The sequence below is a fragment of the Erigeron canadensis genome, chromosome 1 (assembly GCF_010389155.1).
Source record: "Erigeron canadensis isolate Cc75 chromosome 1, C_canadensis_v1, whole genome shotgun sequence".
NCBI lineage: Eukaryota > Viridiplantae > Streptophyta > Magnoliopsida > Asterales > Asteraceae > Erigeron > Erigeron canadensis.
In genome coordinates, this window is record NC_057761.1 from 15,626,071 (window position 1) to 15,698,159 (window position 72,089).

The window sequence follows — 72,089 nt, forward strand, 5'->3', positions numbered from 1 at the left end:
GCTAGTCTAGTTTCCTAGAATATTAGGGGGTTGAACCGCCCGCTAAAACAAAAGGAGGTTCGCCAGGTGGTTTCTCAGAACCATCTTCATATCTGTGCAATTATTGAATCTCATGTAGATGTGTCTAATTTGTTTGACATTTGTAAGAAGATCTATAGGACTTGGGATTAAACCTCTAATGGTAACTTATGCTCAAAAGGTATCCGTATTATTATTGGATGGAATACCCAGGTTGTTGATTTAATGGTTCTTTCATAATAAGATCAGGTGATTCATATTCAAAATATGAATAAAGAGGATAATAAATCTTTATTTTGTTCTTTTGTTTATGCTAACTATTACAAAAATAGGAGAAAATTGTGGAACAACTTTTGTATGCATAGAGCTTTCGTCCATGATAAGCCATGGGTTATACTCGGTGATTTAAATTCAGCGCTTAATTTAGAACACAGAATGCAAGGACCCTCAAATGTTAATATTAGCATGAGAGAGTTTAAAGAATGTATAGATCAGATTGAAGTCTTTGATATCAATAGCTTGGGTTTACACTTAATGTGGAATCAAAAGCCAAAGAAGGGAGGTGGTATCTTTAAAAAGATTGATCTGGATATGGGTAAAATATGATTTACAGATACATTCTGATACAGAAATTACCAGGTTCACTGAACTGGAGAAATCGAGTGAACTGGAGGATCCAACTGAACTGAAGAAGTTAAGTGAAATGGAGAAAACTGGCCAGATAATGCCACCAGAACAAGCAATGTTAATTCTGCCAGTTGTCGCTCATTTTAAACAATTATTTACTGAACTAGCCCAGTTACCAGTTATAACATTACTCCAGTGGAAAGGGTCTCCAGATGTTACCAGTAGTGATCCACCAGTAATGTTCTCCACTGAAGCTTTCCAGTGACCACTCTCCAGTCAAGTCTACTGATGAATGCTCCAGATTTAAGTCTCCAGTGGAAGTCCAGATGTCACTCTCTAGTTGCTTCAATAAAGTTTGTTTCTGAATAATAAAGATTGTCACGTGTCTAGTGGACCCAATAAGAGAAGGTGGATGACAGTTGTGATAAAGACAAAAGAGGGGCGTGTGACAACGTTATTCCTAACGGTTTGTGGGCCCGGCTGCAAAAGGAATAATTCTAGAAGCTTTATGCGTGCTCTTTCTATTGGTCCATTTTTATTATAATTTTGATGATTCCTAGGCAGGTAGTTATCTATAAATAGGGGCTCATTTCTCATTGTATGGGGGATAATGTTGAGTTGAATGAAATTAATAAAGCAGCCTCTATTTCTTAAAAATCTTCATTTACCTTTATAGATCTTTGATCTTGGTGGTTTGGAGTGATCCCTTTATCTATAATTGTGGTGGTTCGTCCTTCATCAATTATAGTGGTGAGATCCAAAATCTTCGATTCCTTTATCTGTGTTTGTGGTGGCTAGACCTTTATCAAGCATAGTGGTGGGTTGGAGTGTTTCATTTATCCTTGATTCCGGTAGCTTAGCCTTTACGAGTCTTGGTGGTGGATTATTTATCTATCATTTTATTTATCGTCTTGTTTTGTTGTTTATTTCATAAAATCCAGAAAATACCAAAAAGAGTCGTTTTAATTTCCGTTGTGCTGAGTTATTGCGTGATTTACGCATCACATTCCCAGCAGCTTGTGCTTTATTTACACCATATAGAATCTCTGACCATTCTCCGTGTATCTTGAAACTGCCCTCGGTTGCAAGAAGTCGCCCTAAACCTTTTAAATTTGTTAACTTTCTGGATCATAAGCAAGAGTTTATTTATGGAAGCAGTCATCAATGCTTGTAAGACTGATGAAAAGGGGCACCATATGTTCAAGTTTGTTAAAAAATTAAAAGCTACCAAGACCCCTATGCGACGATTATTGCAACAGCAAGGTAATCTCCATGGTAAAGTAGCTAACTTGAGAAGCCTTCTAGATAATCTACAATTTCAAATTGACAAGCAACCAACTAATGCAGAATTACTTGAAAATGAGGCTTCGGTTTTAAAAGAATACTAATGCACACAACTGGATGCGGAACGATTTCTTAAACAAAAATCCAAGGTGGAATGGTTTGGGGTGGGAGATTCCAACTCAACATTTCTCCATAACTCAGTTAAAAGCAAGAATCATCAAAGTCGTATTGAAGTGATTAGGGATGTTCAAGGGACCCTCTATGAGGGTGGTGAAGCTCCTAAGGCGTTTTTGCATCATTATCAACAATTTCTTGGGACCAAGGGACAAACTAGTCGCACACCAACACATGAACTTTTATGAAAAAGCTTTCTACCTCACAATCGGATGCTATGGTTCGTGCTGTTACATGCGATGAGATAAGGGAGGCGATGTTTTCTATAGGGGAAAACAAAACACCAGGACCAGATGGGTTTACTTCTACATTCTTTAAAGCTTCGTGGGATGTGGTGGGGAAAGATGTGTGCCTCACCATTCAAGAATTCTTTCGAAATAGGAAGCTGCTTCAGGAAGTAAATCATACCCTATTTGCTCTTATTCCAAAGGTCCAAACACTCTCTTGTGTCACTGAATATAGACGTATATCATGTTGCAATACCATCTACAAATGCATTAGCAAGATTATTACGAATAGGATGAAGTCAGGGTTAATAGACATTGTTAACATTAATCAATCAGCATTTGTCCCTGGTCGTAGGATATCGGATAATATACTTCTAACTCAGGATATTATGCATAATTACCATCGTAATGTGGGGCCACTAAGATGTGCTTTCAAGATTGATATACATGAGGCATATGATACAGTTGATTGGGACTTCTTGGAAGCGGTGTTACACGGGTTTGGTTTTCATAGGAAAATGATTAAGTGGATTTTGGTTTGTGGAAGATCTTCATCCTTCTCAATTGTAATAAATGGTAATGTCCATGGGTATTTCCAAGGAGATAGGGGATTGAGACAGGGAGATCCTATGTCCGGATGTCCCCATACTTGTTTACACTTATAATGGAAGTATTAACACTAATTCTTCATTACTCCATTTTAAATACTTCCAATTTCAGGTTTCACAACAAATGTGAAAAGGAGCGCATCATAAACTTGTGTTTTGCTGATGACTTGTTTCTGTTTGCAAGAGGTGATGTTAACTCATCAAATACAATTATGAATGCATTAAACGATTCCAAAGATATGTCTAGTATGCCTAAAAGCACAACCTTCTTTTGCAATGTTGCTGATCATGTTAAATATTGTGGTTATGCCTTTTGAGGAAGGAAAATTGCTTGTCTGATATCTTGGAGTCCCATTAAGTTCGAGCAGACTTCTTTACAAGGATTGTAGAATTTTGGTGGAGAAAATGGAGAGTCGAATCGCGAATTGGAAGAATAAAACACTATCATTTGCTAGTCGGCTACAACTTATAAGATCAGTTCTCTCATCTTTTCATATTTATTGGGCTTCAGTGTTTGTCCTGCCAAGCCAAATTATTAAGGACCTTGAGAAGAAAATGAGGGCATTCTTGTGGTGTCAAGGACCGATGGAAAGAGGGAAGGCAAAAGTGTCGTGGAACTCGGTTTGCTTACAAAAATCTGAAGGTGGGTTAGGGATTATACAGATTATGATGTGAATAAATCTTTGATGGTGTATCACGTTTGGAGTATCCTAACATAGAGAGTCGTTATGGGTGAAATGGGTGCATTCCTACTGGCTAAAAGGTCGTAGTTTTTGGGACATACCTCATCCTCATAATTGTAGCTAAAGTTGGAGAAAAATCCTACAACTACGTGACTTAATTAGACCTTTCATTTGGTCTAAAGTTGGTGATGGGCAGCATACATCTTTATGGTTTGACAAATGGTCAGATGAATGCCCTCTAAGTCAAATAGTTTCCCCTAGACAAATAAGACAAGCTGGTTTCAATCTAAACTCTAAGGTAGCCGAGGCAATCTTTGAAGATAAATAGAATTGGCCAACTGCATGGCTAGACCTGTATCCAATATTAATTAATCTACCAAGACTTGTGTTAAACCAGAATCAAAGAGATGTTTTAGTTTGGAAGGATCAGGATGGGAAAGAAAGTACATATGCTTCTAGTGTCGTTTGGGATTCTATTCGTACTAAGCAGAATGAAGTGCCATGGTACAGTGCTGTTTGGTTCTCCATTGCATACCAAGGCATGCTTTCTTAGTATGGCTGATTATGCGACAGAAGTTGAAAAATGAAGACAAAATGATGCAATGGAACTTGACTCGCAATCTACATTAAACCTTCTTTGTTGTTCTTTATGCAAAAGGGGGTCAGACTCACATGCTCATTTATTTTTAGAATGTAGTTTCTTTTTGCAGGTCTGGAAGAAAATAAAAGACTTAGCTTGCGTACCTACAATGACTGCCTCATGGATGACATTACTCAATGGCTAACTATGAAGGCAAAGTCCAGGTTAGCAAAGAATGTGATCGGAAGACTCCTTGTGGTTGCCACTGGTTACTACGTTTGGAAAGAAAGAAATAATCGGTTGTTCTCCAACCATGCGCGACCCCATGATCAGATTGTAGAACTCATTACTTCTACGATTAGATTGAAGTTGGTAACGTTGAGATTCAACGTTATGCATTAGTCATGTAATTTCTAGTGTATAGGCTGTTTCACATTGTTTGCTAGATGATAGCTTGTTAACATTGCATGCCATGTCATACATATGAACTAGTATGGCACTCTAGCCTTACTACTTGTTTTGTAATCTTTTGGTTATGATATAAAATTCACCGGGATATCCCATTAACAGATTTTCTTTGAATTGTTTCCCACGAGTTTTCAACGGATTAGTTTCCCACAGATTTTCCACGGGTTGTTGAATGAACCCCAGATAGAGAAAGCGGACCAAGGGGAGATTCCCCTTTCAATTGGAGTTCTACGGCGGGAAAGAAAGTAAGGAGTTAGAGCTCAGAAGTGAGAACTTTCCCACGGGATATAATTTCATTTTTCCTACGGATTTCAAGCAACCGTCATTTTTTAATGAATAATAGAATTATATATTTTTATTCCTTTTTCCACCATGTAATTATATATATATATGGAAAAAGAGAATTTAAGGCTGTCCGACACCTAAGCTTAGGTGTGGAACCCCTCACATAATAATATTTTATTATTTCTTGTTTAGTGAATAAATGCATGGACCCCCATGATTTTTATGGATTAAAAAAACATTATGTGAGTGTTCCACACCTAAGCTTAGATACCCGACAGCCTTATATTCTCATCCCCCTATATATATATATAATATATATATATGTATATAGGGTAAAGTTATTTTGATTACCCTTTTTTTTGCGAGAACCTTTGAAACTTTTCAAATCAAGCCCAACCGATGATTGTTCTTTACATGAAAATTATTTTTTGATTGTTTTTGAATAACTTATGTGTAATTTTAAAGTTTATAATTGAGTGGAACATGGATTATCATCCGTAATACAATTATGTGGAGATTTAGATTCTTGATCACATGTGCACGAGTATATATATACATATATATATATATAATAAACCAACTAATCAATCAATATCCAAACTATGAAAATGCATATAATCCATGACCTAAGAATAAAACTATATCCGTCAACAAAACATTCATTCACATCGATAAAATTTTAAAAATAATTCAAACTAATAAGATTTTAATAATTCCTTAGATGTTTTAATAATTCCTTAGATTTAGGTTGATGGCTTCATATTGGGTAAGAAGTTCTTCATGGCAGCGATGGTCGCTTTTATTTCTTTGTTCTGGCTTCCCATTTTGCTTTCAAAACCTTCTACTTTCTTTTTTTTCTTTTCTTTACGCTTTTTCATCTCGACAATCTCCCTTGTGTTGTGTCTCATGTCTTTCCCGCATCTCTTCCATAGTTTGGGTCAAAATTTGTACCTGCAAACACTTATATATTAACATAGATATTGATATATAAATTATATAAATAGTGTGACAACCGTCACCTGAGCATTCGTCTTACTATACTTTTCCGTTTGTAGAAGGTCATTAACTATCAATTTAAGTCTTTAGACGTTTGACTATATGGATTAGAGTATGAATAAGACAAGACATATTTATTGATTACTAGTGCCTTTAACTTTTTAAGACTTGGAGCAAATGATTGAGGAAGACTAGTTGCCTCATAGAAATGCCAAATAAAGTTAAAATGAACTTTCAAAACATTAAGCGAATCAACGGATATCATTTACCTTTGCCGTATATGGCGTCGTTTTAATTAATTAAACGAGTCGACAACAGAAAAACGTATTGATTTTGTTTTGGTCATAACTTTCAGACCGTAACTCCGTTTTTGACCATTAAAGCGGCCACGTTCTCGTAAAAGAGTCTATTTTCCAGATTTTGGTCGAGTTTGACCTGGTTGAGATCGACTTGGTCGAGGTCGACCTGGTTGAGTTCCACCATGGTTGAATTCAACCACATACATGCCTATATAAACTTGATCTTTCGTTCCATCAAAAGGGTTTACACACATAAGATTTCTCTCTAAGGTTTTCTTTGAAAAACACCCTTTCTTCACAAAAAAATTCAGATTTCATAGACAAGAAGAGAAAAGAGTTTGTCTTTCAAATCTTCTCTCAAATCATTCTCTCGATTTCGGCTCTAAACGCTTGCAAATCAATGAAGGCTTCAATCTTCGATCAAGAAACTAGTGTTTGTTCTCATTTTCTTCATCAAAAACATAAAAAGGTACTGATTTTCATGTTTTTAATTCGGCCCTTAACATATTTATGTAACTACTTTTCGGTTCTTATCAAAAGCTAAGCAAATCATGTCTTTGATTGTTGATTGTGCAATTTCGGTTACAATTGTGTGTAAGAAACGAATTGAACCTTGATTAAGGCTTTGATTTGATACATTATGCACGCATGTAATTTGGATTTTGTGCAACTACAAAAATTAAAGATATCCTTTACTTGGCTAAAAGACTCTAAAACTAGTCGATTTCGTATCAAAGATTAAGGTATGAAATCGGTCGAACTTCACCCTTTTTGTACTGATTTGTGACACTTTTGTGCAATCAAGACTCATGGGTATTAATTGGCTAGCCTTAGATCTCGTTATTTTAACAAAATCGTGTCAAAATCGTTCGTTTTTGCTCAAATCGCGTATGAATCCGACCCCGGCTAGGTTTAGCTCGACCTAGGCAGGTCTAGCTCGACCTCTGGTGGTCTAGGTTGACCCTCTGTTGACTTTTGTCGCTTAAACGGCTCGTAAGGTTCCTAGTTTGACCCGAAATGACTTATTTTAACTCTCGGACCTTTAAGACTTAGAAAAGAATCATTTAGACATCTGTCCAGGTCAAACTACACCTGTCATGGTCGATTCCAACCACTTCCCTACTCATATAATCGATTTCTTTGGCCTTTCGTGTCCATACGCGCTTATTCGGTTCTTAAACTTGACTAGTTTTCTCAAAAGGTGTAGTTTTGGTCCAATTGGCTAACATATGAATAAAAGATTTTAAAATAACATATTTGGGCTTTAGTTGGTCGAGTTCAACCATTAGGTTGAGCTCAACCTCTACTCGTTTCAGTTTCGTAAGCTTTTCGATTAAAATATCCGGTTTCGTCTAGTTTTGATTAAAATTCGAGTAAAACTTATTTTGGGCTACAAAATGATTTCAAATCAGGTTTTATTGATAAAATAATTTATTTTGAACTTATGAAAGGACATTGGTGTCAAATCTAGACTCTTGTTCGGTTTATTCGAATTTTGTCAAATGTCGTTTTAGAAGTTAAATAAAGACATGTGCACTTAAAGACATTTCTAATAGGCTAAGACTTAAGACCAAAGACTTTCATTGTGACTTGTCATGTATTATTGGTAGGTATTGATTGTCGTGGACTTTGATTGTGCTTGTCGTGCTCGTCCGTTATACTTTCAAAACACTTTTCAGGTGAGTTTCGTAGCCCCTCTTTTTACAAGTTTTGGGGTGGAAAGTATACTTATTTTTCAAACAGTTTTTTCGATTCCTGTTTATGTTCAATATGGAGCCTGTGCGTATAGAGTTATTTGTGCCATTTGACGTGCTTGATTTTGTTTATATGTGTGTGATTTATGTGTTTATTATTGTGATTTATGGTTTGGACGTGCTTATTGTATGAGTTTGAGACTTGGACATGAGACTTGAGACTTGGACTAAGGCAGGTACCGTAAGGCCGGACTTTGAGACATTGAGACTTTGAGACATTGAGTCTTCGAGACATTGAGTCTTTGAAACATCGAGACTTTGAGACATGAGACATGAGGCATGAGACTTGAGACTGTGGACATATTATGGCGTAACTCTGCTCATTATGTATTGAACTAATACTTGTATGGACTTTAAAGAATCGACAAAAGACTTATTTCTTTGACTAGACTTTTTGACTAAAATCTACGAACTCACCAACCTTTGTGTTGACAAGTTTTAGTATACTTTTCAGGTACTCGGGCTATTCAAGGATAAGGACTTTCATGCTAGGACTGGACTTCGGAGATTAGTGCTCCTTTATTTATTTTTAGACTTTAAGGCTACATGCCTTGGATTATTTCTTTATGGACTTGGTTGTAATAAGCTATTTTAGCACTGTTATGACTTTGAACTCATGTATTTGGGAATATATTTATTATATTCTATTTCATTTAGCAGTATCTATGTAATTCCATGTCGTGCTGCGCTTTTCATGACACCTCATGTTTCCGCCAATGGTGGGGTATTACAGAATGGTATTAGAGCCAGGTTGTAGAGAATTAGGTAGAAAAGCCTAGACTATAACCTAGGAACCCCGTATAGCATTTACGATAGGAATCATAGATGCATTATAGACGTACTAACGTTGCTTATATTTTGAGTTCATGTTCTATTGAGACTTATTATCCCTTTGTTGACTGTGATTGTCATTTAGTGACTATGTACTTTTGGTGCTGTTGGGATTATTTATGTGTATTAGAGCGAAATGAAGTGATGACGCTAACTAGTACGGAATTGCGATATCATAGAAAAGCGTGATCAACTTTTCTATGATTACCGCCATGCTTTGCGACAGTTATTGACATCACGGATTGCACTTGTAGTGAGAGTGTGGTAGCAACCCTGGTCTTCTTAATGGGTGTTGGTTAGGTGGAGGGTTAGTAGCTGGTACACCTTGTATACATACCGAGCCAATAACTAGAGAGCATACCAGTACCGCGATCCGACCTTGCATTAGATGTACTAGGGGTGTTGAGGGTTAGCCGCTGGTACACCCTGTATACATACACCACTAGTGCAACGGATGTACGTGTTAGATTTGGACCACATTTTAACTGCGATATAGGATTATATATTAGTAGTGTATATAGATGTATATATGTATTGCATTGACATGGACTGCATGAGTAGTTTAAGTTTTAGATAGCATCCCTTAGACCATAAGAAGAGAGAGCTTGCTGAGTGTAACATGTGACATAGGCATTGACATTTTCGAGTGTTTCTTCGCGAATAACGTTCCAAAGATATACTAACATGTGCGGAATAACTATGAGATGAAAGCTACTGCAAACGGAGAAGATTGCCGCAATTACTCAAGTCATCAATGTTGTCTTGACACGAAATGCGACGAATGAAGGGACAACTTATAATGAAGCTGAGGATGCACAGTATGAGGAAGCAGTGAATGAAGAGACTAGTGAATACTATGAAGATGTTGATGAGAGAATTCGTATAGGAAATGTACTAAGAGAGACTAGAAGTGGTGTCAGATGTTTTACTTACAAAATCGTCAAGGAATTTGGCATGCAAGATTATGTGGCAGAGGTGGAGTAGGCATATTTATTCAATGATTAGATAGACGGAAGCTGTGATTGACATTAGTGAGTGTACACCTGGTCAAAGGTTCAGTTATAGGGCAATTTCTTTACCTTGGATGCGTTGTCTTGGTGGAATGGTCAATGTTGAGCCAGAAGCAGAGTAGTGGCCAAAGCGATGTCATGTTAAAATTTTAAGGAGTTGTTGGCGAGAAAGTTCTACAAGGCAACTGAACTGAAAAGATTATATCGAGAACTTTTGGAGTATAAGAGGATTGGTGCTGATCATGTTCGTTACGCTACATGTTTGAGTGAGTTGTCAAGGATGGTTTCACTATCGTGAGCTGAATATATGAACAGTCAAGAATCGTTATCCCCTTCCTAGGATTGATGATCTATTTGACCAGCTCCAAAGTGCAAAGTGTTTCTCAAAGATTGACTTACGTTCAGGGTATCACCATTTACGTATACATGAGGACGACATACCAAAAAACCGCTTTTAGGACAAGATACGGACAATTCGAAATTATAGTGATGCCCTTTGCATTAACTATCGCTTCGGCAGTGTGCATAGACTTGAAGAATAAAGTGTGCTGACTATATTTGGACAAGTTCGTTATCGTGTTTATTGACGACATTTTGAACTACTCAAAGACAAAAGAGGAACATACTGAACACTTGAGAAATGTACTGGAATTGTTGAGGAAAAAGAAAAACTGTATGGAAAGTTCTCTAAATGTGAATTCTGGCTGAATGAGGTACGCTTTTGAGACATATTGTGAGCAAGGAGGGAATACATATAGATCCTAGCAAGGTTCATTCAGTTAAGAATTGGAGAACGCCTGAGACGCCGACTGAGGTTTGACAGTTCCTTGTTCTAGCGGGCTATTATAGAAGTTCATTGGAAAATTTTCTAAGATTACGCTACCGCTAACGCCATTGATACAGAAAGACAGACCGTATGTTTGGGGGGAGAAACAAGAAAACGCGTTCAGATTTTGAAAGATAGATTGTGTAATGCACAGATTTTGAGTCTGCCGGAAATATCAGATGATTTTGTAGCGTACTGCGATGCATCGTGTGAAGGATTAGGTTGTGTACTCATGCAAAGAGGCAAGGTGATTGTATACGTCTCATGACAACTAAAGATCCATGAGAAAAACTACACAACTCCTGATTTAGAGTTAGGAGCAGTGGTTGTTGCATTAAAGTGCTAGAGACTTTATTTGTATGGAACCAAGTGTGTAATTTATAATGAACACAAAAGTCTACAACATAGCTTCACACAACAAGATTTGAATATGAGACAACGAAGATGGCTTGAGTTACTCAGTGATTACGATTGTAACATTCGTTACCATCTGGGGAAAGCTAATGTTGTGGCCGACGCTCTAAGACGTAAGGAAAGAGTTAAGGCTAGACGAGTACGTGTTACAAGTATGCAGAGGAGTGCTAGAGATCAGATCATAGAAGCACAGTCAGTGTTTGTTAATGATGAAGAACTTCTTAAGAAGGAATTACGAGGTATGGGTTGGAAAAAAGAGACGATGGCGGCTTGTGTTTTGTGCACAAACTATGGGTTCCTTTCACTGGCGAAATGCAGTCATTAATGAAGCATATAATTCAATGTATTCGGTATATTCGGATACTTACAAGATGTACCGTGACATACGTGAGTTGTATTGTTGGAGTGGCATGAGAAAGGATGTTGCTGTGTTTGTAAGGCAATGCTTGACGTATTTACGAGTGAAAGCGGAACACCGGAAGCCTGTTGGGTTACTTGGACAACCAGAGATTCCTGAATGGAAGTGGAAGTGTGTGACTATGAATTTTATTACCAAATTTCCCAGGACGAAGGAAGGTCAGGATATGATTTGGGTGATTATCGATAGGCTGACAAAGTCTGCTCATTTCTTGGTCATTCATGAAAAAGTCTCCACAGAGGAATTGGTGAAGAAGTATGTAAAGGAAATCATGTCGAAGCATGTATACCAGTTCCGATCATTTCAAACATGATACTCGTTTCAATTCTCATTTTAGGCGAAGATTTCAGAGGTCTTTCGGAATTAGGATAGACATGAGTACGGCGTACCATCCTCAGACCGATGGTCAAAGCGAGTGTACGATTAAAACTTTAGAAGACATGTCGAGAGCGTGTGTCTTATGCTTTGGTGGTAACTGGGATGATCATCTACATTTGATAGAACTCTCTTACAACAATAGTTATCACACAAGTATTAAGGTAGCTCCTTTCGAGGCATTGTATGGATGGAAGTGTAGACCACTTGTCGCGTGGTCTGACTTTGGCGATAGCCAGTTGGTTGGGCCTGAGCTTATTGAAGATACTGCCGAGAAAATAATTCAGATTAAAGAGCGACTCAGAGTAGCACGAGAACGACAAAAGAAGTATGCTGATGTCAGGCGTAGACCTTTAGAATTCAGTGACGGAGACCGTGTACTTCTTAAGGTTTCCCCCTAGATTTGTTGTGCGCGGAAAGCTCGGATCAAGGTATACTGGACCATTTGAGGTACTGAAAAGAGTTAGTAAGGTGGCTTATCGATTGAGATATTTGGGAGAGCTTGAGGGAGTCACTATGTATTTCAAGTGTCGCATCTTCGAAAATGTCTAGCCGAAGAGGAACGTCAAGTGCCTATGGACGAAATCCAAATTGACGATAAGTTGAATTTCGTTGAAGAGCCTTTGGAGATTGCAGATCATAAGGTACGGGAATTTAAGAAAACCAAGTATACCCTTGTTAAGGTTCGTTGGAATTTAAAGCGTGGGACTGAATATACATGGAAACGATAAGACTATTTTAAGATCATTTCATGGCAAAATACCCCCAGTTGTTTAATGGGATGGGTGCGAGTTGAATTTCAGGACGAAATTCTTTTAACGGGGTAATGCTGTGACAACCGTCACCTGAGCGTTCGTCTGACTATACTTTTCCGTTTGTAGAAGGTCATTAACTATCAATTTAAGTCTTTAGACGTGTGGCTATATGGATTAGAGTATGAATAAGACAAGACATGTTTATTGAGTACTAGTGCCTTTAACTTTTTAAGACTTGGAGCAAATGATTGAGGAAGACTAGTTGCCTCATAAAAATGTCAAATAAAGTTAAAATGAACTTTCAAAACATTAAGCGAATCAACGAATATCATTTACCTTTGCCGTATATAGCGTCGTTTTAATTAATTAAACGAGTCGACAACAGAAAAACGTATTGATTTTGTTTTGGTCATAACTTTCAAACCGTAACTCCGTTTTTGACAATTCAAGCGGCCACGTTTTCGTAAAAGGGTATATTTTCCAGATTTTGGTCGAGTTTGACCTGGTTGAGGTCGACTTGGTCGAGGTCGACCTGGTTGAGTTCGACCATGGTTGAATTCAACCATATACATGCCTATATAAACTTCATCTATCATTCCATCAAAAGGGTTTACACACATAAGATTTATCTCTAAGGTTTTCTTTGAAAAACACCCTTTCTTCACAAAAAAATTTAGATTTCATAGACAAGAAGAGAAAAGAGTTTGTCTTTCAAATCTTCTCTTAAATCATTCTCTCGATTTTGGCACTAAACTGTAACACCCCGACTACGGCGGAAACACGAGATGCCACAGAACGACATGGTACAAAAGATTAAATGAAAAACATCATAATTAAAGTTTTAAGATCGTCCCAAAATAAACGATTACATAGTTCAAATTCAATTGTTTAAGACCATTACATAAATCTAAATCCGAATTAAAAAGATACTTGTTTGCATTACAAGCCTTCAAACATCAAACAGTTACAACATCCAGAGGCGGTCCATTAGCAAACCTACTGCTCTAAACCTGAAAAGCATGAAGAAAAAGTGTCAACTACGAGAGTTGAGTGAGTTCATAGGTTTTTAACTAGCAACATATACATATTAATATACCAATTATGATCCAAAATAAAGGACCACCAATAAGGACCTTTGTAACACCCCACCGTTGGCGGAAACATGAGGTGTCATGAAAAGTACAGTACAACATGGAATTACATAGATACTGCTAAATGAAATAGAATATGATAAATATATTCTCAAATACATGAGTTCAAAGTCATAACATTGCTAAAATAGCTTATTACAACCAAGTCCATAAAGAAATATTCCAAGGCATGTAGCCTTAAAGTCTGAAAATAAATAGAGGAGCACTAATCTCCGAAGTCCAAGCCTAGCATAGCAGTCTTTATCCTTGATTAACCTGAGCACCTGAAAAGTATACTAAAACGCGTCAACACAGAGGTTGGTGAGTTCGTAGGTTTTAATCAAAAGTCTAGTCAAAGAGATATGTCTTTTGTCGATTATTTTAAGTCTAAACCAGTAATAGTTCAATATATAACGAGCAGAGTTACGCCATAATAAGTCCAAAAGTCTCAATGTCTCAAAGTCTGGTCTTACGGTACCTGCCTTAGTCCAAAGTCTCAAGTCTCAACACACACAATAAGTACGTCCAAAGCACAACAAACAAACACATAATCACACACATACACAAGATCAAGCACGTCAAATGGCACAAGTAACTCTATACGCACAGGCTCAATATTGAACATAAAACAGAAATCGACAAAACTGTTTGAAAATAAGTATACTTTCCACCCCAAAACTTATAAAAAGAGGGGCTACGAAACTCACCTGAAAGCAGCACAAGCACAAATACCCTAGATGAACGAACAAGAACACGAACAGTCAAATACACTTGAAATGAGCTCACTATCTGTCCAAAAGTCCTACATTGTCCACAAGTCATCCAGTAAGTACTTACTAAATTGTATAAGTCCATGTCCTATACTAGTGTCTTAGGAAATGCCATTATATCTCATCAAATGTCATACTATTATTAATAGTGTTTTTGTCCTTATAAGTTGTCCAAGGAAATAGTTCATTTAATAATGTCCCGTTTTATTGTTTATATCCGTTAAGTCTTCGTGTCAACGTCATTATAAAATATATTAAGACCGGAAAGTCATATAGTTGGTACATCGTCTTTACAAAGTCTTTTTTTTTTTATTCTTTGTCTATATATATAGTCGTTATAAAGTCTAAGAAGTCCGATAAGTCATTACTGTCGTTCAACGAATGTATAATTTATAAATGGTCCTTTCAACGTCTTTTTAATATATATGTATATGCTTAAATTGGTCTTTTAATATATTTATGTATATATATATTCAAATTAGTCTTTAATGTATCTATATATATATATACATATATATAATATATATATATATATATATTAATTTCATTATTATAAAAATTTGGGATTAAATTTTAAATATAGATCAATTAATTTAAATACCATTTAACTTTGTTTAAATACTTTAATTTTTGACTAAATGACCAAATAATACCCAAAACCCTAATCCTTATCAATAAGCCGTCGTTGACCAAGTTTGACCGAACCAAAAATTTGTCCTAACACCAAAATACAAATCAAATCCAATTTTTGAACCAACACTCTTTTCTGGCCGGTTTGACCAAGTTTGACCGGCGGTTTGACTAATGTTGACCGAACGAAAATCAAGTTTCCGGTGAATCTATGAACCATAACCGATTTCCAATACCAAAAACTAAACCAAAGTCACATATAATTCGGATTTCGGATATATATATGCAACTCAAAACTTATTTATGTTAACAACGATTTCGGATCCAACGATATACACACATACAAACCGATTTTCATATAAAAAAAAGAAATTGTAAAGTTTCCGGATTTGGAGGGATTTCGGTATAAGATTTCGGATCAGCAAGATTTCGGATCCAAGCTTTTCGAATTCAAAGGTTTTCGGATTTGATGCTTTTTCGGATAAACCTTTTCGGATCTACCAAGATTTCGATCCATATATATACGTTTACATATACTTACAATAGCCGAAATATATATATATTCTGATGAAGAAATTGGATCTAAAAATATATAGCCGAATATATATATATATATATCAAGAACTCGGATATATAATCGAATATACATATATATACCCAAGATGAAATTTTCGGATCTATTCATACAAATATATAAGAAAAGAAAACGGACCTATATACCTATATGATATATAGTCACGATTTGTATGTATATATATAAAGAAAATCTGAGAATTTGAAGGAGAAAACCATTTAGATCCAAAGATTTAATCATCACTTACCAAGATATACAAAAATATTGAAGAAGAAGATGGTGGTTAATGGTGGATGGTGGTGGCCGATCGGTGGTATAGAGAGAGAGGGAGGAGGCGGCTGTGGAGAGAAGAGAGGGAGGAGAGGGAGTGAAGTGAGAAGGGGAGGGGGAAGAAATGAGAGAAATGGAGTTAGGGTTAGGGTTTTGTTAGTTCCCACCCATGACCCTTGACCGAGTTGACCATCTTTGACCTTCACAAAACTCGTTTGACTCGACCATTTTACAAGACTCATGACCCGTAAATTTATTTTGTTGTCATATTTAAACGTAACTTTTTAATAGCTTTCTAACGGATATAAACATGTCTATTTTTACTTATTAAATCTTTACTTGATTTAATTTTAAGTATTTTACTAAGTTTGGCATTTCCACAAGACAACTAGCATTCCTCCTGTTCTCGAGTCCACATACAATTTTTCTAACGTCTAAACGCTCAATAAGCCCAAATCTAATAGAAATTCATTTATTCCGTGATAAAGTCTTATTAGACCAATTACGTACATAAACAATACGAACTAAAAATGACCGGAAAGTGCTTTCGGAAAATACGGTTAAATGACGGTTGTCACAACCTTCAAATATCTTTACAAATTTTCTTTTCCAAAAACGTATGTTCAAATCTTAATACTCAAATCTTAATATCCAATTATTTCAACTTCAATTTCTTTTAACCACGAGGGCAAAACTTAAATAGCTTTTTGGTGAATAAACACTTGAGCCACTACTACTACCATTTTCAAGTCCAAGCTCTATAATACTTGTCATCTTTGCACAAGCTGTCAATCAAGTGCCTTACTTATACTTGGGGTCGTGTCATGAGGACGGCCGATTAAACTTACGTAGCTAGAACACCCTAATGGTCGGACTGGAAGTGATGGTCGTCACGAAGGCAACCAACCTTCCACCGTTACACTCTGGATGGGTGGACGACTCCTAGTTGCGCAACTATCTAACTACAGGCCTCCCTTAGGAGTAAATAGTAGTGTACCGAAAAGAAAACGGGTTGACAGAACTCAAGTTCATCATATAACAATTATCACTTGGAACATACGATATAACTTCATATCATAATCATACTTATCAAGAGTCATTTCATATATCAAACTTTCTTTCAAGAAACGCTTCATACATATGTATAAAATAACTTTACTTATCATGCTTTTCACCCCGGAAGTTAAACTCATAAAATAGTTTGAAAGGGGCTATGACTCACTTGATTGAAGGGTGTTAGGGGCTGATCAAGTACGTGGAATGCGCCTAGTGGTGTCGTTCCTCAAGCAAGCCTAAACCATGGTATTCAAATATACACAACGTAAGTGTGTGTTACATGAACTAGTAAACTAGATCATGAGATGTATGCTAGTAGGCTTGCCTATCTTTAGTTGTTACTTAATTACGGAATCAAGTGTATTATGATGTTCAAAATATTTGGTTAAATTAGAATTGGTGATAAGAGTAGTTTTCATGTTATACGTTTTTGCGCGTTTATTGGAATTTCGGTAGTTTAGCTTTGAAACGCATGATTTCTTTTGTATGCTTAGCCTTGTAAATTTTTATTTGATATTGGTACTGTAAAATTATGAATCTTAAAATATATTTTCCGATTTATATTAATTTCCTTGATTTATTATTATTTAATTAATTATTTATTCCATTTATTCATTAATTAATTAAATAATTCTTTATAATTATTTTTAGGTTCTTAAATTACCTTTAAAATTCATAGATAAATATATTGTATTTATCTACTGATTATTATGCTTTTAAACTTGTAATGTTATATTTTATATATTTATTCAAGCTTTATTATTATTTATTTAATAATAGTGATTAATTAGTGATTTTAACTTAGTTATTTATTCTTAAATCATATGAAACTTGGTTCTTTTCTTGTAATTATTTTTCTACAGTAGGTTTGAGTTATTTTATTATTGGTTATGTGAATTTGTCCAAGTTCATGATTTATATGATTTATTATTGATTTAATTATCCTTTAAATCCCTTTTAAATTCATTAATTCATAAAAACACTTAGAAATCACCACAAGGGTTTTTGTCCAAAAATTCCAGGCCTTTCTAGGCACCTTTTATCAATAAAAATTTATAACTATTTAACCTCTCTTGTGTCCTTATAATTTGAGGACTTTTAAATATGAAAATCGTTTACCGAAATAGTGATTTTTGACTCATTTCTCAACCAAATTAAGTGCTTCAAAGGGGATTTTTGTTCTTATTTCATTTTTTCCAGAATATCCATCATATTTTGATGTTCTAAGTCGTGATTGTGGTGGTGGTGTGCTATGTGCAATTTTGTGCTTTCGGGTGTGATTATTTGACCTGAAAAAGTGATTTTTAAGCTTGTTATTGTCTTGAACCAACCAAGTTGAGTTTTGTAATATTAATATCACTATTTCACAGTAACTTTGTGATATTTTCTTGATTATTTGATTTTGGTGCAAGTGGGTGCTAAAAGTGCATTTTTACAAGCTTTCGGTTTTCGATTTCAAGCCTATTTTGCCTTGTTTGGTTCCATAATCATATTTTTGTCATTACCATAATTTTTCCAGAATATTAACCTTAATATTAACACATTTTTCACTTATGACAAGCCTAGCTTCATCTCACAATCCAAACAACAATCCAACTTTCTTAAATCTAGCATGCATGTAATCATCTCATCATTTTTAACAACAATCTTTATCTAACAAAAATCCATCAACATAAAAATGTATTTTTATGAAATTTTTCAGAAATATATACATAAATATTATACAAAATATGTTCATCTTTTTATATAAAAACATATCCACCTTTTTTATGCTAACTTTCATAGATCCAACACTTTATCAATAAAATCTATATTTTTATAAATATTTCCAGAAATATTACCTTCATAATATGTATGAATATAACCATCTTTCGAAGGAAAAACCATATCAAAGCCTATTAAACACATAACCACACTTTTGGGTCTTAAACTAGTCGAATCATTGGACTTTTCTTCATAGATTCAACATGCATGAGCATGAGAAGAAAAACCATATCAACTTGAAGATTCATAAAGAAAACATAAAGAAAATAGAATCTTTTGATGAAACCTTTTTAATATGAACATAAACAAGATTAAGCAAGTAAAGAGATGAAGATCATACCCTTGAAGAACACTTTTTGGAGATGGAAAAAGGGCAGGTTTTCGTGGCCTTTAAGCTCCAAGAATACCCTTGTTTTAACCTCAAAATGCCCCTTAATCTATAGCCTAATCCAACCCTTGCTTAGCCTAACTTAAACCTTATTATTAGCTAGTGTTTAGATGAGTTTTGTGGGTGTTCTTACCCACTTTGTGGCTGCCGAAAATGAAGAGAAAAAGGAGGGAGAAAGAAAGGTTTTTGAGAGAGAATAACCTTGTGTGTGAAAAGAGTGAAAGGTGTGTCAAATGTGTGAGTTCCAAGAGTGAGAAATGAGTGTTATGTGAATTCAAAATGAGAGTGTGAGAGGGGTAAGGGGGGGCCGGCCTCAAAGGGGGGAAATGAAGGGGTTTTTGGATTTTATTTTTTTATAAAAATTGTTGTATAAGTATAAGTGTAAGTGTATGTAAATTTTGTATTTGTTTTGTAAGTGTTTAGTTAGTTAAATGTAAGTATTTGGTTGTTTTAGTTAGGAATATGTATCTATGTGTATAAGTCATGTATATTTATGTGTATGGATATATTTTTGTATTTTTAGTTGGTTACATAGGTCATTGGTTGTAAATTTGTATTAATTTTTAAGCTTATATGCTTACTTATTAAGTTTTCGACGCTTTTACGTACATAATACTTCCAATTATATTTTTAGTTGAAAATTTTATTTATCATGATCATATCTTCTTGATTTGGTTTTATTTTTGATTTGTTGGGCATTCCATAGGAATCTTGATTGGTATCTCAATTTGTGAGACTTAAGTTATTATTATCGTATCGATTAATTACCTCTAAAAATTTTTGTTCCGAGGTATTTTCATTATGTAAATCTTATAACATATCATTGGCTTTAGATTACTAATTTGGGGCATTACCTACTAGCTTCAAGTATAACTATGGCTTGCGGGAACGTAGACAACCTAACTAGCACATATATAATATTAAAAGTACGGTTGTTACATAAACGCTTGCAAATCAATCAAGGCTTCAATCTTCGATCAAGAAACTAGTGTTTGTTATCATTTTCTTCATCAAAAACATAAAAAGGTACTGATTTTCATGTTTTTAATTCTGCCCTTAACATATTTATGTAACTACTTTTCGGTTCTTATCAAAAGCCAAGCAAATCATGTATTTGATTGTTGATTGTGTAATTTCGGTTACAATTGTGTGTAAGAAACGAATTGAACCTTGATTTAAGGCTTTGATTTGATACATTATGCACTCATGTAATTTGGATTTTGTGCAACTAAAAAAATTAAAGATATCCTTTACTTGATTAAAAGACTCTAAAACTAGTTGATTTCGTATCCAAGATTAAGGTTTGTGCAATTGTCAATCACATGATGTATGAAATCGGTCGAACTTCACCCTTTTTGTACTGATTTGTGACACTTTTGTGCAATCAAGACTCATGGGTATGAATTGGCTAGCCTTAGATCTCGTTATTTTAACAAAATCGCGTCAAAATCGTTCGTTTTTGCTCAAATCGCGTATGAATCCGACCCCGGCCAGGCCTAGCTCAAGCTAGGCAGGTCTAGCTCGACCTCTACCTAGTCTAGCTCAACCTCTAGTGGTCTAGGTTGACCCTCTGTTGACTTTTTTCGCTTAAACGGCTCGTAAGGTTCCTAGTTTGACCCGAAATGAATTGTTTTAACTCTCGGACCTTTAAGACTTAGAAAAGAATCATTTTGACATATGTCCAGGTCAAACTACACCTGTCATGGTCGATTCCAACCACTTCCCTACTCATATAATAGATTTCTTTGGCCTTTCGTGTCCATACGCGCTTGTTCGGTTCTTAAACTTGACTAGTTTTCTCAAAAGGTGTAGTTTTGGTCCAATTGGCTAACATATGAATAAAAGATTCTAAAATAACATATTTGGGCTTTAGTTGGTCGAGTTCGACCATTAGGTTGAGCTCAACCTCTACTCGTTTCAGTTTCGTAAGCTTTTCGGTTAAAATCTCCGGTTTCGTCTAGTTTTGATTAAAATTCGAGTAAAACTTATTTTGGGCTACAAAATGATTTCACATCAGGTTTTATTGATAAAATAATTTATTTTGAACTTATGAAAGGACATTGGTGTCAAATCTAGACTCTTGTTCGGTTTATTCAAATTTTGTCAAACGTCGTTTTAGAAGTTAAATAAAGACATGTGCACTTAAAGGCATTTCTAATAGGCTAAGACTTAAGACCAAAGACTTTCATTGTGACTTGTCATGTATTATTGGTAGGTGTTGATTGTCGTGGACTTTGATTGTGCTTGTCGTGCTCGTCCGTTATACTTTCAGAACACTTTTCAGGTGAGTTTCGTAGCCCCTCTTTTTACAAGTTTTGGGGTGGAAAGTATACTTATTTTTCAAACAGTTTTTTCGATTCCTGTTTATGTTCAATATGGAGCCTGTGCGTATAGAGTTATTTGTGCCATTTGACGTGCTTGATTTTGTTTATATGTGTGTGATTTATGTGTTTATTGTTGTGATTTATGGTTTGGACGTGCTTATTGTATGAGTTTGAGACTTGGACATGAGACTTGAGAATTGGACTAAGGCAGGTACCGTAAGGCCGGACTTTGAGACATTGAGACTTTGAGACATTGAGTCTTCGAGACATTGAGTCTTCGAGACATCGAGACTTTGAGACATGAGACATGGGGAATGAGACTTGAGACTGTGGACATATTATGGCGTAACTCTGCTCATTATGTATTGAACTAATACTTGTATGGACTTTAAAGAATCGACAAAAGACTTATTTCTTTGACTAGACTTTATGACTAAAACCTACGAACTCACCAACCTTTGTGTTGACAAGTTTTAGTATACTTTTTAGGTACTCGGGCTATTCAAGGATAAGGACTTTCATGCTAGGACTGGACTTCGGAGATTAGTGTTCCTTTATTTATTTTCAGAATTTAAGGCTACATGTCTTGGATTATTTCTTGATGGACTTGGTTGTAATAAGCTATTTTAGCACTGTTATGACTTTGAACTCATGTACTTGGAAATATATTTATTATATTCTATTTCATTTAGCAGTATTTATGTAATTCCATGTCGTGTTGTACTTTTAATGACACCTCATGTTTCCGCCAAGGGTGGGGTGTTACAAGTAGATAATATAACAAATTCACCAATAAAAAAAAAACCATGAGCACTTGAACATAGTAACCTACTGTAAGCCCGAACTAAGTATGTTATATACAAACATCACTATGTATTTACTCGTAAATCCCGAGTAACCCGTAAAAATCAGACTCACACATTTGATATTATGTAGTGTCAAATGTATATAATAGAAATACTCTTAACAGTTAACTTTTTCATGAGAAGCTAAAACCCTATATGGCGATCATGAAACCTGTTTTTTTTCCTCTTTTCTCTACTCTAATTTCGTGTCCTTCTAACTGATTATGGTAATCGTTTGTGATCATTGTATCTCTTTTGGTGATCTGATCATTTTCGATTTACTATTTTTAGGTTAGGGTTCACGTAGTTTAGGGTTTTTCCTCTTTCATTTTTGTTTAAGCCCTAGTTTGTTATTTCTTTTTCCTGATTTCTTACCTAGTCTGTAATCGCGGCTACCTTGTGTAGTTTAGCTAGATTAGTCCAGACTTGTTAAGGGATTACGGTGATTGATTTAAAATTTAGGGTTTTCTAGGGTTAGGGTTTTGTTGCTGGTTTGTTTAGATTGGTGGTTTTCTTGGTCATTGGTTGATTTGTTTTCCTTGTTCTTGTCTATTGTATGAAGAGAGATAGTATTTACAACATTGATGCAGCTGAAGAACGTTTTAACAGGATAAAAGAAAGAACACTTAACATGGGTTCGAATAAAAAGAAAAAGAATTCGAGTCCAAAGAAATCCCAGAGCACAGGTGGTGGTAATTCCACTAATCGTGTTCCTTGTGATGGGCAATTAAAGGAGGGTCAGCAGATTGAGAATGAGGAGACAGTCCAAAATCCTAATGAAGGAATGAATGATACTCCCCATGCAACTGTAAAGGAGGTACAGTCCGTTGGACTTGATGAGTATGGTTACCCGCTGAACGATACGGAAGCTCCACGAGTCTTGAAAAAGGCAGATTCTAGTTCGTATTCAGGTGATGGATTGGCAAATTTAAAACCTAAATCTGAATTTAATGATGAGCAAAATACGAACCTTGGGGATTTTATTATTCCGCTCAATTTTGGAGATGATGAGGGAAAGGATTATCTAATGCATGGTTATCCCCCCCTTAACGCCTTTAGCTAATAAGAATGAGACGTCAATTTTGACACAGAAAGATGCTAAAAAGGATGGTTTGGAAGAGGATAAATCTGATAAAGGTAAAAAACACGTGGAATTTGTTGTGAGCGTGGAAGATAAAAGTAAGAATGCTGATGTAAGTAAATTGCCTGATGGGGCTGATCGGGAGAAGCCTTTCTCGTATTCTAAGGCTGTGCAATCTGAGCCTATCACGAAAAAGAAGGTTAATTTCCGCTCTTTAAGGGTAGACTCGAATATTGAGGGTATTGATTTGCTTATTCCAAAAGAGACTATTATTTCAGCTAATAGCAAATATGCTAATACCTTGGTTGGGTTTTTTCATGGGAAACGACTTGTTTATCCCGTTGTTGAAAACTATGTAAAGAATGCTTGGGCTAAATATGGGTTTCAGCGTGTTATGATTAATTCATCAGGTTTCTTTTACTTTAAATTTGAGGAGAAATCGGGGATGGATAAAGTGTTGGAATTAGGACCTTGGTTAATCCGTTCAGTGCCACTTTTCCTAAAAGAATGGACGACTAAATTTAGTATGTCAGATGTTAAAAAAGTGCCTGTATGGGTCAAATTACATAATGTACCACTTGTAATCTTTAATGAAGATGGACTTAGCATGTTGGTGACCAAGATTGGAAGACCAGTGGCTTTGGATGCTTATACAAGCTCGATGTGTACTGAATTATGGGGACGTAGTAGTTATGTAATGGCACTTATCGAGTTGAATGCTGAAAATGATATTAAATCGGAAATGATTGTGGAATCCTTAATTTGGTTGGAGATGGTTTTTTGAAACAAGTTATTCAAATTGAGTATCATTGGAAACCGCCTCGTTGCGCTACATGCAAGGTGTTTAATCATGAAAGTGATCAATGCCCTAAACTACCTAGCAAGACTATTCAAGTCTAGAAGTCTAGTAATACTAATCAAGTCGAGAAGTCTATAGATGAGGAGGGATTCATTCAGGTTTCAAGGAGAAGGCAAAAAGGAAAGGTTGTTCAACAGGAGAGACGAATTGAGGGTGTTAAACTAAATAATGCTAAACCAAAAATTACTTATCGGGATATACAACCTGTTGGTAGTCCTAAATTGCCGGTGATTAATTCAGAGACTAGTAGTAGTTCACATAAGAAGGCAAGTAACCCTCTTGTCAACACTAGCAACCCATTTTCTGTTTTAGGTGATGATTTGGGCGGGGAAGATGGTGGGCTTTCTTCTTCGGCCCCAGGTCGAGACTTAGATGGATTGGATCCCATCCAGAAATTTAATAAGGCTTTTGATGTGTCTAATTCAGATGATGAGGTGGAAAACCTATATGATGAACATGTTTCAGATAAGGTAACGGGTGGTGATACAGCAAGCACTTCTGCTGATTCGGTTCCCAATGTTTAATATTGCAGCATGGAATATTAGGGGTTTGAACCAAGTCCCTAAACAAAAAGAGGTTCAGCAGGTTATTTCAGATAATCAATTGTGTATGTGTGCGACTTTGGAATCACATGTGACTTCTGACAAGCTCCATGATATATGTGCTAAAGTCTTTTGGAAGTGACATTGGATTTCAAATAGTAGTTACGGTGATAAAGGTGCTAGAATTATATTGGGTTGGAATCATGATGATGTTAATGTCATGGTTTTGACTCAATCTAATCAGGTCATTCATACTTGGGTCATTTTTAAAGCTACTAAAAGGGTGGTTTTGTGTTCTTTTGTCTATGCTCATAATTCTTACATTCTTAGACGTTCTCTTTGGGCTGATTTATTGAAACACAAGTCCTTTGTTCGTAGCTGTCCGTGGGTATTACTTGGTATATTAATGTTGCTTTGAATTTAATAAATAAGGCTTCAGGTGCTTCTTCACTTGACATAGCCATGCGTGATTTTATGGAGTGTGTAGTTGATCTTGGTATTACTGATGTTAAAAATGCTCGGTTTGCAATACACTTGGATTCAAAAGCCTAGGGGTGGTGTTGGTCAATTCAAGAAGATTGATAGAATTATGTCGAATTTGGAATTTTGTGACACTTTTGTAGGATCGACTGCTATTTTTCAGCCCTACCGAATTTTAGATCATACACCAGCAGTGCTTCGTATTGCTGATATTGTCAAGTTTAAACCTAAACCTTTTAAGTTTTCTAATCTTCTGGTTTATAATACAAAGTTTAAAGATGTTGTTGCTAAAGCATAGAAATTGGAAGTGTCGGGGCATGCTATGTACTGCTTGGTTCGAAAACTTAAGGCTATTAAGAAACCACTTCATAAGCTGCTATGTGACTACAGTAATGTACATGACAAGGTTGTTGTTTTGCGTTAGCAGCTTGATAAGGTGCAATTAGCTTTAGCTAAGGAACCTCACAATGCTCTTTTAAAAGAGGAACATGCGGTTCATTTAAGTGCCTTTACTGAGGCTTTGCTCGATGAAGAAAGGTTTCTCAAACAAAAGGCAAAGGTTGATTGGCTCAATGTGGGGGATTCAAATTCTGCTTATTTTCACAAGGTAGTTAAGTCTCGGGCTGTAACGAAAAGAATTGATATGATACTTGACTCGCAGGGTAATCAACTTGATGGAGATGATGCGGCTAATGCTTTTGAGGCTCATTATGTTGGGTTTTCTTGGCCAACTAGGTTCGGTTTCTGTTCTTAATTCTGGGGATCTTTTTATTAATGGACTTGATGAGGAAAAGGCTTTAGCAATGGTGGGTGATGTTTCTGATTTGGAAATAAAGGAAGCCATTTTTTCTATGGGGGATGATAAGTCTCCAGGTCCGAATGATTTTTCGGCAACTTTCTTTAAAGGGGCTTGGGATATTGTGGGATCGGATGTCATTAAGTGTGTTCGAGATTTCTTTGTTAGTGGTCGACTTCTCAAGGAACTAAATCATACGGTTATTTCTCTTATTACGAAAGTTGATTCACCTTCTCGCATTAACAATTACCGGCCCATCTCTTTGTGTAATATTATCCTGAAATGTATTACCAAGATCTTGGCGAACAGGTTAAAGGGATGTCTTGATGATTTAATTAGTATTAATCAATCAGCTTTTGTTCCTGGTAGAAGGATTTCGGATAATATCCTTCTGACTCAGGAATTCATGCATAATTACCATTTGGATAGAGGACCTCCATGAGCTGCTTTTAAAGTTTACATTCAAAAAGCTTACAATACGGTTGATTGGGGTTTTCTTTATGACATTTTGGTCGGCTTTGGATTTCATCACCAATGATTCATTGGATAATGGAATGTGTGTCTACCACTTCCTACTCTCTTAGTATCAATGGTAATTTGCATGGGTTCTTTTATGGTCTAAGGGGTTTAAGACAAGGGGATCCTCTATCTCCTTACCTTTTTACCCTTGTCATGGAGATTCTTACTCTGATTATTCATCGAAATGTTAGAAATTCGGACTCTTTTCATTTTCATCCTCATTGTGAAGAAATTAACATTGTTTAATTTATGTTTTGCTAATGATCTTTTTATCTTTATAATGGGGGATGTGGTATCAGCAAAGGTTGTTATGGATTCCCTTGATGAATTTAAGATGGTTTCAGGCTTAACACCGAGTATCCCTAAAAGTACAACTTTCTTTTGTAATGTACTTAATCATGTAAAGTTAGCTATACTTGATGTGCTACCAATAGAGGAAGGGCTCTTACCGGTTAAATATTTGGGGGTTCCATTGGTCTCCTCTAGATTGATGTTGCAGGATTGTAGGATACTTGTTGAAAAGGTACGTAATCGAGTGGATGATTGGAAGAATAAATTCTTATCTTTAGCTGGTCGTGTGCAACTTATCAATTCGGTTTCGTCTTCTATGCACGTGTATTGGTCCTTAGTGTTTATATTGCCTTCTGGGGTTATTCTTGATATTGAGCAGATTATGAGAGGGTTTTTATGGAGTCAGGGCACGTTGAAGAAAGGTAAAGCTAAAGTGGCATGGGATATTGTTTGTATTCCAAAGGAAGAGGGGGGCCTTGGTGTTCGGAAATTAGAACATTTAATGTTGCTTTGATTGCAGCTCATATTTGGCGGCTCCTTACTTCGAAGCAATCTTTATGGGTTCAATGGATTCATATTTATAAGCTTCGTGGAAAGAATTTTTGGGAGGTGAAGGCTATGGGTAATATGTCATGGAGTTGGAGGAAAATACTTCAAGTACGTCATGTTGTGCAGAAGCATTTTTGGCATCAAATTGGGAATGGTCTTTCAACTTCTGCTTGGTTTGATATGTGGTGTAATGATAGTCCTCTAATTGACAAGGTATCTCCTAGATTAATTGCTAATGCCGGTTTTCAATTAAATGCACGAGTGTCAGATGTGGTGGTTAATAATTCTTGGACCTGGCCGATCTCTTGGGCTGATCGTTTTGATCCTGGTGCTCCTCTAATGCTTTATCCAGAAAGGCAAGATGTTGTTAAATGGAAAGATCGTGAGGGTAAGGTGTTGGATTTCTCATTTTAAATGCTTGGGAGGATTTGCAGAATAGATCAGTAAAGGTCTCTTGGTTCCCTATGGTTTGGTTTAAGCAATGTATACCGAAGAATTCTTTTATTTTGTGGTTGGCGGTGCTTCGGAAGCTAAAGACTCAAGATGTTTTAAGGTCGTGGGATGTTCGGGGCTGCACTAATCAGGACGTGTTATTGTACCCTTTATGTACATCAACTCCTAATTCTATTAACCATCTTTTCTTTAAATGTGTTTTTTCTGAACAGGTTTGGCATCGAGTTCGTATTAAAGCAAACTTTGGGGTGAGCTCAGTTGTTTGGGATGATATTGTCTCGGAGATAGTGCCTTTTGCTCATAAGAACTTGATCAAGAGTGTTGTCACAAAGCTTCTCTTACAGCAGCCGTTTATTATATTTGGCGTGAACATAGTTCAAGGTTATTTGCTCGAAAGAAGAGGGGAGTTGTTTGGGATGATATTGTCTCGGAGATAGTGCCTTTTGCTCATAAGAACTTGATCAAGAGTGTTGTCACAAAGCTTCTCTTACGGCAGCCGTTTATTATATTTGGCGTGAACAAAGTTCAAGGTTATTTGCTCAAAAGAAGAGGGGACCTGATCAACTTGCTGATGCTATTATTCATACTGTATGCTTGAAGCTTTTTACTTTTCGTTTCAAGAAATCAAGACGACTAGAAGAGCTTCGGATAGCTTGGGATTTGCCTCACTCTATTAATCATGTTCGATAATTTTGTAATTCTTTCTTGTATTTGTTATCTGTAGTGGTATAGGTGCCTTGCAAATATGTCCCTCTCACTGGTGAACATGGACAAGTTGATGTGCATGTTTGAGGTAACTCCGGTTTCCTTGTAAATGTGTCACTCTCATTTGTTTTTGTAGTAGCTGATGTATGTTTGAGGTGCCTGTTTCACTCTAATAGCTTAGATGATGCATATGGCTAGGATAGCTAGATTGGGGTTTACCCTTGTTTATTTTGGATACTACACCTCTTCTGGGTGATTTGTAAAAGTCGACTTGGTATTCTACCAGGTCGTCTGTTCTTCATTGTTTTTAATATATTACTAGGAGTGACGGCCTTTTACCGGAAAAAAAATGTATATAATAGAAGTCTTGAGAATATTACATATTACATCAAGAATATATGTTAGAAAAAATCCTTTTTTTTTTGGTGTTAGTAGTTTCAAATCCCTATTCACATGCACACATCAGTATATTTGTTCCATTGATACAAATTTGGGTATCTCATGGCTACAATTTCCAAATAAATAACTCGACTAATATTTTCTATTGACTTGATACAGGAGCAAAGTAGTGAGCAAGTAGCGCATAACTAGCAATAAAATTCCTATTTTCTCATGGAGAATTTGCTATGAAGTTTGTTACTAGTAGGTAGTGCATAACTAGTATGTAATATGTTACATTATGTTTTATCGCAGTTTCATTTGTCAATGATATTTGCAGTTATATTTTTGCTGCAAAATTGCTGTTTTTTTTTTCCTGAAACAGTGCCTAATTGATGCTGTTTTGATAGATACTTGTTGCTGTATTCAGGGTATTTGCTGCAGAATTATAGGTATTTTTATGCTACCTTTGGTGCAGATTTATGGCTGTTATAGGGGTTGTTTTAAGGTTGTTTTTTTATAACTTTTAGTGGTGCAAAATGGTTATGTTTTCAGGCAATTTCAAATTTGCTAGTGGTGATGAATGATGAATCATGCTTTTTTCAGGCTGTTTTAGGTGTTGTTTCCAGGCTAGGTCTTGGCCCTGTTTCAATGATCGGCTAAGGTACTTCCTATGATGTTTTCCTTAATACTTTAAGCTAAATTTTTGTGCCCGCTACCTCACAAATTCCTAGATCCACAATTGGCAATAACCAAATTAAAACTTGCAAACTAGCTAATTCCATCAGTATAAACGCTTACTAATGGCGAGCAAAACAACAAACAAAGTAACTACAAAGCCTGTAAAGGGTATACTGAGCAATCCTAAGCATCCAGCAAGCATCAACCGAGTAGTTATAATCATTCAATCTTTTCTATTTGCAACAATCAAATTCAGCAACAAGTGTGAGTTAATAAACAAACCTATGATTGTAGTTGTGTAATATTTGATTCGGCATATCATCCCACCTTCTCTTGTTAACTTATTTTCAACAGTCACCTCGTTCAAGTATGCAAAGTCTAAAAGTTGTGCAGCTTTTCTAACGTAAAGCATACAAAGAAATCCGAGACTATCTTGCCTCTTATACATCCATCCTCGATCACTACTTGCCGTCATACTCACTCAAACGTCAACATCAACCCTCTACAAGTTAAAATCAGCCCTTTACATGTCAAAACTTGCCACTTATGAGTCAAATTTAGGCAACTTAAACTCAAATTCAACTAAATTTAAAAGTCAACTACTTACAACTCAAGCTCATACAAGTAAACAGTGAATTGTACACAATTAAACCAAGGTTTAGAAAACCCTCAAACTTACTTTAGAATTGTACACTCAACTAATATACAATGCTGAAATTCATGAATAAATCACATTCTTTAAAATTATCACTTATTAAACATTAATATTAATTTATTTTCAGTCTTACAAACCTACCATAAAAATTTATAAAAATATGAAGCAATACATATAAGGAAATCTAGAAATTATTTACTAATTAATATAATATATATCTATGCTTACTATATACAAATTATAACCCCATGTTGAATTGTTGAAAGTTTACAAAAATGAGACACACGAATTGACCAAAATACCCTTAATAAATTAAATCACCATCAACTCTTAATATTAAATTACACCATTAGTCCATTATTTTATAAAATATCTCTACTAACCTCTTTAAATTAAATACATTTACTTACACCAATAGATCTCGCCACCACCATCATCGCCAGCTCGCCGCTGCATTGCGCGGGTACCTATATTTACTACTCCTTTATAATGATCATTCATCCCCTATTTTAAGAAAGAGTTAGAAAATAGTTAGATGAAAAATTATTAGATTGCCCTTACTAAACAACCCTTAAGGAAAGGGTTATTAAATATTACCAAAATTACCCTTAATGAATTAATTTACACTTTAAACTCATATCTTCTAAAATATAAGTATCACCATTATATCAACTTACACGGTTAAACCACTCGACACCAATTGTCGATGTCATCGATCACCACCCGTCACCAACACCACTAAACCACCGTTGTCGTCACCGTCGCCGCATTGCTGGGGTACAATGCTAGTATATATATATATATACATACAAGAAAAGAGAAAAACGGGGTGGCCAACAACGGTAGTGGGATTTTTCCAATGAGTGGGATTTTCCGGTGACGCAGGCTTCTTCCGGCGAGATCGAAATAATAAAAGCGGCGCAGTTGTGACTTAGAATGTGTGGAACTATTTATCGGCTGCTGGGTGGTGGTTTGCAGTGGCGGACCAGATTGAGGTATAGAAGAAGATGGAAGAGAGGGTGGAATTTTTCTAGGATTTTTCTCGACGGTATATTGGATTCTTTCACGGCAAGGAGTGAACAGATATGGGGCGGTGGGTTTTGTTGGGATGAGAGTTTGTGTCTGTGTACAAATAAGAGTTTTTCAATTTTGGGTGAGCAAAGGGTTTGAATTTTTGGAGAGTGATTTCAATTTTTTTGGAGTGTCGCCAATGACTTCGAAAGTTTTTTTGAAAAAAAGTGGTGGTGTTGTACTAGAAGGTGTTTGGTACAATGAAATAGAAAAGATGGAAAGAGAATGAGAAAGACTTCTCATGTTTTGTTGCAATGGAGAATGAGAAAGAGAATCGAGAAGTGGGAATCGATTCTATTCTCTCAATTCTCTATAAAATGTAGAGAATTGATGGGAATGGAATTTTTTTTTTTTTTTTTTTTTTTTTTGGTTTAGTGATTTTATATATATTAAATTTAATTATTCTTCAAAATTTTGTATTTTTTGTATATTCATTCTCTGTTTGTACCAAACGACGGAATCCATTCTCTTTTCAAACACTCATTCTCTTTTGCACTATATTTATTCTCTATTACATTTTCATTCTCTTTGATTCACTCTTACCAAACGCCCCTCTAGATCCTTATCATCAATCTATATTAATTGTATAATAATACTAAATTAATAATAATCTTTATTATATCCGTTTCATTAATAATTAAATAATTTTTATCCTAAATTTAGTTGATGGTTGGTAATCTTTATTAACCAGTTAATATTATTTATAATTAGACGTATACACGCATTATGCAGCGATATTGATGTTAGCTACAACGGGCGGTGGTGGTGGCGACAAATGATAGCAAAGTCAATGACGGCGGGGTGACGACTGTGGTGGGGTGATTATAGATATAAAAATTTATTAATTTAAAAGGATAAATGCTTTATCAATGAGTTAAAATATTGATCATATATTTATTTATAATCTTTATCATATTTGTTATTTTGTTAACATTCTTATTTATTATGTTAATATTATATTTAGTCTCGGGTCAGTAAGTAAATAACATCAAATATCGTCTTCCAAATGTTTTTGGTCTTAGTATCCACGCTAGGATGGGATATAGACAGTCTTATCTATACTTAAGGTAGAAATGTTTCTATTAACCATAAGTAACCAAGAAACCTTAAAATCTCAAATGTAATAACAAATGAAAAAACAAAATGATAATTCAAATACACCTTCTTTTGTAATACTTCTTTATACGAAAGTTGTTGTAATACTAATTTAAAATATTATTTTTTGACCATTTATAGATTTGTGCGTGTTAATTTTCTTCATATCATACCAATTTTATCAGAGGTCCCGAAGAGACATTAATATAATATATTATATTATACTTATTAATCATTCTTTTAGGTCTAGGGGACACGTATATATAGTACTCTTGTATTTGGGTCTACTAGGCCAAATATTAATGTGCATATATTTGTATGTATGTATAACATATATACGAATGACATATATGTAGTGGCATTAACGACAGTAGTGCCAGCGGTGGTAGTGGCCCGGGTGATGTGTAGTAGCGTTGGTGGTCGTGTGGTAGAGTTGGTGATTTATGTTGTAAATTATTTCATTAAGTGTATTAGATGGTTATACTTAGTGAATTAAGTGAAGGGTAAATTGGGTAGATGTCCTTATATTATTTCATTAAGGAGTATCTACCAATAATTATAAAAGAGCCTTTTAAATTCTAACATGAAAAAGTAATAGCCCTTTATAAGTCCCAACTATTACTAGATGGGTGCTGAAGACACCTCTATGTCGATGGTGAGTGAACTTTGCAACACAATCAATTAATCTGGATATGACCAGTTTAGATTGATCGTGTACCAGGTTAACTGGAGTAAATGTATTTAGGTGACAGAATACGTAAATTAATACAATGCAATAATATAAATGACAAGTATATAAACTGGTGAGACAATATGTAAATTTCAAGTGTATTTTATTTATTTGATTGTTTAAATAAAATACAAGGTTGTTGCGGAACCAAGATAATACATGAATGTAAATATCCTAACAACCCATGAATTACAATTGATCTAAACTTGGAAATTCTCCTAAACAATCCAAACACTTAGAGTTATGAAATGTTCCTTTTTGCGATTGAGAGAATATTGCACAAGTTCACCAATATTGCAGAATATATGTATTTGCAAAGTTGTTAAAAAAATGTTTGTGCAAGGACCTCTATTTATAGTCGAAGATTGAGCATGGGGATCTCAACTTCGACGTACAAATATGGTTGACAGCACACAAAAGTATTGTTTAAATAATCCTTTGTGTGTGCTAAATAAAGTAAGACAAAGGTTTACTTTATTCAACCACTCTACATCTTTGCACTTTTATCCAGAGACAATATCATTGTCCGGTTAAAAGGATGTAGAGTAAAAAGGTCCTCCTCGTAATCAGTGTAAAGTTTTGTAAGAGCATTTACACTGGAGGATTCTCCAGTTGATTGATCTGGTAGATTGGCAATGGCAGCGAAGCCCAGTTGACAATCTCTGTCTTCCATTTGTTGTCTTTGACTTAAACTGGAAGGTCTTCAGATTCTAGTCTTCTGATCTCAACTGGAGGAAGTCATCAGTTGCTAAACCTGTACAATGCAACTGGACTTCTAATATTTCGGACAATTCCGCATGCTCTCCAGATGTCGCTGGAGAGCTCCAGTTTGGCTTAAACTGGACCTAACAAATTCCCCCTAATTGTCCAGAAATATTGTCAAGTATTTTCAAACTTGTTTCTATACAAGTTTAAGTTTGAAATACTTGAGTTTGATAAAACCTATTAAGTTTCCAAGACATTTTTATAGATCATCAAATGTCTTGGATTTGTTTTAATTGTTTGTAGATCTTATCAGATATCTTACTTGTGAGTTACAATCTGGCAACTTGTATATACACAACATTTACAAAGAAGTTACAAGAAAGTAAACAAAATTACAAGCAGATAGTTAGAAGGAAAACTTAAACAGATGGCCCTTTGCCAGTTTTCCTTCTTTTTGTAACTGATGAAATTGGCTGTGTGTCCTCAAGATCAAGGCCTAATCTTTCTTCAATGTTTTCCTTGAACTTGATAAGATTTTGCAATACGTATTCCCAGCCCTTTTCAACCTTGTTCTTCCTCTGCCTCCCTTCCAGTAACCTCAACATCTCTACATGCTCAGAATGACCATACTGATGGACATTCGGGTTCTCAGTTGTTCTCTTAGGTCCACCAAAGTATTGTACCTCAACAACAAAATGCTTAGCACCAGGCTTGATCGAAACTTTAACATCAGTAATCTTGCCTCTATTGTGCCTTCGACGCTGTACATCAGACAAATATGTGCGAGCTTCAGATTCATTTGTCAGTTTAATTTTGCTTGTGCTCAGCTTTTGTGTAGCATCTCGAATATCATCAGTTGTGGGTTCAGATGGTTCTACCCAAGTCCTTAGATTTGCATCCCTTGGTAAAGCCTTTTGTTTTCTTCCTTTGGACTTGGGTGGATTCAACACTTTGGTGACCGGCTTCTTTACCTGCTCAGTTCTCTTGAGAATCCCTTCAGATCTAATCTCTCTGGCCTTCTCCACCGACACATTCAAACACTTGGCATCCAGTTCAGCCTCATCATCCTGATAGTGTTTGTCCAGTTCAACTTCAAGCATTTCCTTCAGTGCATTGACTATCCTTGGATCTTCTTTGATTTTCTTGTATTCAACAAGTGTCAAGCCAAGGAGTTGAGCATCAGTGATGTCAACAAGAGGGGTTGCAAGATTTCTTCTTGATTCGAATTGGTTTACCTTCATCTGTTTCTTCCTTTCCTTGACCAATTATCCCACTCTTGCTAACTTCTGACTCTCGCTTTCAGTAACTGGAGGCAACAAATCAACATTGCCAGTTTCCAACATTGGTGCATCGGTGGCCGGTTCCATAGATTCATCAGCAATGGCCTTTCCCTTATCAATACTCCCCTTCACCACATCATCAAACACCTCAAACTCCTGCTCACCAGCCTTAGTGCTGGTAGCTACCACTAACTCCTTCCCTTTACCTGAAGTCTCCACAAGAGTGCGGGGGGCATGAACAGATCTTTCCCCCTTGGCAGCATCTAGTCCTTGCCTGATAGCTTCAAAATCTGCATGACTGGAGGGCAAGCGATCTAGAGGCTGCCATGATTGCATTGTCTTGCACTCTTTGAAGACTCCACAAATCATGCGAACTGTCCTCCACAGATGATTGATCTCCTGAGACTGAGTCAAAACATTGCCACTTGTCAGCTCTTGACTCTTTAAGATTTGTTTGAGTACGGAGAGATCATCTGGAGAAAGCCCAGTTGCAGGGACTTCCTTAACTCCTTCAGGAACATCCTCCCTTCCTTTGCCAACTTCAGTGGTTAGATCAGATATAGTGGTTGAGTGTTCAGACACTTTGCTGGCCAGTGTATCCAGACTGCACCTCAACCGATCAATCTCAGATGTAATTGGAGTGAGATCGACCTGGGGCACTGCAATCTTGGTGATCTCAGACATCACCTTTTCAATCAAATTGTTCTCATTGGCAGCCAAAGTTTCTTCGATCTTTAGACCCACTGAAGAGGCCAACTGACTACCAAGTTCTGTTACATCTAGGCCAGGTTTGTTACATAGATCTTGCACCTGCCTTTCCAGATTCTTAATATCAACCTCTGATGATCTGACAGTACTGTTCAGCAGGTTGGATTTTGAAGATGTGACTCCAGATTGAGTCAGTGCGAATGCCTCCCTTAAAGATGTTGCCAGTTGGTTGGAGGATTCCACTAACTCGTTCAGCTTGCCAAACACCAAGTCCTCATTGGCAGAGAACTTGTTGATCCCCAGGTCAACCACTTTAACATTTTGCAAATGATCCTTTTGGTACCTGGAGAGGGACTTGGTGTTTTTATCAAGTGTCTTTTGAATCTCTTCTACCCTCGTGAGAAGGTTCGAGAGATCGGCTTGGAAAGACACAAATTGGCTTTCCAGTGACGGAGGAGAAGGAGTCACTGGACCAGCCCTGAAAGCTACTGGTGCAACTGGACGAGGTATGACAATATCTGGTTCTCCAGTTGCAGTAGTGTCAGTTGATAGAAGAGGAGGGTTTGTAGAAATGAAGGGAAGAGATTCAAATTGTCGTTCATGCTAAGAATGCTCAGGTGTAAACGACGACGACGGTGGTGTTAGGATGTGTCTATTTCTAGGCACACCCATAGAAGAAAGTAATTGGCGAGAGGCGAATATAGGAGGTATATCTAAGCTTTGTACATTTCTTGGGGAAACTGAAACATGTGGTTCTTGGGGTTGACCAAGGAGAGAAGGGAGCTGATCAAGTACAGTTGCATCAGCCATCTCCTGGTCAGATTCAGTCTCAGATGAGTCCGAAGACTCAAGCTGAAACTCACCCTCATTTATGCCAAGATCCATAAATGTTGGGGGTGGCTGAACAAGTTGTTCAGACTCCTGATGACCAGTTTGAGTGGCCTCAATGGTTTCATCAGTTATGGGATCCGTTGCCAAAGCATCTTCTCCCTGGACAGAGGTGACTAGTGCCTCAACTACAACTGCTCTATCCTCAGTTACAGTATCACTGGCAGCGGCTTCAGAGACCACAGTCACAGGTTGTGACTGGTCAGATGTAGCAAGTTCAGATCTGGATCTCCTTCTGCTTTTGGAAGATCTTCTTGCTTTGGGAATCGCCTGGACTCCAGCTTCTGCCACAGTCACCACTCCAGCAGACGAACCGGTGGGTCCCTCATTATTTTGAGGCCCGCCCAGTTGCCTTTCTGACTCACCAGATGGTGGTGCATCAGTTCGAGAGAATGCAAAGATCGTTCTCGGGGAAATCTGGACTTCATCAGAACTGGACACCAGATTGTCCAGATTCCTTAACAGTTCTGGCACAGAGAACAAAGATTGTGTATTGTAGTACTCTTCTCTGCCCAGAACATGAATGAAACAGAGGGACAAAAATCTTGAGAAGGGGATACAAGGACCCCTGTTGCCCTTCAGCTTAAACACCAGGCTCCTGAACAAAATACCAGCAAAGTCCACCCTCAGTCCATTCCAAAGGCAGTAAGCCATCTCTGCCTGGAAGGAGTTTTATCTGGTCCAATCCACCAGAACTCCCTCCCAAACTCTCCACCAAGTGGACCATAAAGAACTTCCAGGATGGTGAAAGCCCTTTCATTGTAATGGACCCCTTCGTCTTCAAAACATCCCCTTCCACCATCTCCTTATTCCCCATGTCAAGGAAGACCTGACGGAAATTTATATTGGAGGGAATCACCACTGGATTTTCATTATTTCTCTAGTAGTTGAGGTTAAGGGCTTCCCTCAATGTTTCAGCGGTGATGGTACACGGGATCGACCCATCCTTTAAAGAAAAGGAGATGGATGAGCAGTCCTCAGAAAGAGAAGCAGTGTACCAGAACTCGCACAAGTAGTCGTGAAACAACTTGTTTGGGTTCAAAGAGAAGGCATCGCTGAGGGGAGAAATCCGGAGAAAGGATTGGATTCTCCCTATAAGAGAGTCAGCGGCCTGGTGCCCTTGAAGAGATGCCATTGGATTGTTTGGATTTAATTTGATAAGCTTAGAACTAATGGGAGCACCAGCGGCACGAGTAACATTTTGTGATGGATTGTACTCAGCAGTGAGTAGATTCACATCACGAGAACGAGATGAAGAAGAAGATGATTTAGGAGCCATTTGTGAAATTGGATTTAGGGTTTTAGACTTAAAGAAGAAAGAGAGAAAAGGATCTCGAATTGTGAATGATTGGAAGAGTAAATGAAAGGAATTTTGAGTGAAGTAAATGAGACGGATATTTGGTGGGGGTATTTATAGGCAGTAAAATATTGCCAAGATATATACGAAAAGATATTTTAGTCCCCAAAAGTTTGAAATAATTTGTAAAAAAGTGATTTTTCGAAATTTTGAGAATTCAAAAATATTTAATACCTCCCATCAAGCATTTAATGCTACGACGGTTGGTATTCCCACTCACCCACTAACTTCATCAATACCCATAAAAAGTGCAGTACATTTCAGCAAAAAGTCTTGACACGTAAGACATGTCAGGTGACGTTTGTGAGTGCGAGGTGAGCACTCGAGTAACATCACGTGTCACAAGTATCCACCAAGTAAAACATAACGTTATGAAATCTGGCTGACCACCATTTTGAGACAAGCTGGGACTTTCAGTTGCTAGTTTCAACTGATGACTTTCAGTTGCATTTTTCAACAAATTTTATTTTGAAAAATATTTTGAGTCTTTTCCCCCTAAAAATGTGATCCATTTGATCAGTGACTAGTCTGTGAGTACATCAAGGCGTTCAATCTCCAACCAATCAAGGATCACCTGGACCATCCTCAACTGAAGGGCCTCTCCAGTTTAGTGAGGATTTAACATACCTAGTTCGCTGATGAGATGTTTAAAAGTTTTCTCATCAAGAGGTTTTGTAAAAACATCAGCTAACTGTTTATCAGTGGGGATGAAATGTATTTCAATGTCTCCTTTCATAACATGATCACGAATGAAGTGATACCTGATATCAATATGCTTTGTCTTTGAGTGCATCACAGGATTGTGAGATATAGCAATTGCACTGGTGTTGTCACAAAAGATTGGGGTTCTTGTTAATTTCATACCATAATCAAGTAACTGGTTTTTGATCCAGAGAATCTGGGCACAGCAACTGGCCGCAGAAATGTATTCTGCCTCAGTAGTAGACATTGAGACCGAAGTCTGCTTCTTACTGGTCCAACTCACCAGTTTTCCCCCTAGGAAGTGACATCCACCAGTTGTGGATTTTCTATAAATCTTACAACCTGCATGATCTGAATCTGAATAACCCATTAGATCTAACCCTGAGCCTTTGGGATACCAAAGACCAAGGCTAGGGCACCCTTTCAGGTACCTGAAAATGCGTTTAACAGCATGCAAGTGTGATTCTTTTGGATTTGCCTGAAATCTGGCACATAAACATGTTGCAAACATTATATCTGGTCGACTGGCAGTTAAATACATCAGTGAACCAACCATTCCACGATATTCTTTTTGGTCCACTGGTTTGCCATTTGGGTCAGAGTCCAAATTTAATGGAGCTGAAATAGGTGTAGTTTTTGATGGGATAGAATCATATTTGTATTTTCTTAACAAATCTCTGACATATTTTTCTTGGTTAATAAAAATACCATCCATGGTTTGTTTGATTTGTAAACCTAAGAAAAATGTTAATTCACCCATTAAACTCATCTCATATTCTTGAGACATAATTTTCGAAAACCTTTTACACATTTCATCATCAGTTGACCCGAATATAATATCATCAACATAAATTTGTACCAGCAAGATATTACCTTTTTCTTTCAAGATGAACAAGGTATTATCTATTGCACCTCTTTGAAAACCATTTTTGAGAAGATGTTTAGTTAGAGTATCATACCAGGCTCTTGGGGCTTGTCGAAGACCATATAAAGCTTTGTTCAGTCTATATACCTAATGACGATGCTTTTCATTTATGAAGCCTGGAGTCTGTGTAACATACACTTCTTCTTCCAACGTGCCATTCAGAAACGCACTTTTTACATCCATCTGAAAGACTTTGAATTGCAAGTGAGCAGCATAAGCCAAGAAAATTCTGATGGCTTCAAGTCTTGCAACTGGAGCAAAAGTTTCATCGAAATCAACACCTTCTGCTTGACAGTAACCCTTGGCAACCAATCTAGCTTTGTTTCTTATAACGTTGCCATCTTCATCCATCTTGTTTCGGTAGACCCACCTCGTTCCAATGGGTTCTCTCTTTAACTCTGGAGGGCAAGGAACAAACTCCCAAACATTGTTCCTTTCGAACTGGTTGAGTTCTTCTTGCATAGCTTCAACCCAGCTTGGATCTGCCATAGCCTCGTCAATCTTCTTCGGTTCAATCAGTGATAAGAAGGTGACGTTCAAGCATTGATCACTTGTGGCTCTTCTAGTCTGAGCCCTACTATCTGGATTGCCAATAATCTGCTCGATGGGATGAGCAGCAGTCTATTTAGTGTATTGACTAGGTTGAAATATTACAACATCAGTGCAAGACACCTGACGATCTCCAACAGATGCAGCTACTGGAGGAGGATCAGTCCAAACTACTTCAACTTCATCATCAGTGTCAACTGAAGAGTTAACATGATGTTCTTCAAACAAAGGTATATCTTGAAGAACTGGAGCAACTTGAACTGGTTCTGATGTTGTTGTGGCACGTACATCAGATCCAATTACCAGTTTTTTTCAGGTAGGTTAAAACTGATAGAAGGATAAAATGAGGTGTCACTGAAGTTCTTCTTTTCCTTAACTGGTTCCAAGACTTGATGTCTGGAAACATTTTCTGGTGTACTAACTGATTGATGAACCTGATCAGATACACCAAAATCAATTGGGACAACTGAAGATAAATCAAGGGTTGGTCTTTTGTTGATTGCTTCATTTGATTCATCGAATGTGACATGAATTGTTTCATGTACCTTTCGGAGTCTATAATTATAAACTCTATAGGCTTTTCTAACATCTGAATACCCCACAAAGACACCATCGTCAGCTTTTGCATCAAATTTTCCCAACTGACTGGAATCGTTTAAGATGTAAACTGGACAACCAAATACATGGAAGTATCCAATATTTGGTTTACGATTCCTGAGGACTTCATAGGCAGTCTTCCTGTGTCTCTTGACATAAACTGACCGGTTTTGGGTGTGACAAGCAGTTGCCACAGCTTCAGCCCAAAAACAGGTGGGAAGACCAGATTCAGATAACATACTTCTGGCAGCTTCAATCAATGTGCGATTCTTTCTTTCAACCACACCATTTTGTTCTGGAGAACGAGCTGACGAAAAGTTTTGAGAAACGCCAGTGCCAGTGCAAAATGTCTCCAATTCTTTATTAATGAATTCTGTACCATTATCACTTCGCAACTGACATACTTTCTTGGTATACTTGAGTTCAATTCGCTTGATGAGAGAGATAATTTCACCAGGTGCATCACTCTTTGATCTGATAAATATCACCCAACAAAATCTGGTGTATTAATCGACCACAACTAAAGTGTATCTCTTACCAGCTTTAGTTTGAACATTCACTGGACCAAAGAGATCCATATGAAGCATGTGAAGAGGTTCAGTGATACTGAAATTTTGTCTGGTCTTGAAACTGGCTCTTTTCTTTTTGCCCATTTCACACCCTGGACATGGCTTCTCCTTTTTAAAGGAAAACAAAGGTATCCCATCAACCAGTTGCTTTCTTGACAACTTGTTGATATTTTTGAAATTAAGATGGGATAACCGTTTATGCCACAGCCAGTTGGTGTCCTCATCAGCCTTGACATAGAAACAATGCTCTTTTGGAGCAGGCTCCATGTCCATGATGTACACATTCCCTTTTCTTGGTGCAATCATGACTACCTTCCAATCCTTGTTAAAAATAGTGCCTTGAGCAATGTCGAACAGTACCCTATATCCATCATCACAAAGTTGACTGACACTTATCAGGTTATATTTCAAACCATTGACAAACGCAACTTTTGTGAACTGGATCTGCCCATTGTCAACAACACCATATCCTTCAGTTTTCCCACTTCCATCATTACCAAATGTCACTGCTGGTCCATCGCAGACAGTGAACTCTTCCAGCAGGAGCTTACATCCGGTCATAGTTCAGTCAGCTGCGCTGTCCAGATACCAAATATTCTTCTTTCGATCGCCCTGCACACCCAAGTTAGTGATTAGTTATTTTTGTGAACCCATCTTTTCTTCATGGGTCCACTGGACTTCTTCTGAGAAGTCCCAGGTGCTTGAGTGGGTGTAGAACTGGATGAAGAAATTGAAAGGTTCTCTCCAGTTTCTGGAGTAAAAACAATTGGTTTTAGTGGAACATTGACCTCCTTTTTCTTTTCGATGTTTACTCCTTTCTGAGCAGATTGTTTTATCTTTTGTTTTTGAGGAGGTGTTTTGACATTTTGTTTTTCAACTGAAGAAGATGCAACTCCTTCCAAATTTTTAATTCTGGCAGTACAACTTTGTACCTGCCTAGACAAATTTTGGAGTTGATTCTCCATTTTTAACAAAATGTTTTTTTCATCAGGCTGCTGGCCTATGGACTTGGGCTCAGCGGGGGTTTTAGTCTTTTGAGTTGAGGACTCATTTGACTTATGAGGTAAAGGATTGTCACCAGATTCCTTTTTAACTGGAGCTTTAGCCTTCTTGGCTCCAGTTTTGACCTCAACAGGGTTGGTCTTAGTGGATTCAGATTTGACAGTGTCAGAGGAATCATAAGGAGTTTCAACCTTAACAGATTCTGGCAATTGGTGAATAGTGGGTAAAACAGCTGCCATCTGAAGATTACCAGATTTCCAGGCAGTTTTTTGAGCATCAATGGTTTTAGAAAAAGTGTCATAATTTTTACCAGATGCTTGTACCCAAGAATTGATAACCATGTGTTCCTTTTCAAGATCAAATTTTAGTTTTTGTTTATCTCTTTCCAATGCCTCATTTTTCAAATCTGACTCTTTAAGAGCCAACTGGACACTTTGCAAATCATTTATTTGACCTTTCATGTTGTTAAATTCAACCAAAACTGTTTTTAAGTATCTTTCACAGTCAGTTCTCATGGTTTCAACAAATAATAAGTCATCATTCAATGATTCAGCAATATCCAGTTTCAATTCTGAATCTATCTCGACATCATAATCCCTTACCTTCTTTAAAATGATGTCAACCCATCTTCCTGACACAACATCATCTTTCACCACTGGTTGTTGATTCTCCAATGCCATGAAACACACATCTCTAATCTCTTCTTCATCATCAGATGAATCATCAGAGAGTTCCCATTTCCCTTCAGTTTGAGCCATCATGCACTTGTTCTTTTCTTTCTCGTTTTCTTGTTCAAGTGACATGAGAGCAATCTGGGCCTTAAGTTTCTTGTATTTGGCCTTATTATCATCAGTTTTAACAAAATTTGGGACAATAGGACCAGTTTGGTTGTTCATCTGACTAGATCTGCATTCCTTCATGAAATGGCCTTTCTTACCACATTTGTAGCAGGTAAGATTAGCCTTATCCATAGAAATTGAACTGGAAGCATTATTGGACCCATTAAATCGATTAGATTTATGCTTAAACCTATTGAAGGTTTTAGCAATCATGGCTACCAGATCATCATCGTCAGTTTCCTCACAACCATCACTGAGATTTGTGGTTAGGCCAGAGTTCAGTAAGATGTTTAACATTTCCTTCATAGAATGTGACTGGACATTCTCAGTAGACATTAAAGCAGCAAAAGGTTGCCCAGAAAAGTTGGCAGCCTTGGAACTCTGAGCATGGTTTAAAGCATCTTGCTCAGCCAATAATCTTGCAGCATCGTTATCTTCAGTGAATCTGAAGGCTCCATAAAGGGAAGCAAGAGTATGGCTATGCAAGGTCTTTCCTTGTCTTAAGACAAGAACCATGTGTGCCCATTTGGATGGCAAAACATCACAGAATTTTTCAAGAAGAATATCCTTATCCTTCTCCACTCCCAAGCCTCTAAGTTGATTAATTAGGCCAGTAAATCTGGTATATAAGTACCAGTTAAACTTTCATTGGGAAGAGCAAAGAAGGATTCATACTTCTTGTTAAGAGCAACCTTTCTGGTGACAATGGTGTCATTTCCTCCTTCAAACTGGAGAACTAGTTCATCCCACATAGATTTTGCACTAGGAAATAGCACAAGAGTAGGAATTAGTTCCTCAGGTATAGCAGAAAGGATCATGTTTTTCAGTTTGGTATCAAGATCAACAAATCTGCGATCCTCATCTGACCAATGTTCCTCAGATTTCTCCCTGGTGCCTCTTCTCCCAGTAGGGTCGAGAAGAGGGCTAACACCACTGGACATGGGTATATATGGTCCATCCTTAAGGATTTTCAACATATACCTATCTATCCCACCAAAATGCAAGAGCATTCTAGCCTTCCATGTACCAAATGTCTCACCATTCCCATTGAATTTGGGAACAGGAGAGTTTGAGTAATGTACATGAACGTGGTTAGCTCCAGGAGTTGGAGGACGAGGAGGAGGGTTAGTATTTAAAGGAGTAGCAATATTCGGATTAGATTCATTTGGACCAGAACCATTCTCACCTTCAGCAGCCATCGAAGCAGACCTAGGTTATAGAATTGAAACAATTCAACCTGCCTGTTCTGATACCACTTATAAGTCCCAACTATTACTAGATGGGTGCTGAAGACACCTCTATGTCGATGGTGAGTGAGCTTTGCAACACAATCAATTAATCTGGATATGAGCAGTTTAGATTGATCGTGTACCAGGTTAACTGGATTAAATGTATTTAGGTAACAGAATACATAAATTAATACAATGCAATAATATAAATGACAAGTATATTTCAAGTGTATTTTATTTATTTGATTGTTTAAATAAAATACAAGGTTGTTGCGGAACCAAGATAATACATGAATGTAAATATCCTAACAACCCATGAATTACAATTGATCTAAACTTGGAAATTCTCCTAAACAATCGAAACACTTAGAGTTGTGAAATGTTCCTTTTTGCGATTGAGAGAATATTGCACAAGTTCACCAATATTGCAGAATATATGTATTTGCAAAGTTGTTAAAAAAATGTTTGTGCAAGGACCTCTATTTATAGTCGAAGATTGAGCATGGGGATCTCAACTTCGACGTACAAATATGGTTGACAGCACACAAAAGTATTGTTTAAATAATCCTTTGTGTGTGCTAAATAAAGTAAGACAAAGGTTTACTTTATTCAACCACTCTACATCTTTGCACCTTTATCCAGAGACAATATCATTGTCCGGTTAAAAGGATGTAGAGTAAAAAGGTCCTCCTCGTAATCAGTGTAAAGCTTTGTAAGAGCATTTACACTGGAGGATTCTCCAGTTGATTGATCTGGTAGATTGTCAATTGGGCTTCGCTGCCATTGCCAATCTCTGTCTTCCATTTGTTGTCTTTGACTTAAACTGGAAGGTCTTCAGATTCTAGTCTTCTGATCTCAACTGGAGGAAGTCATCAGTTGCTTAACCTGTACAATGCAACTGGACTTCTAATATTTCGGACAATTCCGCATGCTCTCCAGATGTCGCTGGAGAGCTCCAGTTTGACTTAAACTGGACCTAACACCCTTGGATGGATTAATCTAATGATAATCTAACCATTATTTATTTTGATGATATCATTACCTAAAAATAACTAAATTATGTTAAACCCTTTAATTAATTCACACTTAAAAAAACAAAAATGTTATTATGTACGAAGGTTAGCTTTCAAATTTGGTATTGGTTCTATAAACCAACTAGGAAAGTTAATTAAAAATCGACTACTTAAATTTTCATATTAAACGTTCAAATGTACTCCATATTTTCAGATTATTGTTTTATGAATATGACTTGTTTCCTTCCTATAATTAATTATTATTCTATATCTCTATCTCTTCTCTATTTCCTTATAAAGTAAAAAATCATTTTTATTTTAGGTAATTCTATTTTTAAATTACCAAAATTACTCTTCACTTTTCATATTTTACTTTTAATGAATTTAATTTACATTCTAAACATTTATTTTTAATAATTAACACTTTAGGCCCTTATTTTCTAAAAATTTCCACTATCACAATTACAACAACCGACAGCGCTCGACACTGCCACCACCACCAATAGTACCATTACCGACACCACTAGACCGCATTTCCCACCACTGCCGCCGCATTACGCGGGTACCATGTTATTTATGTCCATATCGAAAACTCAAAAGATAGTATTATGAGATAAGATATATAACCAAAAAAGCGATAAAAACCAATGTGAAATAGTAGAATTAAAACAATTAGGTATCTATATATTGATCTAAATTTCTCATGAAAAAAATAAATCACATCTTCTTAATAAAGTGTGTTAATTTCTTTTGTTAAACCATACAATAATGAGATATAAATGATTTGATACTTTTTTTTATAAATAATATAATAATAAAATATAATATAAATAATAATGATAGATACGTTTAAAATTAAAAGTTAGAATCCTTTGTTATCCTATATTACTAAATTTTATAAATTTAAAATTTACATTAATACGTGGAAACTTATTTGGCAAAATTAACCACAAGGTTAAATGTAGAATAAAAACTAATTTGGCAACTAAAGTATCATCTTTTAGTTATATAGAGAGACTAGCCTCTCTCATTTTTAAAACTTTTTAATTTTTAAAAATTCAAAATATCCTTAACTTTAAACACATTCTTAACCAACACATTATATCTACCAAAAATACCCTTAAAATATTTTTCAATCCCTGTTTACCAAAACTATCTCTTTTTTTTATTCACCAATTTAAATAGTCACTTATTATGTTTATGATACACTTGAAAAAATTATTTACAATATACGTTTATCAACCCTTAATATAAGTACACTACACCATTTACATCATAATTTTTACATTAATAATCACACCGCTACCACTATTGCCATCACTACCACCACCACTTGTCGCCGCCACATTGTGCGGATATCCTTTTATAAGAATAAAAAAACCACTTAATTTTCTTAGCTTAAAAATGAAACTTGATTTAAGTTGGTTTTCAAAAGATAAAAAACATATCGTTGTTATAGTATATGTCAATAAAGCTAATCATTATTTTAACAAAATCAAGTTACGCATCCTTTTTTTTATTACACAAAGTCAAATATCTAATCTGACTATTTTTGTAATGAATATGACTATGGCTATGTTTGGCACAAGTTTTTCAAGAGTTTTTCAGGAACTTTAACATTTTATACTAAAAACCTCCTAAAATATTAAAAGTTTTATTTAGATGCAACTAACTTTAGCTTTTATTTGAAAGAAAAAGCTCCAAAATGAAACGCTACTTCAAGTAGCGTTTCAGGAGCTTTAGCTTTTCGAAGGAACTTTTAATCTTTAAAACTATACAAATACTTCTTGAAGTTGCAGCTTCAGCTATTATACCAAACATTTTTAAAAAATAAAAGCTACAACTTAGAGCATTGACAGTCCATTCGTTTTTGCTCGTTCGTCGCTCGTTCTTTGTTCAGGGACGAGCGCACACGGTTAGGGATGTGGCTCGTCCCTAGTCTCGTTCTCGCGCGTTCGTCCTCCCAGAAACGAGCCGATGCCTTTTTTTTGTCTGTTATAAGTAACGGTATGTTTTTAAATTTCAAAAAAAATTTACACAAATGGTCCCTAAAACGGTTGATTTGATATTTATATGAATTTGACACTTTTGGTCCCTATTTATCATATATATATAACCCACACTCTTCTACACAAACCATTATTGTAACACCCCAAAGATTTTAAGGTAAAAGAAATTAACTCTTTTTCATAGTTTTGACTTTAAATTAATTTTCTAGTATTTTATTTTTTGGATATGCGGTTAATTTAGTTGGAACTTTCACGGATAGCGGGTAAAATACCCACAAATTTAGAAGTGGGTCGTGGTACCCATAGAGGGTGCCAGCCACATACATTTTCCGTACTCATATTTCCACTATCGTTTTCTTCACTTCTTCATGCAATTCCATCTCTTTCTTTCAAAATCAAAAGCTTAATTCTCTCTATTTCAAAAAGGGAAATCATTATACTAAACATCACCATCATATAATCTTCATTCAAGAAATTGAAAAGCTAGGGTTGTGGGTTTTGAGTGGTGGTGGCCGAAAATTTCAAGGAAGAGGGGGAAAGGAGGATTTTATATTTAAGTCTTGAATTAGCCATTACTTAGTGAGGTATTAGTTTCTCCTAATTTAGTTTTCTTCTTTCTTCTGAATTTAGGGTTCATGGAGTGAACCAATTTAGGGGTTTTGCTAGGAAATGAATTATGGTTCATTTTTTCCCAATTCCTTAGTTAACCTAGTTGTCATTGAGATATATGATGTGTTTGATTATGAAATAAATGAGTTCAATGTGATAAATTGAGTTTGTAAGAAAAGATGAATTTTGCTAGTTATTGAAATGTGGATGAAAATGGTAGGATTAATGTTGTTGTTATAGATGTAAGTAACTCAATGACAAATGGGTTGGGTTTTGGGTTTAGAAAGGCTAGTGATAGGTTGAGCTAGTCAAGTTGTGAATGTAAGCTTATGCACTTTTATGATATGATTTTATAGGTTGAAGTTTGCTTGTGCTTATTCGTTTTAACGTTGTTGTCCTTTTTGCGGAGGAGGTGAGTATATTTGCATACCTTTATGTATATATTGGATCAATTGATCACATCATGTTGAAGCCTTTTGTCCATGTGTGGTGTTGACCACATCATGTTGAACTTTAATTATTTATCCATGTGTGGTAATTGATGCGGCATAAGCCCATGTGGGACATTGTGATTATGAGGCCTAAGAACCTCCGGGGCCTAAGAATCCCGATAGTTGATATGATATGAGGCCTAAGAACCTCCGGGGCCTAAGAATCCCGACAGATGCGATTGTTATGATTGTTTAGCTTATATGGATCCATATATGTGTTGTTAGTGTGCAAGCTGAACATGTAAATGTGACATGACGGTGCCATAGGTTACATGTAAAAGCCCTTGTACTTTGCCCTCCTTCGTATTCGTAAATGTATGCAAGTATACTCACTAAGCCTTTGCTTATATTTTATTTGTTTACCATTATATAGGTAGTTCCGGAAGAAGGAAATAGTGTTGTCGGTTGGAAAGTGTTGATCTAGAGCTTGAAGTGTTGAAGTGAATTTTTTGCAAGACTTGAGGTATTTAGGTCATTTGTGGAAGAATGACGATCATTTGGTTAGAGGCTTAGTTGTCCCTCCTTTCTTGGCTCTTGGTACATAATGTTTTGATGTCTTACTAATGTTATATTTCTGTGAATGGTCAAGTGCAAGTTCTTTTGGAAAGTTGTATAATTGACTTGTGGGCGAAAATTGTGTCAAAATGGGTAAATGACCCATTTGATGGTGTCCATGGTTTTTGAAATTAGATGATGTTGTAAACCTGTTAAAAAGGTGTCTATGTTGTTCTTGGTAATCTTTGAAATGTGTTTTATGAAGTTCATGTCGAATTGTGAAGGTTGCAAGTTTGTTCAAGTGTTGAAACGGTTTCTAGTTGCTGATCAGGTGGCTCACTGCGGCGCAGTGGGGGTGGTTTTGCCCACTGCGACGCAGTGGAATCCCACGTAAAGTTTTTGGTTTTCTCCCACTGCGGCGCAGTGGGAGGGTGTCTAACCCACTGTGGCGCAGTGGGGAAGTTTCACATTTTGTTCCGAGCTTTTCTACTGTGGTGCAGTGGGGTAATAAATAAAAAAAAAAGAAAAGAAAATTTGTATTTTCGGTTCATCGAGTCTAGTCCTTTCAGTTGGTATCAAATCCGAGGTTTAAGGGATTTAGGTATTCCCTCGTGTAGAGTGTGCCTAGACTTAAACCTTAGTTGAGACTCGACCTTAGGTGACCGAAATTTTATATGGGACCGAAAGATGCGTTTGATGATGCTAGTTTATCCACTTGCTAGTATTTAAAGCACAATAAGAAGCCGGCCTTATTGTGGTTGAAGTACTAACAATTTATAAACTAACGACATCAAACCGTGAGACGGTTTAGTATAAAACTATAGGTTTGGTTTTAGTTTGAGCGTGTAGAGATAGGTTATGAAATTAAATCTGTTTATTAAATCTTATTATAGTATGGCTGATCAACGTAACGACGAAGATGAGCACCATAGTCAAAATGATGAAGAAAAGCCCATATTTGCCGAAGAGAGTATGGATATCTCGGACCAAAGTGGGAGAGCCTTAGAGAAGTACACTCCGGTTTTACTCAAAAGGTTGAACGCAACAATGGAAGGGGCTATTAATAACTATATAGCTCAAATGATCAGGGAAGAGGTTGCAATTAACGTGCAACGGGAATTTGAGAAACGTGATGCCAAGGATAAAGGCAAGAAGAATGAAGAGGAGAAGGATGTGGAGGTAACGGGAGAAAGAAGTTACAAGGAGAAGTTCACTTTTCGAGACTTTGAAGTATGCCACCCTCCGTAGTATCACGGTGATCGTGATCCCATTGTTTGTACGAGGTGGATATTGGAGATAGAAGGGGCTTTCCGTACTAGTCAATGCCCCTCACATCTTAAAGTTATATTTGCAGTGGGCATGCTTAGAAACAGTGGGAAGAGATGGTGGGATGGTTTGTTGGCTATCAAGAAAGGGGCGCTAGATAATGTGGAATGGCCCAAATTTAAAGAAATGTTTTTCAAGGAATTCCGGTCAGAGGCCGAGGTGACTAAGTTGAGGAGTGAATTCCTCAATGATTGTCAAGGCAACATGAGCTTGAACGAATTTCGAGCCCAATTCTTGGACAAGGCTCAATTTTGTCCGGAATTTCTTGAAAATGTTTATTTGAAGTTGAGGAAGAATCTTCGGGAGAAGATTAACTTGCGTCAAATGGAGTCTTTCTCCATGTTGGCTGATGTGGCCCGGGATCATGAAATTGAGATGTCGAGGGTTGATGAAGGTGTTTTGAAAAGAAGGTATGAAGATGTAAATTCTCCAAGCAAGCGGCCTAGACAAGAGGGTAGTTCCGGTAACCACTCAAATAGAAGAAATGTTCCTTTTTGCCGACAATGCAAGAAGAATCATTCGGGGGTATGTAGGGCGGAGGGCTATTATACTTGTGGGAAGCCAGGGCACACTAGTCGGGAATGTAGGTCTAAACCTCAAAAACCCATTATATGCTTCAAATGCTTTGAGGAGGGTCATATGAGAAGCTCATGCCCTAAGTTGACTGAGGAGGAGAGACTCGAAGAAAAAGGGGGGAGGCGGAGAGGAAGAACGCCCAAGTTCATGGAAACCCACGTGGAAGATCTTTTCAACTCACGGTGGAGAAAGCAAGAGACACGGATGATGTTGTCACATGTACATTTCTTGTATATAATGTTCCTATGCGAATTCTCTTTGATTCGGGGGCGAATAGATCATTTGTTGCAACTAGAGTAATTCATGTTATTCCCGTGTCTAAGTCATGTCTAGAAAATACTTTGCAAGTTAAGGTTGGTAATGGTAGGAAGGAATTAGTGAAGGATGTGTATAAAGGGTGTGAAATCAAAATTTTTTCGGAACTCTTCCAAGCTAATCTAATTCCTTTTCCAATGGGAGAGTTTGACATAATCTTGGGTATGGATTGGTTGAGCTCTTGTAACGCCAAGATCGCGTGTGATTAAAAAGCAGTATATTTGAAGACTTCTAAGGGCGAAGACTTGGTGGTTTACAGTGATAGGAAGGAGCGTTCTATATCCGTCTGTACTTTTGCTCGTGCCAAACGTTACATATCTCATTAATGTCATGCTTATCTTGCTCACATCGTAGATGTTGACAAGCAACCCCTATCTATCGAAGACATCCCTATTGTTAATGAATTCGTCGATGTTTTTCTCGAAGACTTGTCGGGCATTCCTCCTGAACGGCAAGTTGAATCCTCAATTGATCTTATTCCGGGAGCCAACCCCATTGCTAAAGCTCCTTATCGTTTGGCTCCAACGGAAATGCAAGAGATGATGAAGTAACTACAAGAATTACTTAACAAGGGTTTTATTCGACCTAGTAACTCTCCATAGGGTGCACCGGTACTTTTTGTAAAGAAGAAGGATGGAAGCATGCGAATGTGCATTGACTATCGCGAGCTCAACAAAGTCACCGTAAAGAACAAGTATCCTTTGCCTAGAATCGACGATTTATTCGATCAACTTCAAGGAGCTTCGTATTTTTCCAAAATTGATCTTTGTTCGGGTTACCATCAACTCAAAGTACGTGAAGAAGATATTCCTAAAATAGCCTTTCGGACTCGTTACGGTCATTTCGAATTCGTTGTCAAGCCTTTTAGCCTTACTAATACTCCCGCGACTTTCATGGACCTCATGAACCGTGTTTTTCGCCCTATGCTCGATAAGTCCGTGATCGTCTTCATTGATGACATTCTCATTTACTCTAAAAGTTCATTCGATCATGAAGTTCATTTAAGGGAGGTGTTGGAAACCTTACGAAAATATAAGCTCTATGCTAACTTCTCCAAGTGTGAGTTTTGGATAAGGGAAGTGCAATTTCTTGGTCACGTGGTTAATAGTGAAGGAATTATGGTGGATCCGGCCAAGATTGATGCGGTGATGAAGTGGGAACAACCCAAGAATTCGTCGAAGATTAGAAGTTTTCTTGGTCTAGCGGGCTATTACCGTCGTTTCATTCAAGACTTCTCTAAAATAGCTTCCCCATTGACCAAGTTGACCCGAAAGAACATTAAGTTCGAATGGAAGAGCGAACAAGAGATGGCTTTCCAACAACTTCGTGAAAGACTAAGTCAAGCACCGGTCCTCGTATTGCCCGATGGCCTAGAAGACATGGTGGTGTATTGTGATGCATCATCTAATGGCCTTGGTTGTGTTCTTATGCAACAAGGTAAAGTCATTGCCTATGCTTCTAGGCATTTGAAAGAACATGAAAAACGATATCCTACCCATGACTTGGAGTTAGCGGCGGTGGTCTTTGCTTTGAAAATTTGGCGCCATTACCTTTATGGAGTCAAGTTTACCATATATTCCGACCATAAAAGCCTCAAGTACTTCTTTGAGCAAAGAGATCTCAACAATCGTCAACGTAGATGGCTAGATACAATACAGTAATGTTTTTATTTTACTGTATTGTATGTTATTTATTAATGAAATGTTTAAGTGTGTTTTTTATTAAATTATTGAACTTGTATAAGTTAGAGGGTTAAAAGTGTCTTATTAAATAGATGGTAGAATATTGGGTTGAAAATATAAAGTTAAATAAATAGTGGGTCCTAGACTAGTTCTGACATTGTGGGTGTTTTGGGGGATTAGTTCTTGGTTAGTCCTTGGATGATGTGGAGCTGACAGAGACTAGTCCTTGGAGAATGAATGACACCCACTGTGAATGCTCTTACAGCTCTAACTAAAAGCTATACAACTTACAACTCGAGCTAAAAGCTACAGCTACCAGTTACAGCTACTTTTGCCAAACATACCCTATGTGTTAAAAATTTATAATTTTACAAACATGAATGTAATCTTTATATATAATAAAGAAGAATTGTCTTTTAAAACTATTTTTAGAAAAAATATTATGTGACATGTCTATATTTTTCTTCAAAAAGGTTTTATTTTATTTATGATGTCATATGTCATATTTAATATTATAATATTTTTAAAGATAAATAGCTCACTAAATACTTATTTTTAATTCCTACTTTTTGATTGTATTTTTTTTAATGTTTGCTATAAGTATATGTAATTAATATATATGAAAATCAATATTGATTAACTTTCTATAATAATATATCAAAATTTACCCAATATTTTAATTCTTTAATGTTAATATTACATTTAATATTTTAATAAGATGAATCACTAACATAATATCTCAAAAAAGTCAATAATATATTCGTGTATTGCTTGGGGTCTGAGAATTGAACGTTAAAAAAATAAAGTAAGAAATTTATCATTAATTGACTTAGCAAATTAAAAATATACTTTTTTGTCTTGGTATTATTAAAAGTGTCATATTTTGAATTTACAAAGTCTTTATTTATAAACTTTGTTTTAAAATATATATCTTTTTGTTGTAATATCATTATTTTCAACATATAGTTGTAATATCATTATATATATCATTTTATTTAAGTTTATACGGTCATTTTATAACAATATGACATACATAATTTACTAAGTTTTTTCAATAGAAAATACTTTTTTAATAGTAATATAATTATATTTCAACATTTATTTTATAAAACTATTAATAATTACGGAATATGTTATTATAAAAACTTCATATAGTTATCTCGCGTATTACGTGGGAAAATAATCTAGTAAATATATATAATAAAAGTATTAAATCAAAACGAAACATGACTTTATATAGCTTGTGCCACATAGTTTAAAACTCCTTCAATCATGTTTTTGTATATTGGTGATAAATTGTTATATATCGTTTATGTATGTATGTAGGTATATATGTAGGATATGTAGGTATATCATGTCTACTAATGATATATATACTTATGTATGACATGTATGTGTTTTATGGATAGATGTGCAGTCTTAAATACATATATATGTACATATGTGTGAAGTCCCTCATTTGATGGTTTAACCCACAAGTGTAAAATACAACAAGTCAAGTAAGCTAGATTGGACTAGTATTACAATAAATATAAATGCAAGAATATATATAAAGTAATACTCCCTCCGTCCCAATTTAAATGTCCAAGTTTGACTGTCAAAGTTTTTCTTTCGCAGCTTTGATCATTAATATTATTCTTTGTGTTTTATAATACTTGATGAAAGTTATATCATTATAAAATACATTGAAAACTTAATCGGTTCATATATATTACATCAAGTATTACATAACAAAAATAGAATTATAGATAGTCAAAATTAACCATAAAAGACCGAAAATGTCAAACTATGACATTTAAATTGGGACGGAAGGAGTACTAACTTAAGCAATATAAAGATAAGCAAGTAAAGTAAATGGTGAGACACAATGTAATTTTTCAAGTGTATTTTATTTATTGATGTTAAATAAAATATAAGGTTGTTGCGGAACAAAGATATTACAAAGTAAGTATCTAAACAGCCTTATGAATTACAAGTGATCTAATATTTGCTAAATAAACTCTTTTGATCGAAATACTTAAAGTTGTGAAGTATAACTGTTTAGATCGAGAGTATTTCAGCAAAGGCACCAAATTGTAAAAGTGTCATTTGGACGAGGGAAGTAACTTGGTATTTATAGGCAAAAAGAATAAATATAATATTCTTTTTGCCGTACAAATATGGTTACACGCATTTAAGGAAATTACTTTAATTCCTTAAATGCATTGGTTAAAGTACAAGAATAAAGTCACTTGATAGCGACTTGTCTTCTAATTAATCAACCACCTTTACATGCGTGTAAGGCTTTTAACAAAAGACAAATGGATTATATGGGTAAAGGCATGTAAAGGCATAAAGTCAATTCCTTGTAATCAGTGTTCAAACTTGTAAGATCTAGAACACTATCAAGGACTCCAGTCAGGAGATCTGGTAAGCCTGCCAGTGAGCTCCGTTATTTGTCAGACTTCTTTCTTTAGACTTCAATGAAAATGTTCTTTAGTGGAAAGATCTTGACTGGAGTGAAGTCCAGTGAACCAATCTGGTGGAATCCAGATTACTGTACAAGTACATGGTTCACTGGTTTTCACATAACTTCTGGACAAATCTTTAGAGGGCTCCAGTAGTCACGTCTGAAGCGAGTCCAGTAAATCTGGACCTAACAAATTCCCCTTATTTGTTTAGAAATTATGCAAGGATTTTCAAGCTTTTATCTATACAAGTTTGTGCTTGAAAAATTTGACTAAGTCTAATTTTGAAATGCTGGGGAGCCACTTTATAGATCATCAGTGTTCCCAGTTTATACATTTTAATTACTAGACTTAATACAGATCAAATACTTGTGAAAAATAAAGCTTGCAACTTATATTTACAGACATCAACTGGTGACAAGTTACAACTTTATAAAATAAGTACAATTACAAGTAAATGATAAAAGAGTCAGGCCATTCTCTTTTCAATGTGTCCAGATGCTTCTTTAGTGGCCTTTCTCTTGGGTTGTGGTGGTGAACCTTGTTCCGTAGTCATTCCCAGATCAGCTTCCATTTGCTTCTTTTTGAGAAATTTGTGCTTGATTCTTTTCATGAAAGCTAATTCTGCCCTGGCAAACAACGTCTTTCCTTTGAAAAACTCACCAATTTCCTTTAACTCCGTCATTCCAAAAGCATGAATTGTACATGCTGGCGTTTCATCAGTGAAGTTTTCTTCCCTGAACAACTTCACCGAAAGCTTCTCAAACTTGGGATCATCAGGAATGCCTTCAATTTCTACACTTAAGATTTTTCTGACATTAGCTCTGCCATGTACGAAGGCTTCATATCTTTCCCTTATCTGAGCTTGTTTAACCAGAAACTGGACATCATCAGAACCAATGCCTTGTTCAGATGTTTCCATTGGTCTGCTTTCAGTAGGAGTTTCACCAGTTCTTCTTGTTACAACCTTGGTAAAAGACTTTGAAGTATCCAGAGGAATGAACGTATTAAGATTAGCATCTCTTGAGGCCTTAGAGTTTCTTCCACCCTTTCTCTTCCTTGAGTACTCCTTTTCCAGAGCTTCTACATTACTTTTGACTTGGTTCTTCAGACGAACCAGTTCTTTTTTTCTTCTTTTAATCAGTTCTGGAATAGGGATACCATGAGTAAAGGAATCCAGCTCCTGTTCTTCCTTTAAATATGCACTTCTTAGTTTGATATCATCCAGAACTTCAAGACATTTTACAATTATGGGGTCTTTCTTCATTTGTAGGTACATATCTAACTTCAGATTTAAGGTGTAGATGTAGATTCGGTGTGACAATCGCAACATAGATTTGATTATTGTTTATGTTTTTAAGAACTTGTGTGTAATCATTTAAATAAGAACTTATGTTGATATTTAATGATTACGTCTGAACTTCAATATTATATCCGTTTATGTTTTGTATTGTGTTTGTGTGTTATATATTGTTTTACAGGTACAAGAACATAGAATCAAGGTTTATAAGTGTCGTAGATACTTAAACGGTGATTGGATGTTATGTACGAGTCAAACAAAGTCAAACAAAGAACAAAGGATCGTCCCTCGTGCTGACGTCATCAGCATGTAGGATGAACCTCGTGCTGACGTCAGCACAAGGCAGATCGGTTGTTAATTGTTTCGGGCCTAATACATAATTAAGGCCTAAGCCCACACGATTCAATACTTAACTGGTATAAATAAAAGACCTAATCTACGGAATTAGGGAATCATTTTGGAATTCTTGAGAGTTATTTAGGAATTTATGATCTAAGGTTAATTGTTCCTTCGTGTAGCCTCCTACACGAAACACAAGCCTTGTGCATCTCCTTGGGTTGGTTAATCACTCATTAATCAACGAAAGGCAATAGCAATCTAGTTATCTCAAGAGGATTCCGCACTCTTGACATAACGAATCGCATCTTATTACGATCCACGCAACAATAGGGTACCTTACAAGTGGTATTAGAGCCCTAAGGTTGATTACCAGAAGGTTTAAGATCGTTTGATTGGCTATTGATTGCAATTTCGTTCGAAATTCGTGTTAATTCGCATCTTCGTGCTCTCCTTCGCGTGCTACTTCGTGCTTACGTCAGCACGAAGTGAACTTCGTGTTCATGTTCGCGTCCTCTGTTAACTTCGTGTTAACTTCGTGCCACATCAGCGCGAACCACTCTTCATGACTTAGGTCGTGACTAGTGCTTCGTGTTAGCTTCGTGCCACGTGACTTCGTGCTTCGTGCCACGTGACTTCGTGTTTCGTGTACTTCGTGCCACGTGTCCTTTGTGCCACACGAACTTAGTGTTATTTCGTGGTATTTGAATTCAAAAGATTCGAAATGACGACTTTACCAGCTGCCGCAAACTCACCCAATGCCTTACTAATCAGCCAGATGATCATGCACGATCATGAGTTTGGTCGAGGTAATACACCTCCAAAGCTTATATGAGAAGAACGGAGTAATCAGTAGGTATACTTATGCTGATGTGCCTATTGAAGAACATAAAAGATACGCTGTTGAAGGGAAGGCTTTGTCAACTCTAACTATGGCATTGCCTCAAGACAGTGTACATCTGTTTAAAAAATACACAACTTCAAAGGATTTATGGGATGCTTTCGAAAGATATTGTGAGGGTGATATAACTTTGAAGAAAAATCGTATCAAGCTTCTCAAGCGTCAATATGAAGCCTTTAATGGACTGAAAGGGGAATCTCTTGATGAGATTATTATTCGATTCAGTCATCTAACCACTGAATTGTCATACTTCGAAGTTGTTTATCCTCAAACTGAGCTAGTTGATAAGTTTCTAGATTTACTGCCTAAAACGTGGACTGATTATGTTCATCAACTTCAAGATGATCAGGAATACAGTACATGGGATTTTGAGAAGGTAGTCTCTAAGCTAAAGAACAGAGATATGAAGAGAAGGATTAAGGATACTCACTCGAATTTTACACAAGATCCATCCTTATATCATGCTAAGTCTGTTCATTTAGCAAGTTCCAGCTCAGCAAATAATGCATTTCTAAGTGGTGCGGAAGCTTCACCAATAGTAGATGCTGATGGTATTGCCGGATATGTTGCTTATGACAATACAAATTCAAATGTTAAGAGCAATGCACAATCTTTCCATTCTATGCCAATGAGTATGAGTTCTGCAGAGAGAAGAATGAGTATTTACTCAGCCTTTTGTAATGCTCATGAAGCATTTATTGGGGGAAAGGTTACTGATCCTGCAGTAATTGATGAGGATTATAATCAAATAGATCCTGATGATTTAGAAGAAATGGATCTACAATGGCTGCATGCTATGCTTACCATTAAAGTCAGAAGGTTCACTCAGAGAACTGGTAGACCTATAGGTAATGGCACTAAAGGTTTTGACAAATCCAAGGTGAAATGTTATAATTGCGATGGATTTGGTCATTTTGCAAGAGAGTGTCAAAGGCCTAAAAGGATTGATAATACTGTTGCTAGTCGTCAAAATTATAATCAAGGCGGTGTTACACCAAATAATCATAAGACGCAAGCAATGATTACATATCCTGTTAATCCACAACAGCCTATTTCGTCACCATTTTCGGATTCAAAGGCTGTTGTTGTTCAAAATCCAGATGGTACTTATCAATGGGATACACAATCCAGATGGTATGACAACAGAAGACTTTGTTGCATACATGGCAGATTGCAAGGCTGCAGATCAGAAGGTATCATGTTCTTTATCATCTATAATTGATGTATGTAAAATGGTGTCAGAATTAAAACAAGAAATATTGAAACTAAAAGAAACTTCAACTAGTTCAATTGATGAAAATGTTATCCGTGAAAAGGAAGGTAATGAGTCTAAAGATTCCGATTTACTTCTACAAGATCACGAACAAACTAAATTAGTTTTTAATCCAGATGAAGTAGTATACTATACTTTGAAAAACTGTGATACAGTGTTTTATGATAAAGAAGTATCTATAAATAGGATTGAACCTAAAGCAATAATTGATAAAGTTTGGTGTGTACAAAATAAAGAAGAATGGTTAGCTGAACAAATTCCATATAAGGATAGACATTATGCTCCTTTTAAACCAATAACGAATATGGAAGAAGCGATTCAAACGCTTGATACCATCAACGAAATGAAGGAGTATGGTATACCAATCCCTGAAATAGAGAATGGTCAATCTAGAAAACAACAAGTAAAGAAATGCTATACTTGTCGTGAGAAAGGCCATATAGCTATTGAATGTCCAAATAGGAAGGTCAAGAATCCTAAGAATGACAGTCAAGTCAAGTCAAAGGATGTAAATGATGTTCCTAATACTAACGGGAAGGGTAAACTAGTTGAACAAGTAACTTCACCAATGTTTATGAGTGCATATAAAAAGGATTATTATGAGGAGTATGCAAAAAGGCATCCAGATAATAAAAATGCACAGAATTATGTTAAGTTACTTAGAAATGTTTCATATGGAGAGTCTATTGATACAAATCAAAGGAAAAGTGTAAATAGGTCTAAAACTCCAAAACGACATGGGCTACCAACAATGAAGGCATTCAGACTCATTACCTTTCTTAGCTCTCATTGAGACTCCCTTTTAGAAAGAGAAATGAACAAGAACTTCACTCATCCGGAAACGTGGTACTACTTTTAGTAGTGTAAGTCCGAGTTGTTCTCGTACACCTCAAAGGAGTAATTCACCTAGAAAGATGACTCAACAAAATCGATCTCCTCCTGTTAGAATTAATAGTTCGTTTAAATTCTATGATCGATTAGGGAGTCAACCTAGATTTGGTACTTTCTCACCAAGGAATTCTCCTCCTAACACTCGTTTCACCTCACCTAAGAAACAGTCTATGACACCATCTTCATCCAAGGCTCCATTAAAGAGCGATGGATATTGGACCGAATTAATCATTAGAGATGAATTCGGCAAACCTAAACCTCAAAAGGTTTGGGTTCCCTTCAGAAACTAACCATCTTATCGTTTAATGTGCAGGGAGAACCAAGGAAGCCTATTAGTCTTTGGTATGTTGACAGCGGATGCTCTCGGCACATGATAGGGGACAAGAATGTTTTGTCCAACTATGAAGATGTAAATGGTTCGTACGTTAGTTTCACTGGTCCCAAGGGCGGCAACATCTCGGGCCAAGGTGATGTTGTCAATGGGAAGATCACGCTGGAGAAAGTCAATTATGTGGAACAGTTATCACATAATTTGTTAAGTGTTTCTCAGATTTGTGACAAGGGTAATACTGTCCATTTTAATGAAACCGGGATATGTTATTCCTGAGGACTGGATCCTGCTGAAAGCTCCTAGGAAGAGAGACATCTATGGCCTTGTGTTAGGTGTTGATAATCCAGAGGAGACTGTTTGCTTGTTATCAAAAGTAAATGAATTTGAATCTTTGTTATGGCATAGAAGAATGGGACATATCAATTTCCGAAAGATGAATGACATTGTCAAACATGGTTTGGTTGACCGCGTTCCCATGAATTGGTTTGGAATAGAAGACAAATGTGTACCTTGTCTGAAAGGTAAACAGCAAAAGTCTGCACATAAACCGAAACAAGAAAATTCTATTGCCTATCCTTTCGAGTTACTTCACATGGATTTATTTGGTCCAATAAATGTAAGAAGTATCGGTGGGATGTATTGCTGTTTGGTGGTTACTGATTATTACTCGAGATTCTCATGGGTATTCTTTCTTAAATTGAAAGATGAAACTCCGCAGATTTTGATAAATTTCTTTGTCGAAACTGAAAACATTTATGGAGTTCGTGTTAAGAGAATCAGGAGTGACAACGGAACTGAATTCAAGAATAATGTGATGGATGTCTTTTGTTTGTCAAAGGGAATCCAACATCAATACAATTCTCCGTATGAACCACAACAGAATGGAGTTGCTGAAAGGAAGAATAGGACTCTAATCGAGACAGCCAGAACTATGCTTGCAGATTCAGGGCTTCCTACTATGTTTTGGGCGGAAGCGGTGAATACAGCTTGTCATATTTTAAATAGGGTTACTGTAGTTAAGCGTCATAATAAGACATGTTATGAGCTTCTACATAAGAAGAAACCAAATTTACAGAATGTTGAACCATTTAGTGTACCGTGTACTTTCTTGAAGTATCTACTTCAGTCAAAGTTTGATTCAAAGGTTGAAGAGGGATTTCTCATGGGTTATAAACCGGGAACATCAATTCGACGGGTTTACAACAAACAGACCGGCAAAGTTAATTTGGGAACAAATGTCAAGATTGTCAGTCATAAGCCCGCTATACATTATGGAAATGGCAAAAACTTCGATTATGATAGTGTATTTAGTTCACTACATGGTCCTGATTCTTATTCAGATCCTGAGAAAATTGACGATGTGATTATTTTAAGAGATCACATGGATAATACTCCTATATCTCCGCCTACTCGAAATGTTGATACTACTCCAACCAACGTTCAGTCTACTACTGATGTTGATGAAAGTGGTAAGGACAAGGATACGACACCAGATTCAGACAATAATGAACCTGCAAACACTACACCACCTACTCCATCAAAGGTTACACTGCCTGATGATGATCCTATTTCTGAAAAATCAGAAGATGAATTCAACTCTCCTGAGTTTCAGATTAGAACAAATTTAGGAGACAGTTTGAATGTTGATTCGGTTCCTCAATATCGAATTAATAAGGATCACCCTGTTGAAAATATTCTTGGAGATGCTACAGAACCTGTTCGAACGAGAAATCAGTTGAATAAGGATTTAATTAGTTTGTTTAGTGAAGTGAAAGACACTGGATTGATAACTGAGTGTTTATATTCTGGTTTCATTTCACAAGTAGAACCTAAGAATATTAAGGCAGCACTTCAAGATCCATGTTGGGTTGAAGCTATGCAAGAAGAATTAGCTCAATTTGAAAAACTTGGAGTTTGGGAGTTAGTAGATGTGCCTAGAGGAAAAGAACCGATTGGAACTCGTTGGGTATATAAATGCAAACGAGATGACAAAGGATCGTTACTAGAAATAAAGCACGTTTGGCTGTTCAAGGGTTTGCACAACGAGAAGGATATGACTATAACAAAATTTTTGCACCAGTTGCTAGGATTGAAGCTATAAGGTTATTTTTAGCTTTTGCAAGTTTCAAAGGTATAAAGGTGTATCAGTTAGACGTTAAGAGTGCCTTCTTGTATGGAGAAGTTAAAGAAGAAGTGTATGTTTTCCAACCACCGGGGTTTGAAGATCCAAATTATCCAAGAAGAGCATATCGTTCGGATAAGGCTCTTTATGGATTGCATCAAGCACCCAAAGTGTGGTATGAAAAGTTGTCGACGCATTTGTTGACAAATGGTTTTATGAGAGGATCGATAGACAGCACATTGTTTATCAAGTGGAAGAAGCCAGATTACCTAATTGTACAAGTTTACGTGGATGATATCATTTTTGGTTCATCTAATATAAAGATGTGCAAAGAGTTTGAAATGAGCATGAAAAATGTATTTGAAATGAGTGCTATGGGGAAATTGCAATTTTTCCTCGGACTACAAGTAGATCAAAGGGAAGATGGATTCTTTATTCACCAGTCTAAATATGTCGATGACATCTTGGAGAGGTTTCAAATGTTAGAATCCAAGACATATGGTACTCCTATTCAGCAAAATCATGGTTTAGGAGTTCTTGATCCAAAAGATGAACTTGTGGATGCAACTTATTATCGTGCTATTATTGACTCATTGATGTATCTGACTGCTTCACGTCCAGAGATTATGTTCGTTGTTTGTCTTTGTGCTAGATTTCAAGCTAATCCGAAAGAGTCACATTTGACTGTAGCAAAGCGTATTCTACGTTATCTAAAGGGAAACCAAGGGCTTGGTCTATGGTATCCAATGGGAGGAACGTTTGATTTTGTTGCATATATTGATTCGGATTTTGGCGGTTGTAACAATGACAGAAAGTCTACGACTGGAGGTTGTCAATTGTTAGGAGGGAGATTAGTATCGTGGCAATGCAAGAAGCAGACATGTGTTGCTCAGTCTTCATGTGAGGCAGAGTATATGGCTGCTGGTAGCTGTTGTTCCCAGGTATTGTGGATTCAGCAAGAACTTCGTGACTACGGTATGGATTTTCTTGATACTCCTATTAGAATAGACAATAAGTCAGCTATAGACATTACAAATAACCCTGTCATGCATAAGGTCACCAAGCATATTGATATTAGGCATCATTTCTTACGTGATTGTGCCTAAAAGAAATTAATTCATTTGGAAAAGGTTATAACCGATGATAATTTAGTTGATCTGTATACCAAAGCATTTGATAAGGCTCGATTTGAGAAGTTAAATCTTCTCAATGGGATGAAAAATGCTGATTCATATTAAATCTCTCAAAGAACTAATTTTGTAAGTTTGTGTCTGTAAATAGCTAGAGTCATAAAAATACAAAAAGAGTTCTTAGTGCCATAACATACCATAAAAATATGAAAAATGAGAAAATGACAAAGATATAGGGAGATTTAAGTTAATGTTGTCAGATGATTTAGAAGTGAGGATACTTAGCTTTTAAGTCTGCTTAATCGTAATATAACTGCTTAGTTCAGTGATTACAATTTGGGATATATTGGTAGACACAAAGTAGCAAGGTTTCCTTAATCTGAACTTAAATTATACAATGTTCTTGTGGGAAACATATTCAGATATATGGCTAAGAATGCTTGCTTTTCAGTAATGATATGATCTTGTCCTTAAATTTTGTGAAAGATCTAGCATTACTATAAGATTTGTTCAATATATAGGCAAAAACCTCTATCAATCATGAGCATGAAAGTTAAATGTGATATTGTTATGCAAATGAAATGAATGAAAATTAAGGGCTAATGTGGTCTTTGAGATTCGGACAAGTATGTCCTCGGGGTGTCTTCGTATACCTAGCCTACCTAAAGCTTCCAACTTGGGATAGGTTGTCAGAAAGTTCGCTACATGGGTCTCATAGAAAATCACGGGTTCCTTATAAATCATGAAATGCAGAAGCAAATAAGTGAAATCACAAAGTAATTAAATTTAGTTATCTAAATAGTGTCTCATGATTTGTTAAGGATGTTTTTGAATATATATTGAATATTTGTTATCTTAGTGCTTGTATCGATTACGGAAGTATATCTGAATGTGGGTCACATAAGTTCGCAAACTATTCAACGGCATATTAGGCTGCTCGGGTTACATGGTGACTGTCCTTGGCCAGGGTATGTCGAAAGTGTCATAACTCAAAGGAAACTGGAAGTACCGAGTGTTTAAGAGGACAAATATACCGATAATCGTGGTTGGATCACTATTCATAATTAATAATAAGAGAATTATTTTTCACTTGCAGACTTATGTAAATGCTAATCTGATCTAATCTGCATAAACTTAAGATTTCTTGTACATAAATAAAGTCGCTTAGTTTTATTTTTATTTTTATTTTTACTTTTATTTACTTTTATTTTTGTAATAAGTGTCAATTTGTGTGTCAAACTAGTTCTTATTGCACAAGAGATTTGATAAGCATTAAAAGTCATAATTCTTAGTGAATTATATAAGTCTTGTTTCTTACGGTATAAATGTTTACTAGATGGATTTTCTAATTAATACATAAGTTGTTTAATTTAGAAAATGAAATGTTTTGGAAATTGAAAAGTCAAAATATTTTTGAATGTGTTTCAATTAAATATTTGAAATTTCAATTGTTTTTGGTAGATAAGTATGCTTGACAAAGATTTGACTTGCCTTAGATTTTATTTTATCGATAGGTTAAGCTTTTGATTGTTTTGCATATTGATGATACTTTGTTGATTTTGATGCATTAATGAAGTTTGTTAAGTGTGCAGGTTACAGATAATAAACTCATTTTATATGATATCAAAATTATTTGATTGAAGGCAGAATTGTTTTCGCTTGTTTGTCAGCCTATAGAATTGTATTGCAACGGACAACAAAAGGTGTTCAGAAATTGCTTCTACAGAGATTACAAGTGATACAAGGATGATCTGCTTTAATAACCTAAGACTTAGTGTGATAGGTTATAGATTTATTATCAAGATCACAACCTAACATGTAATGTGATAGGTTGTTGATATGATATTTTGACATACATTATACATTAAATGTGTTTTGATGTACGTTTGTATTTGTTTGAGTTAAACATCAATGACGAAATGGTCGTTTTTATGTCAAGATAATAATGTAAGATTCATTTGATACATTATTGTGATGACAAGTTAGTACGGATGATTTACGATAGCATATTCGAGTAGATACAGGTTTTTAGTAACGAGTATCTACAGGTTTATGTTTCTGGAATTTTTCCTTGTTTAAATTTATGGGAAATTCGCGAAATTTGGCTAAGGAATGGAGATTATGTGGTTTAAAATCTGGAAATTCGAATCACCTCGTGCTGACATGAGCATGCCTCGCGCTGATGTCATCACGAAGCTCACGAACTCCGTGTTCGGCCCGGCCCATGTGGATTCGAATATATATATGGGTTATTACTGTTTCTTAATTACCATTTACTCGAAATTCACCCTAAAATAATCACACGAACTTCGTCTACCTCGTGCCACTGTTCATCCGTCCTTATTTTCGATCGATTTCATCTTCTTTTCATATTAATCATCCTCATTTGTTGGTAAATTCTTGATCTAGGATAGATTATTGATGATTTAACTATGGATTTGAATGATTTCGTGTCGTTATAATGCCCAAATTTTGATTTTGCCTCGCGTGAACAGTAAGTCAGACGAACCACAAATTAGATCTTTGATTTTTGATGATTTGGACTTAAACTTGGACTTGAATTAGACTTAAAATTGGATTAATTAATGTTTAAACATGTTAAATCTAACAACAATTTAAGTAAACAAGTGTTAAATCAAGATTAATCAAAGAAAATTGTGTTTCGGTCATTATTCACACGAAGAACACGAACCAACTTCGTGTTCATTGAATTAGTTTTGATTTTGTTTTCTGGGCATAACACGAACCATAAACAAGTCCAAGATGATGTTTTTGATCGATTTTAACATCATATGGAGATGTTTTTGATCTTCGTGTTCTGGGTTTCATACTGGCTCGTGTTGACATCACGACGAGGGAATACCTCCTCGTGATGATGTCATCACAAAGCAGTCGACCAAAACCCTATTTTTAATTTTTGTTTATTCTAACAATCGTTTTTCTTGTCGTTTTTGTCTGTTTTTGTGCAGGTATGGCAGGACAAGGTAATAATGCTCGTGTGTTCGTCAAGGAGCACAATGCTGCACCCGATCTTAGCATTACGCAGACGGGGTGCACTGCAGAGTTTCACGGTGTCCTTCAATTTCTCGCACGTTCTCGTGTCCATTTTGCTGTGACAGAGAATCCTCCGTTGGTGATAAGTCTCATTAGAGAATTCTGGAACTCAGCCCGTTCGGTGCAGATAGGGTGCTCATACATACATTCGCACTACTGTTAGGGGACGTTCTTTCTCTTTTTCTGCTGGAGACTTACGGACTATTTTACACTTAGGTGATGTTGCCATAGAGCAAGGTCCGACTGAATTCTTTGAGGAATTTTGTGACGGTGCTCTACGTCGTATGGGGCATACTGGAGCTATTACTCACCCATACTTCAGGTTCATCTACGTGGCAAATGGAAGCTTCTTGCTTAGTATTTGTTGAGGGCCATTAGTCATAGGAGTACAGGCTATGACCAGATGAATATCCAGAACGCTTCTCAGATGATTGCCTTAGTGCTGAACAAGCCATACAGCTTCTCTCAGTACATTTTTGATAATTTGGAGAGGCAGTTGAGATCATTTGGTACAGACAAGAAATTCTTTCTGTTTCCAAGATTTGTGATGATCATAATTCGTCACTTTGCAGCTGATTTGCCATTTGACGGTCCTACGTTCAATCTAGGTCGTCTTACTTATAAGGCATTTGCTGAAAGTTTGAAGCACTTGTCAGGAAGAAATGTTCCGATTGAGGTTGATAATCCACCTTTGTTCGAACATTTACTTAACCCTTACTATGTCGCACCTCGACAAGGTTAGGAGGATGAGGAAACCGGTGCTGCTGCTGGTGATGATGATCAGGCTTAGGATGTTCCTCAAGAAGAAAGAGCTGATCAGTTTGAGGGACTCAACGATGTTCCTCTGTATGCTGGTGATCTAGAGCATGATTCTGATATGGATGCTCTCATGGAGGATATTGATGATCCTACAAATCTTGTTTCTACATCTGCTGAAGTTTCTACTTCTACCTCTGCTCCAGTTGATGTTACTGCTGGTCATTCTGAAGTCCCGGTTAATGTTGTTGAGGACTCAGAAGAAGAAGAAGAGGAAGAAAGACTGCCGAAGCGAAGAAGAAGACATGCAAGATCTCAGACTGAGGTTGATAGAGAATTCGCTGCATACAGTGAAGCCATGGAGAGGTCTCATGCACCTGTTGTTGGTGATACTCCATTGGTTGCTGCTTTAAGAGCTTCTGTCTCTGAGATTCCTGCGTCTGTGTCTGCTCCTTCTGCTGGTGTTAGTGTTGGGAAGAGAAGGTCGAGACCAAAGTTTATTATAAGGGGAATTGGGTCTCGCGCACAAGTTGTCACTGAAGCTACCACTGTTACGATTCCTGTTGTTTCGGAGTCTACAGTTCCGACACTTGTTGCTCCTAGGCCTTCGTCTGCTCCCATTCAGGCGACAGTTCCTGTTTCGACTGTCATGGGACGTCTGTTGGCTCCTCTACAAAGACTACAGATGCCTCCCACAGGAACTGCTAGTGCTCGTATGCCTTCGTTTGAAGCTGCGATGCCCCCTCCGGTCTCTACATCTGACGTTGCTTCTACTTCACGTCCACCTGTACCTGTTCAAGTGCAGTTGAGTCGTTTATTTTCAGAAAAGAAGATGTTGGAGATGAGGGTTACAACTTTGGAGAGTCAGCTAAAGCTCCAGGCTGATAAGCATCAGGAAGAGATGGACGTTATGACGGCTCTTGTTCATTCTCTTGGATCTAGACTTGACCAATTCTTGGCTCAAGGGGGAGATAAGGATGGTTGTAGAGATGATGAGCTTGCAAAGAAGACTAGAGATGATGATCATAAAGATCAAGATCCAGCTCAAGGTCAAGATAAAAGACAACCAGGTGAGCCAGAGAATCAGGGTCAAGGTCAAGATGCTGATGATGCTGCTATAGATTAAGAGACTGCTGATGTTCAGGGGGAGTCATCAAGATAGAGAGAGTCAGAGATTGCTGGTACAGCTGGTGCTAGTACTTCTGGGACTCAAGATAAAGGCAAAGCTGTGATGACAACTCCAGATGCAGATCCTGATGATCCAGATAACAATGGTGATGGGGAAGATTCCAATTCAGGTAACTCCGATTCTATTTCTGATAGAATAGAAAGGGAGACAGTGAATGATCCTCATAGTAATAAAGAAAAAGAAAATAGCAAAGGAAAATCTACACAGGATAGTGAGTCAACTAAGACTGTTTCTACTACCAATGCCTCTACAGAGTCAGATTTGCACCCTTTAATTGTGCATAGACTAGAAAAGATATTGGGATATGATCCACAAGCTCATATGAGAGAGCTAGAGCTGAGATTATGGATTATGATGATTATTATGATCCAGGATCACTTAGGGATCAAATGAAAGGACAGTCAGAGTTAACTCATACATCTTCAGAGTCAAAGTCAGATTCGGATTCAGATTCGGATTATGAACCTTAGTGCTATTGATTTTGTATTGATTACTTGAGTTATAATAACAGTTAGGGTGTTAATCAAAGTGTTATTCAGCTTAGAATAGTTATCAAAGAATTATTCTGTTCGGCTTAACATATTGACAGTGTAATTTTAAAATACTCGAGTAATGAAAAATAATGATTATAAGATAAATATAAATGTATGTGTTACATTATATTTATGATATAATATTATTGTTGTAAGTTAAAATAAATAAAGATTATAAGATAAATATTAATGTAGTTGTTACATTATATTTATGATATAGTATTATTTATTTTAATTTTTGTTATGTATTTATACTGTTTTATTATGTCTAGACTTATGATTTATGTTCTTTATCTTTGCATATGTAAATCGTTTGAATTGCAGATAAGCTTCAAACAATAGGTGCATTGGACGATCTTGATGCTGAAGAAGATTTAGAAAGTATCGATGATGAAGATTTTGAAGAAGGAGAGTTCATTACTTCGGAAGCTGATAGACAAAGGTTGCTTGAGACACCTTATGACTTTGATCGTGTATTTAATGAAGAAGAAGTCATTCAAGTTGAACCAATAGCTGAAGTAGAACATCTCAATCTCAATCCAATCAGAGATAGTCCAGATGAACCTAAAAATGCTGCAAGGTTAAAATTTGCTGTATATGCAAACATAGTCGATGAAGGACATAACAATATTTTTGATCTATACTTGAATATAGATGGTACACGAGAGGTTGATCTTGGAAGATTTAATATACCTCCGGTGGAGCAAGATCATGAATTTATTATTGATAGACTAATTCCAGGTTATAGAGGACATACTGGTTTGATGATACGTGATACGTATAAACCATCGAGGTTTTGGGAATATGTCTCAGACAAGGATGCACCCAAATACTTCTCAGTGATTCAAAGTTGGTTCTATGATCACAGAATCAAATTGTTTATTATCAAGAGAAAGGAGGGTTGCCAGTACATGTCAATAAGTCGAAGACATTTCCACTCTCTCAGTGATTCAGATATGATAGATCTAGGGAGACATTGGTTCATTAATCTTCAGCAATGGACTTGCAGATTTCTACTGGAATAGATTCAGAGATGAAAGAATTAAGTATTTCAGTGCTAGAGGTCTGAAGCCAGAAGAAAGGTTGATAAAATCAACACCTTTGAAGAAGATTAAGAATCCAGATGGCACATTTAGGTTTGTTCAAAGAAGAATTAAATGTGTTAAGAAGGTTCCCGCTATCAGATGGGATCAAGATATGCTGACAGAGATGACATTTTGGCAGATAGATATCAAGTCAGGCGAAGCACAGATGTTTGTTGATGATTCAAAGAAACAGATGTTGCTACGCATGTATGATCCAATGCAGGTTGTCAATTTGTCAAGAGGTGATCAAAGAAGACTTTTGAATACACCTTGCTCAGCTGTAGATTTTTGGAGAGTTGAGGAAAGACGCTATCGCAACATTCTCGCTCATTGTTTGGAAGAGAGAATTCACGCGAATAGCATAAGACTTTTGTTTAACGGATAATTTGAAGTTCAAGTTTTGAAGACTTTAAAGAGATCTAGTTGCAATCGTCAAGGGGGAGTCTGTAGATGCAGATTCGGTGTGACAATCGCAACATAGATTTGATTATTGTTTATGTTTTTAAGAACTTGTGTGTAATCATTTAAATAAGAACTTATGTTGATATTTACTGATTACGTCTGAACTTCAATATTATATCTGTTTATGTTTTGTATTGTGTTTGTGTGTTCTATATTGTTTTACAGGTACAAGAACATAGAATCAAGGTTTATAAGTGTCGTAGAACACTTAAACGGTGATTGGATGTTATGTACGAGTCAAAGGAAGTCAAACAAAGAACAAAGGATCGTCCCTCGTGCTGACGTCATCAGCATGTAGGATGAACCTCGTGCTGACGTCAGCACGAGATAGATCGGTTGTTAATTGTTTCGGGCCTAATATGTAATTAAGGCCTAAGCCCACACGATTCAATACTTAACTAGTATAAATACAAGACCTAATCTACGGAATTAGGGAATCGTTTTCGAATTCTTGAGAGTTATTTACGAATTTACGATCTAAGGTTAATTGTTCCTTCGTGTAGCCTCCTACACGAACCACAAGCCTTGTGCATCTCCTTGGGTTGGTTAATCACTCATTAATCAACGAAAGGCAATAGCAATCTAGTTATCTCAAGAGGATTCCGCACTCTTGACATAACGAATCACGTCTTATTACGATCCACGCAACAATAGGGCACCTTACATAAGGCTCTAGCATTAGCACTGTCAAGTGTACCCATCTGTGTCATTTCTTCATGATGCTTGACCAGTGCCTTTTTGGCATTTTCTTTGTGAATATTAATGAGTTTAACTTGATGAATTCTTTTTTATTCTTTCTCAGTAACATTTGGCCTTTCAGGAGACTGAACTTCTTCACTTACACCAGATGTGCCCTTTAGATTTTTCTTGAGCTGGGCAACATCTTCAAACTCTTCAAACTGTGGCTCATTGGCATTAGTACCAATAGCATCACTTTCCACAACACGAGCAAATTCCATCTTGCGTTCCTTCAATTTTTCAGCAACAAATGCAACTAGAGCACCTGGATTAGCACTTTCCCCTTTGGAATAACCTCCAGAATTGAGGTGATTCCAGATCTACTCTAGCATTTGCCTATCAGTGGAGCCAAAAGTGCGACCAACCACTGGCTTCATTGCAAACACATCCTTTTTGAGTTCCTGGAC

The 72,089-nt window shown here is 36.4% G+C and overlaps 1 long non-coding RNA gene across 1 annotated transcript; it reads right to left on the minus strand.

The window, feature by feature from the left end:
• Positions 1–17,225: 17,225 nt before the first annotated feature.
• On the minus strand, positions 17,226–31,509 carry LOC122586523. Its single transcript, XR_006322032.1, has 3 exons — positions 31,183–31,509; positions 30,000–30,219; positions 17,226–17,298 (listed from the first exon to the last, which is right to left on the minus strand). It is a non-coding gene; the product is annotated as an uncharacterized LOC122586523 (long non-coding RNA).
• Between the last annotated feature and the right edge of the window lie 40,580 nt (positions 31,510–72,089).